A 72,089-nucleotide genomic window follows, 5' to 3' on the forward strand; every position below is an offset into this window, starting at 1 on the left:
CTGTCCAGACATTATCGAATCACTGCAGTCCCTGCAGGCCATGGGTTGGATGTCAAAGACACTTTCCTCGAGAGCGATCCCCATGACATTAACAATGGCTTCAAGCAGCTGAGACCCTCATGAGGAAAGCAGAGCCACGCTGCTTGAACAAACTGAGCTTCATGCACTTGGTTCAACCAGGAAGCTGCTGTGAATGGCAACAGGTGCGGCCTGGTTCCCCGTGTATTGTGTGACTTCTTTCAGGTTTTCCCTTCCTGCATGTCAATTGTTCGTGAGCAGCGCGGGTCCAAAGACGTCACGCTCAAGTCTCCTGGTCATCCGCCCCCGTCCTCTCGAGGGGCCGGAGGAATTCCACGTCACGAGGCGGAGCCACCAAGGAGACGTCTTCACCTCCCCGTGCAAGCAGTCCACCGTTGCAGCAGCACACTGTTCCAGCAGCAGCACGCCGTTGCAGTTGCAGTGCAGCATCAGCCGCTGTACAATTTCAATGAACAAATAAAATACTAAAGGACATATATACATGATCAGATTTCAAAGAATGGGCCATCAAGGCTGGAGTGTGCAGGTTTTTTTGATGAAGTTGACTTTATCATGCTTGTTTGTTTTTGACTGCAATAATACAATGACGATATGTAAATTGGAGTCCTTGACGGCTCAGTCATCTTTCTAAAACCTTCCATAAAAACCTTATTATTCATCATTATTCAGCAGCTCCCCAGTGATCATGGCCACCAACACCTTCGTCGCCCAGCTGCTCGGCAGGTGACAGACGGACGTGCGCCGTGTCCGTAGCATGCAAATACACAGACTGTCCGCAGGTGCTCTCTGATCTCATCCCCTCGTCAACCTGGCACTTGGTTTTCTGCTGGGACGCCAGGCAAACATGTCAGATTTGGGCAAAGAAACATTCGGAATGCACCGAGAAGACGAGCAGGACAAGGAACACATGTGGATGGGCACTGCCCTCTAGTGGAGAAACACAGCCAGTGATCATGTAGTGTGTTTGCAGGAAGTGTGTGAGGATACGCATGGTGTCATACTTGAGAAACACAAGACAATAGACTTGTTTCCTTGAGGTATCATCTTTCTCAGTAAAACTTGGTCTCCATTACTGTATGTTGTAATTTATCTCCAACCCTCTTGGTCTTACTTTGCTTTATGCCAACTCCATGCACTTTCATCAACAGGATACGTTTTTCATGAGATTTAATTCAGTGATTTACAGCTATGTTTTTTTTTATGGGTGGATGTTCTCAGGTGAGCGCTGATATGTGAGGACCGGACGGAGACAAGAGCAAAAGCTGTTTGTCTACGAGTTGATTATGAGAGGCCTTGAAAGGCCTTATATGTATGAGAAGGCCTTCATAACTAAAACAGTGATTCACAATGAACTTACTTCGCCTAGATACAACATAAGCTGGATGACTGAAAACCTTAAAAGGATAGGGCAATAACAGTCATGAAAACAATAAATTCATCCTATAAATAAAGATAACCTGTGTTTTGAGTTATGGGCCTGTGTTATTCGTTTCTTCCATAGACCTCTATTAATGTCCACAAAGTGTTTAAACCAGTCGGAGTCGTGTTCTGGATGACACGTTCCTTTATTACAAACGCAGGGAGTTTTTTCTCCCGTTTGAGTAAAAGTCGCAGAGCCAGTTTGAGTAAATTGAGCTGTTCAGCCGCACTAATGCATTGTTCATTTTAGTATTTTCGTTCACAATGACTGAAATGAGAGATGACGCAATTATTAAATAAAAATTACTTTATTTTTTAAAATAAATGCATTTTTTACAGTCAGAAAACAGAGCAGCAGGACATGCACCGCTGCTCCCGACACTGGAGGCAAACAAAAACAACATGAGAGAAAATAAAAACAGACCAGGCGTAGTTTTCTGTTCACTTATGCTGATTCGTCTCAAACTCCAGGGTCTAAATGTGGGTCTCCTTCATATGGACATTATTAAATGGCACACTTCAGTTGTGACACAACCAGACAAATAGGTGAAGTATATTTAAAAAGCCGCAGAGCAAATCAAATTTGCAGCAAAAATTAAAGTATTACGGTCAGTCTAAAGAATGAGCTAAAAAACACAACTCGGGGCCACAAATGGACAGAAGAGAAATCAGAAAATGCATAAAATAAAGTGGAAATGCAAGAACAAAGAGCACATTGAGAAGGCATAGGTATTTGTATCTTTAAAAAACAATTATAATATGTACTCGACAAATATCTTATTCAAACCTGGAGTTTGAGACTAGTGTTATCTTCATATATATTCATATTTATCTTCATCTGAAAACTCAGTAAGGACACAACATAAGCAGGCACAAATCTGAATAATACACTTGTTGACAGATGGCTTCTCCCCTCTTTTCTGAAAGGAAAAACTTCCAAACCCACCCAAAAAAAAAAAGCAGAAAAAACTGTACAATTCTATAAAATGTTTGTGTTTTTACATTAGTTACAAAAAAAATAATACTTCATTTACTGATCCTTCATACGGAGGACAGAGTGACAAAAAAATAAAAACATTGCATATTCATTCTTTAAACTCTGACCTTTTGCTGGTGTGTAATGATACAAATTATAATAATACTAATAATACTATATGGTGTGAGAGACAGAATGGCAATAACGTTAAAAGTTGGTACAAGGAAGCGATGACTGTTCCTGTTGCGTAGTGTACATGCACTGAGCAATGAGGAGTCAGGGGGTTTCAAAGATTTGGAGGCAATGCTGAGCAGTTTTTTTAGAAACTTATAGCGTTTGTCAGAACAGCTGCCATAAACAGACATGTTTTGGAAGATGTTCATGCATTTTGGCACATTCCTTTTGAATGCCAGGTCAGAAGATGAAAAACATATTTTCTCAAAAGTTGGGAAATAATAATGGACATCTTGAAAAGACAGATAGCTTCATGTTGAGGTTTCAAATATTTTTTCAAACAACCATGTGAGATATTTTGAATGCACATGAACATTAGGGACATACCGTAGTTCAACATATCGACCACAAAAGTAGTTATTAAAAACGTGTTGTCAAGAAACATCAGATACACTGAACACCAGAGCTAATGACTCAATGAGATGACTTTTGATTGTTTAAAAGAAATCCGTTGGAAAATACTGTCAAACCCACATGACACTCGTCCCAGTGCCTTGAACTGTAGTGTTTCTCTAGACATGCTCACTATACGCAGCTTATTAAACACAAAACAAAAAGCAGACCCTCACTGTCACACCCGTCAGCTAATACGATGAGATGTCACGAGAGAGACTCGACACAGAGGAGACGATCGCTCCGGACGAGCTCCGAAAAACAAAGAAAAAAACGGACATCAAGAGCAAAAGGAAATTTAACAACAGCTTATTCATCAACAGGACTGTATACTGTAGAAGTGCTTACATGTGACTTCAAGGAGATTGAACCCTTCATAGAGTGGACAGGATGGATGTGTAGCGCTGCAATCAGTGGCCTCAGCTGTTCAGAGATAGCATTTTGATCGGACTCTTTGATAAAGTCTGTCTTTTAGGATAAATAATTCAATACAGCTGGAAGTATCAGTGGCACTGTGATGTTTTAATGACAGTTAGATGTCAGCTCAAAGAGGGGGAGGAGGGAGGACTCTTTGGGATTAAATCTGGCGTTTGATTGGTTTAAAAAGGGGTGTCATGGACGTTAGTTGATGGCCATCGGTCCAGGAGGAGAGGAGGCAGGAGGACGTAGGAGAACAGCGGACCTTCCCGGTTCAGGTTTGTGTTGCGCTTTTGCTCAACAACATGGGTTAAAGTCCAAAAGGTCATCTTTACTGCATTTATCAGACTATTAGTTTTGTAACAAAAGACATTGTCAGCATAAATGCAAAAACAACTATAACAATGAAAATGGTGTCAGGTAACTGTAGCGCTGCTCTGGACTCTTCGGCACATCTCCAAACAATTAATGAGACTGAGAAATACAACAAAATGAAGCCCCATTCACGGTGGTTGGACCCCCAGCCTCTCCCCTCCTGGTGCCGGACCTACTTGCTTGGGGCAGCTCAGACCCAGCCGCTGGTCAGCTTGTAGAACATCTCCTCATCTAGGGACTCGTTCTGGTCCTTGGCACGTGTGGACAGGAAGATGTAGCCGCCGATGAACTCGTGGACCACCTTGCAGTCCACCTCGGCACAGATGAAAGACAGACTGGGCTCGTCTGCAAATTCCACCGTCACCTGAGCACACAGAGAAAAGCACAGCAGTCATGCGTCAATGAAAACTGGCAAAAAAGCAATTGTTCTGATAATAATACCAACCTATTTAAGTAAAAATAGTCATATTACTCATTGAGTTCCCTACCATCTTGATCTCCCAGTTGACGTTCCACTGCTTCATGTTGCTGAAGCGCCAGGTCTTGATAGCATCTCCAGTGCTTGCATCCATGCGGATCAAACGGTTGTAAGTGATGCCGATCAGTTCTTCCCGCTTTCCACCCTGAAACCTGCAGAGAAGAAATAGAGAGTCCACTGAGAAATGACACTGGGCAGATCAAAAGAGAATATGAGTCACTACATACAGCTGAGGGGGCGATACACATGTGAAGACATATCAGCTTACTTGGCAAGAAAATGAGTCATTCCAAACTCAGGCAAGGACTGCCACGCCTGGATGAAGCGCATCTTGGCCTCGATGAGACTCATCTGGGCCACGTTCTGGTGGGCTTCAAGGATCCGGGCTGAAATCTGACAAAAACACAATCACAAACATTACACACGTGACATTTCAGCATGCTCCCACTATTTGAGCCTGGACAAACATCAACACACTCCTCAGCTTAAACAAACACACCCCATCACCAAACTTCAACCACCTGGTGCACCTAAATCCACACACACACACACACCCCCAGTGCGTAAACAAGCTGTGGCTAATTCCATGAAGCCATCAGCACACACACACACACACACACACACACACACACACACACACAGTGTCAGCCAATAAGCAGAGGGCTCTCACAGTAAAACTCTACTTCACACTGCTACAAAATGGACAGACAAACAAATATTAACCTCTGGTGCCAGTGAGGAGCTGGACTAAGGTTAATGTGCGAGTGTGTGAGTGTACATGCATGTGTGTGTTCTCAGACTGTCCCTACATCCTTTTTCTGTGGAGCTGCAGCCGGAAATGTAATCAATGAAGAGCAGGGTGACCGAGACATGCAGAGTAAGTCTAACTAATCCATCACTGTGAACCTCCCACATGTTACAGTCAGCTGCTAGTAAGCATTGCTTACTTGAGCTTAATTGGAAAATCAAAGATGGAAGAATGAAAAAAACACAACTAATCAACCCAATCAGGAATATAGATCATCTTGGTGCAACACTCTTTGATTCAATTGCATTACAAGAAAATAACTACACAATAAGCACGCTTGACCGTGATGGATCACTTCCCTTACCTCCAGCAAGTTTCCGTTCTACTTTTTCCTATTTTACCGACGTTATAGTCAAGCCCATAACTCAAAACACATTGAAGCTTCTCATAATCTAAAAACTTGTGAATTTAAAATGGTAAATGGACCTGCTGTTAAATGGGCTGAAACATGTCAAATCCATTTATTTTACTGACTATAATGGCTTTTGTATCATTTATCTTTGTCCCTCCTGGTAATGTAAAGAAAAGTATAAAAAATACAGATGTCTCAATGTTGTATAAATAGCATTTTATGTCATCTGCTCGTCTTATGGCACACTGAAAACATTCAAGCTAGTAACAAGTAACAAACCAACAAACAAACAAGTAAACCAACAGGAATGATTCTAACTATTCTACTGTGACTATCAGCCACTATGACATGTTATACAGCTGCACTACGTTTGGTTAAGTGAGGCAAACCGGACACAAAAAGTGTTCAGAGGTCATACACACATGCACATCCATGTATCTAAGGCTTTGGAGGCACCCAGTGGACACACAACTCAACTTACCAAGTCCCTGATAGAGCCTGGCTGAAGATGGGGAGGTGGGGATGGGAGAAGAGCACAGAGGAATGAAGGAGAAGCATACAAGAAGCGAGAAAAGAAAGAAAGATTGGACAAAGAGAACAAGCAAGTAAGATCAATGTCGAGGGAGGAAAGATCAAAAACAATAAAGTAGGAGGCCACAATTGTAATAAAAGAGTCTGGAGATCATGCAGTATTCAGCAACAACAGGGAGGAGTACAGCAGCTGTCAGACAATGTGTCATTTATTTGAAGAAAAAAAAAAGAGCAAGATTACACAACATTTGTGTGGTATTAGGTAAGAAGGCACTGGAACTGCACATACTTTACAATGGGTCATTAAATAATGACACTCCCACTTTCATCCACAGGATGGCGGTATGCATCAAGCAGCACACTGGGAGCGCCAAGCTGCAGGAGCGCCATGTCTCCACACTCCAGGAGTTTATTATTGTGTCCTAAATGCTTGTTTTCTCTTGTGTAAATGTATCGATTGTGGCCAAAGACCACACTGTTTCAAGAAATCTAAAAATTCCTGCGTGCGTATCTGCTGGGAGCTGCAGCACAGAAGTCTTAGGAGCAACAGGAAGTCCAGTTTAATGGGCGATGGGGAGGGGTCACAGCTGACTGAGAACAAACGGGCTTTTCCCAGACAGTTTTCCCGCGCAAGCATTCCCGAGCACGGCTCATTTCCTGATGCCCCACGCCCACTACAGGAGTGCACATGTGTGAGAGTGACACGGGCGCGCGCGCACACACACACGCACACACACACCTCTCTTTCATGTTGGATGCCTGGGGATACCCCCTATCGGACTGGGATTATGAGTGAGACTGGAGCCGGACCAGAAAGAACCACAGTCCCAGATGGACACACACCCTGCTGAGCTAATACCCCTGACATGTTTAAGGCCTTCCCCCGTTTAAACTAGAAGAAAAACAACAAAAAACACAATACAGGAGTTTTCTGACCATAGTCTAAAAAACAAGTATAAAATATATTGGGGGAAATCTCAGTATCGTGTTTCTGCTTTTGGGTTAAACCCAGGTTGGCTGGCTTCATGAGCCTTTCTTCACTTGGACTTTGGTTTGGTCCCTTCTCAGGGAAAAAATACTACTAGAGATGGTGAAGTACTTTCATGTTTTTGCCCCCCCCCACCCCAACTACATTTAAGTGATTTCCTAGCAACTAAAAAAACAGAGAAAGAGAGAACTGAAACAGTGTGTGGTACTTTTTTGTTATTTTGGATGAATTCTTATTTTTAGCAGCACTGTATGTGGAACTGAAGTTGGAGACTTCAGTTGATGTTCAGGGAGTAACCGGTGACATCAGTCCCATATGAATGAGTCAAGGAGGAGTTCAGTATCAAAGGGCTGGTTTGTATTGTGTGTTCAGCAAATGCATCCATCTTTTGGTCAAAATTTCTAGACATCTAGTATATTTCAAGGCCAGACCATTTCTGAGTCATCACTTACGGCACCAACAACCTCCAACTCCCCAGCAACATTCCCCTTTTCTACGACAACTTAAAACAAAACCAGACTGAGTGAATAAGCAATGGAGAGGCAACCCCCGCCTCCCCGCCTCCTTCACCCATCCCAAACTAACACAGCTATGGCAGTCGTGTACTCAGCTGTTCCAATGCACCCCCCCCTCCCGGTCTGTTGCTTACATGCAAATCTGCTAAGCACATTGTAGCATTTTCCTAATGTTTACAAGAAAGTTAATAGATTTGTAGGGCTTAATTTCCACACCTGCTTATGAAGATGTTTGTTGGTTGCCGGCTACTATCGCTCAAAAGTGGCCATGTTGTATTACCAGATTAACTGAGCACTTCCAAGTCCAGTGGCTATGACCTCTGAACTTTTATCTACAAGCACAAAGGCCGAGAGCAGAGAAAGTATCCGTTACAGTCGGACATGAGCAACGCTACTGTAAGCATGTTGAGTGGTTTGGACGTCTGATGTCCTGGTTTCCCCTCGGACAGAGAGGAGAGGAACAGAGGGAAGAGGAGGAGAGTAGAAGAGGAGGAGGAGAGGGAGGCTACATTCCAATGCAAGACAGGCCTGATGCCAGGAGGCGCCCATCTGTGAGGCATCAAAGCTGCTCCATCTAACCCCACAAGTAAACATCCTCACACAAAACACACAACATAGCAAATACCTTCCACGTGTACAGCAAACGGCGCGTTGCGAGGTTGTATATCTGAAACGCGGCCTGCGTGGCTTACCTGCTTGTTTTTGTACTTCTTCAGATAGCGCGGGGACACCAGGCATTCTGGGTTGATATCGGTGGTGATCGGCTCAATTAACTGAGGGTCAGGGTTCATGTGTTGCATCTTGAGGAAGGACAGGATGTTCTGGACCTCCAGGTTGTAAGAGCTGTCGGCCATAGTCTTCCCTTTGGAGGCCAGGCGACATGCAGCCATCCAGTGGGCGTACTGTTTCTCCTGGAAAGGAAAAGTTAAACGGCGATGATCAAAAACCTGCTAAAAAGGAGAAGAAATGATCCTAAATGGTGCGTTAACAGTCTTACCATGTCACACCGAAGCCAGATCTCATTCATGCCATCAGCCACTGGGATTAGCAACTTGATGTTGAATTTCTGAGCCGAGATGTTAACATCTGGAGTTACCTCACAACCTACATATGGAAGCCAAAATGAGAAACGGAAGAAGAGGGCAAAGTTCACAGCCATTCTTGGGACAGAAACAATAAGCATTACATTCTTGCATGGGCAAGAAATGACATTTTTGTGTGTGTGTGTGTGTTTGCACCTCTAAGATTCATTTGGAGAGCAGGTGTCCCATGTGCCTCCTCTTTACTCTTGTAACAGGAAATTGTGATGTCCTTGAATGTGCACCAGTACTGCTTGTAGCCCTTCAGTGTCAGTTTCTTGGGTCTGGAAAATATATGGAAGACAGTGGGAGATCATCAGCGAATAGAAAAGAGAGAGGAGGAAAAAAGAGCTTCTCACGTGCAAAGCCAAAATTGGATGTGAACATTAATGGAAAACCATTAAAGATGAAATGCCTCTTGATATCACCCCCCGCCCCCTATGGTTTATACATTTAATGAGACAATCACCCCTGGGGCCATCTGCCAGTCAGCAAAGGCAAAAAAAAAAAAAAAAAAGGGTAAAAATATGCTTGGTCCAAGTGGAATCACTTTGAAAAGCTCAAACTGAAAGCTCAGCCTGTAAATGTTTCTTGGCAAACAATGCAGCCTATTATACGATGCAAACCAGGCAACAGCGCTCTCATTTAGCCAGGAAATGGGATTTCCTGATTCTCTGAGAGCATGAACTGATTGAGGTCAAACGCAATCTTTGTACGCATTCATTCACTGTTATTTTTGTTTTTATTTATAACTGAACGTGCGTGTGGCCTTGTGGGGTCAGGTAGCTCTGGATGTGGACTTACTTAAAGACTTTGACATAGTCCGCTAGCTCAGGAATAGATGTGATGTCACCCTAGGAGGAAGGGAAAAACACATTGTTAGTATAAAACTATAGTATAGTTAGTATAAAAGCACTACAAGATGATGGCTAACCAAAACAATGACCTCAGGCTCAGTTTCAATAATCAGTAGGGTTTTCTAAAGACAACACTTTCTATGTAATATCTCAAAGTGCAGTTTCCTCTGATAAGCTGTATAAACTTAACAAGTTCTAGAGGGGTGACGGCTTTAATAACGGACACCTACATTTATAACTTATCCATGTAACATGTATCCTTTGTTGGGTTTGTTTGAAGTGTCAAATATCCCACAGCCCCAGGTTCTTGTCAGATGAAGGCCTCAAAGAACTGTGTGAAATGTAGCACTTTCATTGAAATGTATTGTGATTTCCCCTGTGTAAGTCTCTGTTAGGCTTTAGTTCCTGTTTAATACAGCTGATGAAAGGACACTTGTTCACAACACAGTAGAGAAATTAAGGACCAAACACACTGCCACGCTGCTGCAAATTAGAACAATAATAATGATAACATTATGAATTTGGAAGCCAGTACATGTAATGCACAACCTAAAAGTATTTCTTGCAGTGAGTGTGGAGCCGTAGCGACGTTGTCATACCAGTGTGTTGGACGTCTTCCCTCCTTCCAAAGTAATTTCCAGGTCTGACAGGGCTGCATCCACCTCATCCACCTCTTTCTCACTGTTATTCATGTGGTGGTCTGAAGACATGATCGACAGCTTGTTGATGTGGTACTGAGGATAAGAAAGAGGTAACCTCAATTAGGCTAATTGTTGCATCAGTTTATAAAAAGTTATATCATAACATGATAATTTCATTTAAATATCAGAATTTTTGATCAAACTCAAACACTTTTCACGCCAAGAAGTCCTCAAATGAATTGGTCTTATATTTGTAGACATATAAGCCATGCATATGAACTAGTTACTTCTAATATCTTCTTTTTAGACAAAACACATTCAGTATGGACTCCATAACGTGCGCAGGACGAGGTTTCTTGTGCTCGCAGCATCTTGTCATCACAGCACTGTTGAAAGCTACAATCTTCCATTTACAAAGTGAAGATTCACTAAAGCCTTTCTAGTGACAATAAAGAAATAATCCCAAACATTAACTTAAAGTAATGGAAGCACGAACAGCTGACAATTGCTCGAAAAGTCGATCTTCAACTCCAACACCCTTCGTCAACACTTTTGCTGATTTCTCTAAAGTTTCCTGCTGTGCTTGCTACCGGTGCACAAACCGTCGAACGGCATCTTATAAAAGTTATTTGGTCTGTGATGATAGCCACATAAATACTTTAAGATGTGTTGGCTGTTAGCAAATGCTGCCCGGATGCACCGTTTAGTTGATCAGCGATAAAACCCTTATCTTTGAAGGAGATGAAGATGAGGAGACCAGTTTCAGGATGAGAAGAAGATGGAGATGATTCCATGAGATGATTAAGGGTTGCGGTTTGAGCAATGTGTTCTCAACATGTCTCTGAATTGCAACAGGCTATGAAACGTATTTAACTTGGAACATATGCAGAATTGGGCCAATAAGGACAACAGAGAGCTGGAACCACAAGTTCATCTGGATGTCCTGAAAACCCAACCGTGTTTACCTCTCAGTGTGAGTCACAGACACTAAATACAACTTGTTGACAAATGGTATTTATAATGTCAACCCATCACCAACCCCCCACCAATATATGAATGAACAGCTGTCGAGAGAGTGAGAGATACAAAGGGAGAGTTTGAGAGAGATATGCAAGGCTGGAGCCTGCTAAGGTTTCAGAATGTGGAACAAAAGGCTCGCCATGACACTCCATTCATCTGCCTCTTCCACTGTAATAGTCTTTAAATACTTTTTTTTTTTTTTTTTAAACGGGAACACTGGGGGGCTTGTTTCCCGTTTGTCTGCATGAGTGGCTGAACGTACATGTTGATCTGCTGAGGCTCAAAGCACAAACCGTCACCAAAGTCGGTGACTATGAGGTCAGTTACTGTTCTTGACTCCCGATTGCCTCATTTCTATGTACTGCCAAAGTAAAATGTCCAGGTGATTGCATGCTAACACAAGCCAGCAACATACTGGATGTGGACAATCACAGCTCTTGATTTAGACTCTGTATCTACTCGAACCAGTGAAACATTAGCAAAAAGCCATGAGATCATACTACCCAGCTGAAACATAGGAGTTTCTGGCAAACGTGCTAACATACCGGTAGCAATAGGGTAGCCAGCCAGTCTAAACACCCAACTCAAATTAGCATCGCTCATAGGAATAGAAACAAGAAACCAGTTAAGTGCGTTATAACTGGTGTGATGAAACGCACCTAACACCTCAGAGTGTGAGAAGACTCCTAGAGGAATGTGAGCAGCATCTATAAGATGGTGTTCTGCTGGGGGTGGGTGGTCTGGACCGAGGCACTGGGTCCTGTGGCCCTAGATGCTCTATAATTACCCTGGGGGTGAGGACAGGGTGGCGTCCTCAGGTCTTGGCACCCAAAGTTTATGAGGGTCAGAAATAGCAGGGGCACCACCCTACACTACAGGGGCTAAGGGGGCTCACATCTGTATATCACTTCCATTGCTCCCCAGTTCTCCTTCTCTTGATCCTCTAGTAAATCTAGTAAATCTCAAAAGAGAAACATACGTGTCTGATGCAATCCAGCCCAGCCATATCAGCTCTGTACAAGAGGATGCAGCAAGTTGCCTCAAGGTTTGTAGTAATTACTCTGACACATAAAGCTAACAACCTTGGCCCAGTATACAAACATGCTGCACATCCTTTTTTTGTTTTGTTTTTAGTTCTTTGTTAAGATGACTCACTCGGCCTTGTTTCCAGGCATTCAACATGACAATGAACTCTCACTTAGTTAACCCTTAACTAAGTGAGATAAATGCTTTAATGTCTTTGAAGTTCATTTTAATAAATTAGTCACAAATAATTCATATTAACTAGCTTTCTCCAAAATGCTAATGGCACTTTTTTTCCCCCTATGAACTATGAGGTAAAAAAAAATGGAATTAATTGACATTGAGACATATTGAGAAGCTCAGTGGGAATGTGTGATAATGTCCATATTATCTCAATCTGTATCAAAGTGATTTCACTTTGATGCCACCTTTAAGTGTGCGTGCCGCAGAACTGTTAGCCATATGTCTCTGCTTTGGGCTGGAAGCATGAAAATAGAGATCAGGCACATACACACACGTAAACACACAGTCTCTTTACCTGCAGGGCAGCAAACATCATCATTTCCTCCTCCGTGCACTCAATTTCCTCCAACAGGATGGCCCACTTGGACTGTTCATAGAGCTGGTTCACTCGGATGGCATCATACTGTGGAGAGGTTTGACACAGAGGTCAGCGTGCATACAAACAAACAGTGAGTAAAAACAGACTCTCTCATACACACAGGACACAACTAGATTTGTGTGAAGCACTGGTTAGAAGTTGTATGCTGTTATTGGTTTTGTGATTAATGTCCACCGACTTTCAAATAGTCTACTTCGAGGAGCATAGCGCCAATTTAGTACAACACTAATATGACATTGGTGGACTAATGGTGAAAAGTAAAGAAAAAGATCTGTGTGTTATGCTATTTAGCGTCTAATATAGCCTCAACCAATAGCCGCAAGTAGAGATGATGAGTGGGCTGAGGAAGTCTGTTAAGCTTCTTTCCAACTCATCAGATTGTTTTCTCAGATTTCGTGCAGCTCCCCCTTGAGCTTTATACAACTTTTTTTTTATATGTGAAGTAGTGCTCCCCAAAACCTGCAAGTAAACTTTGATGTGTAAAACCGCTTGCATTTGTCAGTATGTTTACTTTACAGGCTAAAATGCCTTTACATTATTTAAAAGTCGATGCATATCTATAATGGTTGTGCTCTCTCAGGACACTTGGTGAGCATCCCTGTTACACAATGCTAGTGCCGTATCTCTTTTTCTGAACTGATACGATGCTTTCTGGCACACCATGAACTTAAAAAATGGCTTCAATGACTCAAGGTCAGCAAGGTGAAATTGTACAGCATGGTCTATGGGACGTACCTTTGGGTTGAGGTCAAAGAAACTGTGGTATTTAAACCTCAGCAGCAGCACCTCATTCTCCTTTACATCCTGCTCCATCAGAGACCTGGATGAGTCCAACCACCTGTACAGAGAGTGAATACAATGTGTTCTGAACCAAACTCTCTGCAGCATCTCGCAGTTATTTGGATGAGCAACACAGCCTTAAAACATATTGCAATCCACCACAGCACTTCAGACTATGAGCAGTTCACCAAACCGAACCACTGAGTAAAGTCTTCTCACCCCTGGTTGATTTTGGCTTTATCCAGCAGGGACTGGGGCTTGTAGAGTTTGACCAAGATGTCTGGAGAGGAGATTGGCTGGCTGACAGCGAGGATGCTGGGGTTGCCCTCAGAGAGGGGACTGTCCCCAAACCAGGCAGTGGTGGGCGACAGGGGGCTACCGTCTCTGGAGTCATAGGTGGGGGTCATCGTCTTACTGTACAAGCCTGGACTGGAGTAGATGCTCCCTGAAAACATACAGTCATTAGTTAGTCACGAATAGTGCAGGTCGGGGAAAAAAAAGAGATATTCATTAAAAGAAACAATTCAACATAAATACTTTTTTTATTCATACTCTCCAAAAACAAATCAAATGAATACTCCCATTTCAAAACAATAGAGTGCATATTCCCAAATACTATTCATCAACAAAAACAGCATCAGGGGAAAGGAGTGAACACTTTTCAAAAAAGCACAAACACTTGCAGCCTAGCCAGGCCAGCTAGCGGTCAACAACACCATGTGACTACCAGCCCACACTTTGCAGATGAGTGGCTTCAACCATGTCCTCCTGCTGATGGCGGGATTGATGTGGATCAGCATGCAAATGATGCAGAGCATGATCAGGGTCACTCACTCACTTACAGTCAAAAAACCTGCAGGAATGCACTGCACACAGCAAACTACTACACAACTCGCCACAGAGAGGGAGGGAAGGGACGCAAAGATATGAGTGGATGCATAAATGACAAGAAAAGTATTTACAAATCGGACAATAATCAGCTCTATCAAAATCTGTCAAAATCATCCCTGAATAATCAAATAATCGTTAATATATATGTATATTCTTTTATGTTTAAATAAGTCTTAATTTTTGGCTGCAAACATCAGCAAACCACCAAGCTGTGTGCATTTCCTGTTGGCTGGCCTCATGGTGGTATTTTTGGCCCCGTATCCGCCATTCCCTCTCTCCCTCTGTGGGGCCGAGGTCAAGAAGCAACACTAGCTAAACCACTAAATCCCTTCTGAAATCAGGAAGTGAACTCTGTTTGTGTTTGTGAGTGTGCGTGTGTGTGTTTGTGAGCTGAGGTCATGAGAATTGGTGGTTCTTTCAAGGTTTTTCCCTAAATGCTGAGTGCATCAGTTCATGGAGAGTACTCCATCTCCCAAAGCGTCTCTTGAGGAATACCAAATATCCAAAGAGACCATGTATAAGGTGGAAGCTGGCAGCCCATTAAAAATACAACGAGGCCTCCTCCATCCTGTTTACTGACTCCAATGCAGGCGAAAAGGCACAAAGAATGTTAGCATGACTTGACTCCCTAATGCTCCCACACTGGGAATTCAGAGGGCTTAGATGGATGGAGCCAGACCACCATGGGCTGTTAAGACCAGAAGTAAAACATGAGAGGGTTGTCAATAAATTAAAGGGTCTCTAGTGGATTAGATTTTTAAACACATTTATGTCTGGGCTATTGGCATGCATGTTGGATTATGGTCCAATGCACATCATCCCTGTCCTGTTTTTGGACCTCTTTAAAAACCCTTACCCCCAAAACTAATAAGAATTTACTTAAGACCATCTTAGTAATCACCATTTTCAAGGGCAAAAAAAAGTGATCAACAGTCAGCAGGCACAGTGAGCAGGCCTGGGGGAGCTGGGAGAAAAAGTGCACTTTGAGCTTATTTCTAATGAGAGGCAAAGCCTTAATCATGTGGCAACCCAAATCAGCTGACTTCCTCTGGAGGAGCAGTCAGGTGACTCGGTGGTTAGTCCCGAAGGTTACAGGTCTCATGTGACCTCAACACTCCAGCTGTGGTGGGTAGAGGGTAGGGAGGAAGGCAGGGAAGCAGTGCTGAAGAGTAAAGGACAGAGGAAGAGGAAAGCTTACCTTTGACAGGTCCGATGTATATTACCTCAGAGGCTAGGATGAAAAGAGAAAGAGTAAGAGAAGAAAATATAGGAGATAGGTGGAGGGAAGAAGCGGAAGGGGAACAAACAAGATCAAGTGGACAGATGTAAGATACTGAAAACTCTACAAGAACAGGAGGAAACAGATGAGAAAAGACAAATGTAGAGAAATACAAGAACGAGGGAGATCTGGGACATTTCCATGGGCACGGCCAACTGTTAGCTTTAGAGTGGATGACTCAGTTTTCCCCTTTGCAGAGGGAGATCACCCTGAAATGACTAGTGAGGTTCCGTCGTTCCCATTCATAAGCATCCTACACAGCATGACTGATTGAAAACCCAGGCAAGGCGTTGGTCAACGTGACCCAGTCATGCATGTATAAACTGCAGTCCAAATATAAAAAGTACTGGTTGTCTGAGGTATGTTGTCCACGCTGACAGGAAAGATAATTTGATACAGCAGGCACATCAAGATATGGTGGGTCCAGAGGGGCGTTTGAACTGGCATCATGGGCCACGCCATGAATCTTTTCTATGTCACGACAGCAGTTGAGGATTAGTAACATGTTTTGTTTTGTTAATCCCCAAATTACCATTCCTGTTAGGCCCTTTACATAAGTCTGCAGACAGAGGAGACGTGGGGTTTCCTCAACGGTATATTTAAGGATAGCGGTTGAGGTTTTGGAAAAGGGTTGTCAGTCTTAAAAGTAGAAATAATTGGTCATATTCTCCTCATATGACCTTGCTGGTCACCATCCATCCATGGTCATTTGGAAAAGGTAGACCATGGTGAGCTACAAGGAGCCCTCCTCTCTTCATCTCCCCAGTGGGGTGGAGTGTGCAGAAGCAGTTCGCAGCACAGGGGAAGGCTGAGGTTGTGATTGCATCGCTGCCTCTCTGCAAAACCTTGTGATTCCTATCAGGAGACCCGAGCTAAGAGGCCAACCCTTCCCCTCAAGAGACAGACTAACGCCTTACAACTTGGCCATGAAACATACTCTCCGAGTGTAGCATGTTATCCGATAGGACGTAGGAAGTGTGACTGACGGTAAACAGATTCTGCACATTCCTGTTGAACTGTTTCTCTGCACCACTTAATAGTGTGACCACAGTCGCCCACTGAAAACGAAATGCATCTCTACCAGAGGCATTCACATAGCATGCCTTTTCAATGTAAGGAGGCAACTTTAGGTGTGATCAGCAAGTGCTGTTCATAAAACACATTTTTTATTTTCTATCCCTTATTCTACTTTGATAAAAAGGGAAAATAAATACATAATCTGCTGCTAGCTTCACTGTCAGCAGAATTACGTTTTCTTGACAATGAGCATTGTGATGGATCGCCAAATTCTCAATGATTGGCGGCCCTCTTTCGACTCACGTGAGAGTGCATCTCTGCATTCTCAGCTGAGTCTAAGGAGCCAGGGAACAGAAGAGACTCAACCCACACAAAGAGTCCCATTCACCCTGTCTCTTAGCGTTAGCCGTTTTGATAAATGCTAACTCTGTGACAGCAGCACAGCCCGTTTTGTTCTGCTCCTCTCTGCTCACATGGTTGTAACTCTCACTGGCGTAAGGAGGGAGGAGGGCCAGTATAGCTGTGTAGCCTGGTTTGGGTTTAAAATGGCAGCGTGACCAACTATGTGTGGAATCTCAACCATTCTTCATCCTCCCTGCCAAGGAATTGAGAGCCAGGGCTGTAGATATCATGCAGACCTAAAACTCGCACATTCATATTTGGTCACTAGACGCAGGGTGCGGACCTCTGGTGTTATCTTTGTGGTTTTTGAACCACAAGTGCAATCTCCCAGAATAAAAGTACAAGACGCTCCACAGCAGCCAGGGAAACCTGTTATTCAACCTGCTGCTTGAGGGAAACGAGATTATTACTTTTCACAATGAAATACAAAAATAAAACCCATAAAAACACAAAATGCTCCATAATTACTTTTGAGACCTAGAACCAAAAATAGTCGGCATGAGCTCTAGCGGTGTGAATCACAAGAAGTCCCACGGTTCGATACTATCACGATACTGCAATATATTAAATATTGCGATTTATTCCCTTTTTTCCACCACAAATTGTCTCCAAAGGAAAACTTTGTCAACATATTGCAGCAAAATGAAAAAGCAATTGATTTTATTCTTCAAAGACCAAAAGGTTTATTATTGATTTAATAAAAGATTGATACTTGGCTTCAGTGTATTAATACAATATCGCGATACTATGACGTATCGAATTTTTCCTTCACCCCTAATGAGCTCATCAATTATACATGTGCAAAACTTACACTGGCCTCTATTAATTTATTATCATTCCTTCCTACTAACCCTTTTACATTCAGCTGTAATATTTAAGAATGCACACTGGAACAAGTGCACTCCATGTTGGAGTTGCTATCCATCAGCTCACCTGATCCAGGGGTTAACAGAGGACCCTCCAGCTCCAGATCGGCCTCCTCTGCCTCCTCCAACTTTTTCTTCTTCTTCTTGGGATCACGGGGCTTACGCAGTAGAGATAGCTCCTCTGGGTGGCGGATATCTTGAGGGAGGGAGAGAAAGAAAGTTCATTTCATGTCAAATCGACAAAATCTTGCCTCACAACAAAGCCAAGCAAGACGACAATAACTCACTAAAAGCAACAGTAACTTGTGTTGTTTCAACCTTCAAATAAAATCACATGACCTCTTGCAGAGCACACAGACAATGTGTAGAACGTGTAATGTGGGGGAATACACAGACATTGATGCAACCTAAATTGAAAAAGGTTTTGCGTAAAACAGCAGAGGAGTAGGAGCAAGTAAAGGTACTGAGGAGATGTGGATGAATTCTCGACAGCTGTACACACGAGTGGTGGAAAATTGCAAATCCCTTTTCTCAGGGCCCCAACAAATCTTGCTTTAACTGTAATCCCCAACTGAGACAGGGCAGACACAACCTCTATCTTCTTCTTACCCTCAGTCTTCAGATTTTTCCTCTCACACACACACACACACACACACACACACACACATAAAAACTCTGTTCAGTTGCTATTGGTGAGTAAAGGAAGTGTCATTTATGGTTTCTCAGTATCTTCAAGGATGATTTTTCTAGAGTTTTTGTGAAAGTTGTGCTGTCCAAACCGTGTGTGACGTGTGTGTTAGATCCCAATCTGATAGTGACACGCCAAACTGAAAATAATGACTAAAACAGAGCAGCTTCTCCGCCCTCTTTTTCCTCCCTCCATCGGGATCGGAGGCCAGGGAGCCATCACTCACCAGCAGCAATGACGTTTTTAAATTGGCTTGGGATAGTTCTGATGTAGTAGTGAGACAACCAGAGTGTCAGGACGAGAATAGATGGTGCTAGTCTGGATGCAAGCACATCTGGATCCTCAGCTGGATTTGGTTTTCCATAAAAAATCAATTAAGCAAGCTGATATTTGATATTTATTTCCACTATGTTTTGTTCAGGACTGTTCATACAAAAAAAGCAGTAAACTCATCATATCCAACGACGAATCTCTCCATTTTCTTTTTTAAAGACAAAGGATTAGAAAGGTGTTTCAAACCGATTGAAGAGGCTACTGATGGTGTTGAGGAGAAGAGGAGGAGGAGAAGAAGAGAGAGAATGGCTTGGCTTGGTGAGAAAGCTTGTTTGGTTTGTGTAACTAAAGCAAAAGCATTCCAGGAGTTTTAAGAACAACCAGATGGGAGCTCAACCTCTCTCTTTCTCTGCCTCCCTCCTCTTTCATTCTCGCTCTGCTGCTGCGATGAAGCGCAATCCCTGTGCCCTTATACAGCCATGCGAGTTGCAGGCGTGCTGCCGAGCTTTAGCCCCACTGAGCTGCGCGAGGAGGCCAATACACACATTGCAACCAACTGTGTGTACGTGGGGAGGACTGTGTCTCTTGGTGAGGCATTGCACAGGCATATGGCATTTTACTACGCAGTCACTTTTCATGTTTATTCTTATGACCTCGTTGTCACCAACCCCAAATATCTAACTAGCTAGACTAATCTGACACAATTCATATGTTATTCACATGGAACTGTTGCTGGCTAACATATAACCTTGTAGAGATCAGAAGCGTGGTTCAAAAGCAAATACTTTGGTCACAAAATCTTTGGCAAACAATTACTCAATGTGGTAGAAACGTTCCTGTAAAAGTAATACATTAGGCGTCTCTACTGGATTGTCTGGAAAGTGGATAATGGGCGGGCGGTGCGGGAAAGAAAATGTAAGGATATGCGTTTTTTTCATCATTCCTGTGAAGGGAGTAGAGGTGTAGTCAATACAATGGATTTGCTATGCCTGCTAAAGTATGATGAGATGAAACAGATTGACTGATAGAAATAAAGAAGGAAAAATAAAGAAAAAAAAACAGACAGAGAAAAAAAATAAATTCTAGACCTTCTCAACGAAGCATTGCAGTCAATTTCTGCTGACATACTCAGTGGAGTGTTGAATTGTATGTTTATAGTGATAATTTAAGAATAAGGATCTGGAGGGGACGACTGCTACGTCGCTCACCACATACTTGTGGCCAGTGTCAGGAGGAGGAGGACGGGTGAGTGGTGGTTAGAGTGCTTACAAAAGTGCGGTTGATTTCCATTAGCAGAAATGACACCTTAGACAACGAGGCCCTGATCTTCCATCCTGCAGACATGTGGCAGTAACCAGGACTGGAGCCAGAGCAGAGGGGTTGACTGAGAGCCAGCTGGGCTTGCAAGATCGACTCCTCGGAACACATGATTCACTGCAGTGAGTAAGGCCAACCGCAGAAGATTCACAAACGCCGTCACACAGTCTAATTTTACAGCACCAAAGTTTACCGCACAAACAGTTTGAGACCCTACATGGACAAAAGAATAAAATAATGTCAAAGAGCCTTCATCACCTTCTGTTTACCATCTGCATACTTCTTAATGTTCGGAAGAAGTACTCACTGATCAATAATCAAGAGCAATAAAAAGCAGTTGTTCCAGGGAAGACTAATTAAAAGGAGGAGTTAAAGATAACTCATACAGCCTCAGACCGATGGGGAAATCATAATTAGAATTTAATGGTGTAGATATTTTATAGATTTTAAGTAGGGTTTTTGGAATTTAGATATTTCTATGACTGAGTGGCATCACGAGGAACACCAATAGATCACTTTTGCTCCTACAAAAGAAAAAACAGAAACATTAACAGCCCTCAGCTGCTTAGTGTCCTCATCGTTCAGACAGGCAGCTAAAAATGAGCTAGACGGCCACTGAAAAAAGATAATAATGCACTTTATTTCCGGGGTTGGAGTTGAGGAGAAACTGCCCTTCTCCTGTGTTATGACAACAGAGGCCTGCTCACTCGGGCCAGTCCAGCAGACCGCAGGTTGATGTGCCATAAATCTGTTGGACCAAAACGATGGAGCGACAGTCCCACACAAATCTAAAAAGCTTTCTGGAGGACAAAGACGAAACACCTCTCTGCAATACGCCCTCTCAACGGTCAACAGCCTCCTGCAAACTCATCCTCCTGCGGTCTTAATGTCGCACTATTTCGACAAACCGTCTCTCAATCACTTTCCTTTCCTGCCTGCTCATCAATTTCTCGAGACAGATTTTTGACTCATTGTAACGTTTAGGTGCTGACGAATAAGAAAAAGTTACAGTATTGTTGCTGCCACTGGCATATTCCAGAGAATGGTAGTGTGCCTCAGTTTTCCCACACATGGTAGCAAACAAGTGTTTACTAAAAAAACTCAGAGCTTAAGTGGTTCATCCTGAAGTGGGCCTTTTGCCTCAGGCCCCCAGGTCCAGGGTCATGTGTGAGGAGTACATTGTGTGTGCAGGCTCACAGGAAGAGTAGAGTCCTGTCAGAGGGAGGAGGTGTATTAGTGTATTTAATGTGTTGGACGTGACCCAAGTTGTCTAGACAGGACAAGCTCATGTCTTGACTGTGACTCTTCACTAGGAAAAAATTGCCTTAACAAAAGCCAGAGAAGTCCATTCAGTGTCATTCTTTTATTCCCCTTTCTACAGGCCTGACTTTTTTTCCATTTCATAGAGCATTTTAGCGCTAAGATACTTCAATGAATAACTTATTAGTTAACAGTTGTAAACCTTTGATTATCTATTCATTATTTGAGTTAGTTATTTGCTGCTTTTCTCAATTTTATATCACTCTTGAAAAAATGCTCAATAGCTTAATCAATAAATAATCACATCCCTACAGCATATTTACACAGTTTCAGCTAGCACTATAACACAAAAACACTACAGCTGAGAGAATCTTAAAATTTCAAAAAAGCACTCAACTTTGGTTTCAGAGAATTCTCAGCATTGTTGTTTTGCAACTAAAAGTGGAAAATCCCAAGTGCCTTTGCTTCATTATCAAATGAGTAGTGCTGCACAGGATGTGAGAGCAGCCAACTGAAATCAGGGGTCAAAACAGGAGTGAAACTGAGGGATTTTCATGCATGTCAGTACATCAACTTTTGCAGAGTCCTCCAGGTTCCCAGCCAGCCCAGATGGACTGTGTCTGTGTCAGGACACAGCTGCTATGGACATGGGAGAAGTACAGCGGCGATAATTGGTTTGATACTTTTAACTTGGAGTGTTTTGTTGATTTTCCATGCTTTTCTACTCTTTGGCACAGTCCCTGCCAGTGGTTGAGTTGCGCTAAAGAGACTGAAAAGCTGACTATGGCATAACATAACTATTAAACTGTGGAGCAAAATACAAATAAAACCCGGGAAAGGGTGGGGATAAAAACAGCCAAACACTATACTGAGGACTGAACTTCTTTTGGAACAGGAAATTGCTTCTGTGTGACTATCTGACTGTACACACAACAGCAAAAAATAATAAGAAATCCGATAAATTATTATGGGAAAAGGAACAGGGGTTGCACATCGCTCAAAACAAAACATCTCAAATGACTTACTCTCCCCGTTTCTATCTTCCAGTATATCTGCCCCTCCCTTTCTGCTGGCTGGAGCGAAGGCCATTTGGACAGGCCTTGTCCCTTCCTGCCCCATGGAGTCGCTATACTGTGCAGTTCACATTGAGTCAGCAGAAAATATGCACAGGAAATTGTAAAACTAAAAGTTGCCCAGATAACAAAAAAAATAAATACGTCCAAGCCAGAGCAGCTGTACATCAGCGAAGTCAGCAGTCATACCCACAGTTAGTTAAGAACTTTCCAACTGTTGGTCAGTACAAGTTTTGCTTTTTAGACAAAATAATGCACAGTTAAACAACAGCCAGTGACAACATATTGCGACGTCCTGCCATGCGCCCTGTCAGCCAAAAGCAATTTGTCCTAAATGTCTACGAAGCTGAAATAGATTTATTACAGAAGCAGCGGACACATTCCTAACTAGGCCCGAAAAGCTACACGCCTTCTTCTCCCCCGCTTGCCTGCCTCTGCTTTCAAAAACAGTATATCAAAAACTTTGTATATTTACACTAAATGAAATGTGCCATTTGGTCTCTTCATTTCATAAAACTGCGTCTGACCCCATAGACATATGGAAAAAATGTAAAGCTCCATTCCTTCCAAATGAAAAACAAGGTGTAGTGCTACCCGTAGAGGCCAATGAAAGCAGCAGCGCTGTCACTGGCGCCCCTGATCCTGCCTGCTGAACGCAGCCCAGTGACAAAGACACAACAGGTGTCTTATGACCCTTCCTGAAGGAAGGAGTTATATTGGTGAGGGTTCTCCAAACCTGAAAACCTCACTGGATTTTGTATTTATTTTTTTTTACACGAAACTTAAATATTTTGCAAGCAAAAAAGCAACATTATTTTTTTTTCCCCCTGCAACAAGATAAATTTTTCTAAACACCGTGAATAAAGGCATTGACTAATCATGTTGTACAGATCAATGAGTTGTGCCTACCTTTATAGAACAATGCGGAGGCTCCAATAGTCTGAACAAACTTCATTACGCCTTTGAGCCTTGAGAAAGACAGTGTGTGTCAGATCCACTCCTTCCGGTCTTACCTTTCACAATAAAAGCCCTAAACATATAATATTTGCAGGCGGGTAGTTGGCATTTTCGTGTTGTTTCTCCACTACGCCCCCCCGGAGGCAGGGGCAGATAGCGAGGTCTGAGCAGAGGAAAAGGTCACGGGGGTCCAGTGTGTGACCTCTGACCCGTCTGACAGGACATGGTGGTGCCAGGGATGGCAGATATTGATCGAGTGCGAGTGACCCTTGGGTATTACTTCCACCATGGGGGATAGTTAATTTTGGACATGATATTAGTGGAGGAGACAGTAAGTAAGCAAGACATTGAGCAGTGTATGCTTTGGTGTGTGTCTGTGTTATAAACCTGCGACAGATTGATAATCTATGTTTACTAAACATTACTGGGAGACCGATGGAGCCGAGGTTCCAAGAACATGACTCCAGAGCCAACGGTGGACTCCAGCATGCAGAGCTCAGACTGTGTTTAATAAACACAACAAATTGCCAGGGACAAAAACAAAGTGAGGAAGGACATGATTAGCTCCGTTTGATGGAGAGCATTTTCAAAAATAGTCTTTCTGGGAGATGTTTTTTGGTTCAGCAGGGTGGGCACCGTCTGTAGGGACAAGTAAACTTGACCACTTTTCTAAACTCGTTCCCATAACTCTTCGCCAATCGGTCACACCTCATCTCAGATTTGCTTCATGACCGTTTTCCACTTCGCGGCTCACATAATGAACATTTCTCTGCCAGCTGTCTTGTAAATGAGTCAGTAGCTCCACTTACTGAAAGTTTTGCAGATGTCGGACACCGCCTTGAAGACGCGGTCCGAGAAGTTGACCTTGACCTTCATGTGCTTCATGTTGGGCAGCTGGAGGCGCAGCAGCTTGTGCTGCGGCGTAAAGAGCAGCCTGGCATCAGCTTGGATGCCGTACTTGTCCAATGTCCAGTGGGTTTTCAACAGCCATGTCTTCTTCTTCTCCCACCACAAAGCATGGTCAGACCAATCCTTCTTCACATCTGTGGAGGGAAAGAAAAATGTAGAGTGGGTGAGTTTTTGTCATAACTGCAGAAATGCAAGAAGAAAAAAAAAGCACAGCAAAAAACAGAAGTTACTAGCAGTCTCTTTGCTAAAGAGCGTGGCTAGTTAGTTGCCATATTTATCTATTGACAGCGGGGTTAAGATATTGTTGGCAAATGGAAAGTGTAACTAGAGCGCTCAGTCTGTAACCATCACACTGTACTGATCTGAGCTCAAAATGTCCCTCCAGGGCAGAAGGTCACACTTGGGGTTAAAGGGTGGCAGGGGGGGGGACAGAAAAGGTTTGCACTGGGGCGGTAAAGTCAAAGTGAGTGGGAGGAGACGACCGAGTGTGTGAAAGACGTGGCTGTTTGTGTGACACCGCGGGGATATCAGGTTCATACCTCCCTCTTTGTTCAAAAGTCACACTGTGATCCCTCTAAAGCAGACACAAGCCACCCAAAACCCCACATAGCTCCCAGGCTTTCGCTCCGCAGGGGCTCAGAAACAATGGGTACCAACCTGTGGTCTCATGGTGTGTGTGTCTGACTTCAAGGGGAAGGTGAAAACCGCAGGGATTTAGGGGAACTCAAAGCAGCTGTTTCTGCAGATCACCTTGCTCTGGGTTCGACACGAGCGGCGCTGCGATGGGCTGAAGTTGTGTTTGAGCTGCCAATCACTTCAAAGCGAGAGGTAAAAGTGGAAAAGGCAGAATCTCTCACACTCAAAGAGACTGTGAGAGTTCAATTGCATTCATTTCTTATCTATGAATCACTTTAATTTGATACATTCGCAAAAAAGCTAAAGTGTGTGAATCGGGTCAAAAAAGGTATCTCTTCACTTTCTAGTTACTTTATGTACAAGTGTAAAAGCCTTAGTAGTCTATGATTGTTGACATTAGTGTATATGTAGTGGTGTCATGACTTCAGTATCAGTCCAGTAAAGGCACTTCCCAAAGCGGGGTCTCATTTCCTCCACCCACATACTTCATCGCTTCTCCAGCTCTCCTATATCCTCTGTCTCACTCTGGGTCTGGGTCTCTCTCTCTTGCTCTCTCTCCTTACACAGTCACTCTGTCCAGGCACAGATGTGGGTTTGCTTAGTCATTCTTTAATCAAAACAGTCGCTCTAAAACGGTTTCAACTGCAGTGTCAGCAGGAGTTAAATTAAAAGGCATATACCCTGAGTGAGGACTTTTATCTCTCTCTCAATACTTGCATTTATCATGTTAAGTACCAATGTGCCGCAACTTATGATTAATCAATTCATTGTTTTGAGAAAAATACAGAACATCTAACTTTGTTTTAGCTTTTATCAGCTTGTTAGCTAATTTATTCTGTTTTATTAACAATCAAAGAGATGAAAAGTGAACAGCAGCACATCCTCACATCTGAGCGGCTTAAACTGTCATTTTCTTCCGGTTATTTCTCAATAACTGGCCTATTGACTATGTTGACTAATTAATTGTTCGAGCAGTATCTAAATTGCTGAGAAAATAAGAATGAACCAAAGTATCCACGCTTTAGGTCCACAAATCATACAAAGTGCAAATGAATCCTGAACATTGCTGATGTAGAAAAAGGCAAAAGCCTCATTAAGAAACACATCTACTTTATAGTCAAGGCTGCTAGCACATTATCTAACACATTACATCTTTGTATAACAGGAGGAAGGACACAGCTGCTAATGGATTAAAATTACTCTGATACATGGCGAGCGAGCAGCAGTTAGGAGTAATGGCGGTTTGGATTATATCAATCAAAGTCCAACACTCATGCGTACTGCTTCTAATACTCATTGTGAAAGGAACATGGTAACAATGTTAAACGTTAAGGGGAACTTGAACGTTGGTCTACATTGACCTCATCCGTCTGTCAAACAGCCTGGTGTCATGGTAACCTAAACCTTGAGTGGCCCTCGGTTTCCCTGTGCTGCTATTGTTTCCACTGACCTTAACTTTACATAGAGGCATCCATATGCATTGTTGACACTCTCCTGCTGATCCCGTCTAAAAGCTGAATGAAAGGGATTAGCGGATTGGCTGCTTAGAACCAGGAAACAAGACCCCTGTGATGTGAGTAAAGCAAACTGGGATAAGGAAGAGATTACACTGGTGATTAAAATGGGGAGGAACATTTGAAAAAGAAGAGTGGGCCACCAGCATCTCAATGCAGATGTCATTGTGCAGGCCCAGGGCCGTGTGAATAGATCCGGGGAGGACTTGTTTGTCAAGCTGTTGGGTGTTTTACCATCCACTGCGCGGATAAACACTTGGTACTCGAGAGAAAACATTCCAAGCTTTCTTTCTGAGACCCTGTGTGAGTTACTCTAGCAGCATTGGGGTCTAGCTGTCATCGCTCCATTCTGATGCGTCAGCTGTGCGGGACACAACTTCATTGCTACCATCAACCAGACTGCTCCCTTAAGTGCACTGCAACTATTAAAAGGCTGGAATAATGAGAGGGTATAAGGAGAGGAACATTTTTACATGGACTGAATTATATTTTCATAACTCTGCTCACAGTTTTTCCTCTTACAACCTTGTAATTTCTGGTGTCTGGGAGCAATGTAGAACAGCTAGCGTCGACATTTGGCACTCCGGTCTTCACCACAGACCACGTTCTATAGAAACGTCCTCACACTCAGCATGCATGACCACCATACAGTCCGTGGCAAGGCATGAATGCACGCATTGGCTGGTCCCAGTTAGCCTCAACCTGCTCTCCATAGCCCCTGCTCCAACGTTTCTTTGTCCCCGCCCACCAGCAAAACCTTAATGGACTCAGCCTTTCCTTCTGCTCGCTTGTGTCATCACTCAGTGGTTCGATGTGTTGCGATTGGACAAGGGCAGCTTGCGTGGCGTCCATTGGGTTCTTTTAGCAACAAGGTGGTAACTCAATCTACCAAGAGGGAAGGAGAGAGGGCCAATGGCATCTCCAAGCTAAAAATACAGCCTGCCAAGCCTGACGTAATGCAGCAGCCAGAGGAGCGGAGGGCTAAGTAATTGGGTACATGAAATGTGGACCCACAGCCCCTCAGTAAACTGATGTGTGTGTGCGTGTGTGCACACACACACACACACACACACACACACACACACACACACACACACACACACACACACACACACACACACACACACACACACACACACACACGGAGAGCTTGAAAGACAAGGGGCGGGGGGACAGAATAGGAAAACCATGTTTTATGACCTCTGCAGGATGTGAAAGATGATACAGAGATGTGTGTGCGCACGTGTGTGTGTGGGGTGTTCTTATCCATCCATTAACTACATTAGTTCTGTGCGATTGTGCGTGTGTGTGCTTTAACAAGCTAAATTAATCCATAAATTATGCCAAACTACAAACCACCATCACCACCGCAGCTCTCGACCACTTCCTTTGCTTTGAACACCATATACCACAGCGAGAGAAATATAAGCGTAATCCCTTGTCTGGATATTAAAAAATAATAAATTAAAAGACAACACAATGCACATGGTACATAGAAGGCCAAAAGTACCAAGTTTGCAGGACTTTAATTGGAATACAGGAAACTGAATTGTTCCTCCTTCCCTCTCCATCACTCCCCTTTGCTCTCTCAATACCTCCCCTCCTCAGAGTATCTGTGGTGTTTACATTAGGAGGCAGCTATGTTTATGGAGGACTGCCTGTGAGGGGGAGGGGATGGGACCACAGAAGAGACGAGGAGAAAGACAAAACGGGGGAGATGAGGAGGACGAGCAGAGGACTTGGGAGGAGCTACAAGAGGGGACAAAATAATATGACATAGCGGGCAAGTGTGAGGAGGAGAGTCAAAATGTAAGTTTAAATGCAGCTCCAATTTGATCGCATAAAATTGAAAGACTGCCTCTCGACAGACTTGTACTGAAAGACATTGCACACACACACAGATTCAGTAGCCCATGACTCAGCTGTCTGCCACAGTTTTATGATTCTGTAAAAACTACTTATTTTTCCATCAGAAAGCTATTTTTCAGCATTTAATTTGTTTTTAAATGCATTTCTGAACAACATTGTACTCTGCGAATTTGGGAATTCTGCATGCCATTTCAATAAAATCTGAACATAGAAATGTGCCGCGTATTCCATGGAGTACACTGTGTACATTATGTACTTAGTGCATACATTTCGTCAGGGTGGTGCCGTATAAAATCAAACACAGCTTTTGTGCACGATCAGAGCAGATGACTGCTTCTTGTTTGATTGATTGATGGTCACCCGCCTTTTTTGGTGATTTTACTTTTATTTGCTTGTGTTTCACACGAGGTGGACAATACGCTGGAATCGCCACCTTTTTCTTCCTTTGGCTATGAAGCCAAGATAGCGGCCGTTGAGGGTGTGATGGTTCCATACTCAACTATCGGACCATTACACGTACACCATCTTAGTCACATACGTGTTGACATACTTGTCAGTGTAAACACATCAATGCACTCACAGTATCAAGTGTAAGTATAATAACTTAAATTGAGATGCAGCACTGGTTAACTGTAATTAGGCCAACTTAGGTAGAATACACATTTATGATCAGTTAAAGCGCTAAAAAAAACAATATTGAAACTTGGCACTGGGTTTTGGATAGGAAAGCAATACATCCTTGCTGTTGCATGTGCACTCAATAACTCATATTTACTATTCATTGGGCCTCAACCAGCAAAGCAGTAATGCAGGCTTATCTCTAGCGTCATTGATGAAGGAGATTTAGGTGTTTCACAGTTAGCATGAAGATGTTTTGCACATGCTGTAAGCCGTCAGTGATAAGCAAGGCCACACAGTGCAAGGGCTTTGTCATTTTCAGCCATCAGCTGATAAAAACATTACATCTGGGTGAGGCTGGTCATGCTGTTTCCTTGGTGACTCCCGGCTGACGCCGTGGGGGCAGTTGTGCGAGGCGACAACTTGTTTTCATACACAACAAAGACAGAGATGCAGGTTTGTCAGTCACACACAATCTCTGTATCAGCTTTCATATCCTGCAGAGGTCATAAAACATGGTTTTCCTATTCTGTCCCCACGCCCCTTGTCTTTCAAGCGATAGAGACACACGCACACACGCACACACACACACACACACACCTTTCATCTTCTAAATATATTCCACATCTGAGGCGAGCTGAAGGTCAGTATTAATCAGCAAAGATACAGGAAGCAACTGTTACACACCGTCCTTAAATTAGATCTACTGTACAAGTTTTTTAAGTCATTCACTCGCTTGTGTCGACAGATAATGACAAATGTGTGTGGCAGACATAAGATAGTCACACAGGATTACAGTGGAAGATCTGCAGCAGACAAACTCGTATCTGGTCTTGTGACGAATGTTCAAACAGATAACAAACTAAACCCAGAATGCATACGTGTGTCTGGTACACAACCAAGAGTGTGTAATACTGACAACTAAGGCTGGGTATTGATTAAAAAATAACAATACACTTAAAGCGATAAACTAGCGATAAACTTCATTAAATTCCCATCATGCGAGTGGAGGCTCCATGCTCCAGCTAGCTAATCGGCACCACACGCTCCGTGCTCAGCAGTAACCTTTATCCACCAACCCATGATGGTCGACTACGTTATTGCGGAAGTGTGCGCCCAGTCTCTGCCGCTGAGCTCAGTCTCCTGCCAATAGTAAATCAAACCATTTATCACAGTCATTAAATATGCAAAACACACCTGAACCCTTTCAAGCTGTCAAACTTTACCTGACAAATCATTTGGACAAAGAGACACTTAGTGCTGCCATTAAAGCGTTTTAGGCTGCCGAAACAAGAAACACCGGTTCATTGAGGTTGTGGCCTATGTCAGTGATACACAGCTTACATAAGTGAGAGATCATTAAGGTCATGGCTGGCTTAAAAAGAGTCGGGGGACATTGAGGCAGCTGGATATTGATTCCATTCGAAAGTGTTATACTGCCACTACTTCTTCACCACATACAGATAGACAAACCCAGTCAAAATCTAGATTACATCGGTTTTTCAGAGACTATGTTGAAGGCATATTTGACATCAGATACACACACAAATCCAAAAAGTGGTCATCTATGAATAGCCTTAAGAATAGAGGATGAGCTCGGACTACGCTGTTAACAATCAGGCTTTCCATCTGAAATGGGACGATACCCGACCTTTGTTGAGTCATGATTCAGGTCTGACTTCACGTGAGAAGTCCAAAAAAGGATGAGATTAGCTTGCTTTGCTACAACTGAGGTCGACAGGTGAAGTAATGGAGGCAGAATCATGCCTTATACTCAGCAAAAGACAATAAGGATATTTCCTCAGAGTGGAATCAGTGGAGTCAGAAATCTTAACAGGAAATCTGGGAACATCCAGCCTGTTAGAGTAAGAAGAGAGGGCACCAGGCTTTAATGCATTTGGAGAGGCCAGGAGGGCTATTAGAAAAACCTCCTTAGAGACAGATAGTTTGTATCCATTTGTGTCATAATACAAACACAGCAAAACAGTGTCCCCTCCGCCCTCATTCAGCTTTATACAATTAAGTGTTCAGGGAACCGGTGGAATAATGACGTTACAAAGAAATTCTGGGACAAAGATCAATGAAGCAGATAGACAATATTCATCTGTCCTTTTAGCCATGAACACATCCTGCCAGGCCCCACTGATGCTTCTGAGAGTTGAACAGGAAGCTCAGCTTCTCGCTGAATTTCTCTACGAACCCTTTGGAGAAACCAATGACTATTGGTCAGAAATAATATACATATCAATTCAAAGACATAATGTTTGATGATTTGCACTAATGTTTTTTTTTTTTTTAATTTTGAGGAAAGATGCGTGTGTTTTGTGTAAATAACCATGATAGATGACAACAAGGTGAAAAGACAACATTTAGAAGAGACAGTTGCAAGACAGTTGTGGAAAATAGTCTGGAGCCTATCTTTTAAATTTATAGTTCTTGGAAAGGAAAGGAAGAATCAGAATTGGCAGATCAAACTTCAACAGAAATTGGCAAAGGAAAATGTAATGGGTGCATCTCTTCAGACAAATGCATCTGCTGTGGAGGAAATGAGAGAAACAATGCCAGCTTTAAATAACCCGGAAGTTTAAACCATGTTTAAACTTTAAGAATGATAGAGTTGTGATGCAATCATTTAAAGTAAAGCTCTGCCCCAAAAAATAAAGCCTCATCCCTTGGTTATGAAAATGAACACCTCACTTGCTGCTTTGCCCAGTAAAAAGAAGAATACAGGGACTGACTGCGAGGCGGGGAAAAGTTTAAATGAATGAAAAGGGGGCTGAGATCTTGGACAAAAACGTCATATCAGTTTACTCCATAAGCACACAGGTGTGTGTGGTGTTACAACAACATGCTGCTCTAACATTTCCGACCAAGGGATCGAGTGCGCAGCTTGCCACTACAGGAAGGCGAGAAGGGCAAAAAGCAACAGGCTTCTGATTCCCAGAGGGGCCATGGAAGTTTCTCCCTCTGGATGTTTTAAAGTCAAACACAATTAATTACATCGACCTGAACAAGCACAGCAGTTCTTTCATGAAAGTAGAAAAAGAGTGATTGAAATATCTAACTTTTTCCCTTTTTTTCCCCCCTAACATAGCAGAATAATCACACTGAACGTTTCCAATTTGAGTTTGTCTGCTCAATTCCTTGAGGCCCTTGAATCCTCATGTGATATTTGGAGCATCAAGCAGCTGATACGGTTCCCACATGACCCTTCATGGAGGGGCTTTATCAAAATACTGTCAAGGTCAAATTTATTTCAGTCTTAACCAAAACTTTTCCTTGAACAATCTGCAAGTAATTAACTTGGTAGGATAGCACGGCGTTACTTCAACAGCTGGTTTCCTTCACTGACATCATAGTTTTGAAACATTCATCATGGACTGCTCATAGGGAGGTAGCTTTTCCAATCCAACTGATAGCACATGTGATATTCACTAACATGTCATTCAATCAACTGTTTGCACAGCCAAGTAAAATATTGACCAGAAGAAATAATCAACATAATTTTAAATATATATATATATATATATATATATATATATATATATATATATATATATATATATATATATATATATATATATATATATATATATATATATAGACGGCTAAAATGAACTATATGGGAAACACTGATGCATGCGAATGTATAGGCCGGGTACAGAACAGCACAATTACTGTAGCATCTTGCTCGTGAAACAGGAAAGCTCTGGCCTGGGCAGGACCGCTACTTAGGCTAACTACTTCCTGTCCTGAGAGATTAGAGAGCAGGATGATCACAGAGGCTGCCAGGCCGTTTCTCAGTTGGTAATGACAGACATTTTGGATGGCTCCACATTCGCAATCAATAGTCGCGTGACACAGGGGGACATATCTGTACTGTGTCTAAAGGCAAGCTGATACAAGGAGAGGGAAAGTGGTTGTAGACATCCATCAAAGAAATTTCACACACTCCTGGTGTGTAATGTTGAATGTAAAGAGATGTTCACGGCATCAAGACAGATGTGACTACAGTATCTCAGCTCTTCATCTCGCTTTCTGTAGGCATTGAAGAACCATCTTTCCCCTCAGCCCAACAGAATCATATCCTTAAAAGAAACACAGAGGGCAGGAAGGCAGGAATGCAAGTAAGGCACAAGGGAGAAGGCGCATAAAAAAAGCCCAGAGGAAGTTCAGCATCCTGTGTTAAATCACGTCTGTTTCCTAATGAAACCAGCGCTCCATTGTCAAAACCGAAGCTCCCTCTGGTCACCCCAACCGCCAGGAGACAGCATCTTGACGTTGCAAAAAGGACACGGAGCGCAAATAGCTGACAGCATTATCTTGAAAATCAAGTCACCTCTTATTGAACATTATAACTTTATCTTTCTGTTTCGTAAGAGGTGCCTCAGGGGTGAAAAAGAAAAAAAAGAAAGGGATTGTTCCTTAAAATTACATTTCCTGCATGATTTGCTTGAACCAAATAGAAGAGGATGTGGGCGGATGACTTTCGCCGATTCACTTGCAATGTGAATATGTAGGTCATCGCAAATACAAATCACACATTTTCTCTGACATGCAGGGAAAGTTTTCTGTGGCCGGCTGGTAGTACGGCAGCCAAAAAACTGCAGGCCTCTAACTGGAAACAACCACATGAACTATCAAGAGTCACACTGGACCAATTAGTTTGCTCAAGTTCTATTTATGGAAATTTGAACAGTCAGCACAGACGAACCTGGTTCAGAAGTCATGAGAAAGGGGAACAATGTGTACTTCAACATTTCCTATTGATCATTAAGTCTTGCTACGTGGCCGGAGGAGCGGATTGTGTCAAACACTAAGGAATGGCTGCCGAGAAAAGTGGGACACAAATTTTTAAATATATATCTTCCATAAAATATATTTCGATGAAGTTGGAATGAGAGTGGAAGGGGGAGACGGAGGGAAAGGAAAAAGGAGGGAGTTGACATAGGGAAGGGGGGGTGGATGAAGCAGGCAGCAGAGAATCCAGCAATGACGGCAGCGACCAGAAAACCACATGCCAAACACTGGAAGTCATTTCCTGCTTCATCGAAGACTTTTATGGAATTTTAGCAGCGTGGCTCACGTCACAACGGCAAAGAGAGACGGAGCGAGAAAGCTCAGGCCCGTCTCTCTCCACAACCCCCCTCCCCTCTCTCTCTTTTTCCCTCCCATTTTCTCCTCCATCCAGTTCATATACCCTCAGCTGTTTTTTGTAAGTCAAAGCAGAGCCAAGGCAACCAGGGTATCTCCAGCAATGCAACTGTAACAACACAAGCACTAATCATTTCCGTTTGCGAGATACTCATGCTGCTCATTCGATGACTTGCTTTTTCAGTGGTTTGCACAATTAGCTGAAATGTGTTATTCCCATCTATAGGCTTGAAAATCTGCCTTGACTCCAGGGGCATGGAGTACATCATTATCACAACAACAAAGCCCATCCCACCTCAAGTGTGTGCAAAACAACAATGCATTGTGTGAAACATTGATAGCTTAAGCACTTACTGTAAACCACAGTTTACCCGATTTAAATGCAATGTAACTTGGGAACAATCCCTTGAAATCCAATAAATCTCCCGCCAGCTAATGTTGTTTGTGCAATATTTGTTTTGCCATTTAAATGGCAATATTAGCTTTTAGAGAGGAAAAACGGTCTGAGAAAGCAGGAGTGATTGTAAGCAAGGAGGGATGAAAGGATCGCAAGAGTGGGGGAGCAGGGGGTGGTGAATCAGCCGGCTTTAAATACTGCTCTCTTGGAGGGGAAATGGAAGCAGCGTTCGCTACCGTGATCAATAGCTAAGTGCCTTCCTGGCATTTGTCTATTTAATCCATTATCGAAGGCCATTTGAGCTGCAATGTGGACGAGAGACCTGCAGCTCACAGGAAGACTTGAAAAATGGATGCAGGATACACGTTGGCGAGACACACCCACCGACCCGCACGGCCCTGCTCGCGTGTGGAAACGTGTGCACAAATACTACTAATGAGAACGCTGGCCATCGTACAGAGGACAGCTGACTCACACAAGCACGTACTGCTTCTGCGTACAGCAACGCATGTTTGATAGAAAGAAGAAGAAAAGAAAAAAGGCAGAGCACTGTCAGCCTCATGGAAAGCAATTACAGAATCACAAAAGGTCCTTCATTTTGGAGCGGGAGGAAGGACAGAGAGAGATTTGTCATTGCACCAGGATGTCCTTTCAATGTGAGACTGACGCATTGCCGGCAAACACTCTGTGGCATCCGCGTGTCCCTTCTCACAGCACCATGTATAACGTGCATGTGCATTTTCACATATACAGCGTCTATGTATAACCACCACGTCCAAGCAAACAGCGGGTATGCGACAGCACTTCAGAGGTGTTCAGTGAGGACCGGGCAGCACTGTTACCGGTGCAAGCTGGGCGGTTTAGAGACGGGTCACTGGCAAAAGAAATCTGTCAGTTTACCATTTTCTTAAATCCTCAACGTAACTCTGTAATTTGCACAGATTGTTTCTTCTCACCTCAGATTGCACAGAAACAATAATACATAGCCTGTTGTTGGTTTTTACAAGAAGGTCACTGAAAAATCATGTTTACAGTGTTATTTCTTTGGACAAATTTGAATCAAGAGCTTCATTAATCTGTCCCAAGTGATCTAAATGTCAATGTATACTTTATCTGCTACTGAACACACATCATTGCTTATTCCAAATGCAAAATAGTGTACAGTTCCCTGCCGTGTGTGGCCATGTGGAAAACCCACGTTGGCGGGTTAATGATTACAACGGAAAAACAACGTGTTGACTCAGGGCAGGAGGGAGATGGCAGTCAAATGAAGTGTCCCCACACTCACTTTGTGAAACCAGTCAAGAAGCACCAAGACACACTCAAACACTCACTAAGCAGTTTGATGTGAGCTCTGCTTCTCAGTGAGACGCTTGATTACCTTCAGGCATACTACAGTAAACTAATTTAACTGCAGTAAAGGTGGTAGTAGTACGGTATTTTGGAGGAAAGTTGAATAACAGAAACTACAGCTGGAATTACAGTAAGCAATTTATATTTTGATAAGACAATGGAAAAACCATGCAAACCCATGTCCTGTTATTTTACTTTGGTGCAACAACAGCCAACCATACTCAACAAATCAACACTATTGTCAAACAGCCGGAATACATAAAAGATAAATAAAGGTCATCAGCAAATAGCTACATCCTCAAGAAAAGGAAACTAGGACAGAGGACAACAATAGAAAAATGTCCTTCACGTTATGCTATTGTCAATTTGTTACTATAACTGAGCCGATTTTAAAACACATGAAGCCAAATTGATTTCTTAAACAAACAAATATACAAATAGCCACCACTGAAAGACTTCTTGGAGAAGGTATCGCGTCCAGAAAGGTCATACCCTTCAACCAGAACTGAACAAAAAGGGCAAACACAACTCAAACAATGGATAAGGTCTGGCCTTGAGTGACGTTGGCGGTTGGAGGACCAATGAATTCATGTCGTCCCACACGCGGAAGCAACATTGCACTCGCCGAGCATAGATGCTGCTCAGCACAGACGACCACAGAGAACAAAGACCTCAATTATGTGGAGCTCTAACAGGGGAGCTAAAAATGGGACCATGGTCAGGGAATAAAATCTTGTCGCGCTGCAGGAATGCTGAGCGTTCAAGCACCATCAACACACAACACTGTCACTCCCAAATCGCACGGCGGCCGCCACCAGTGAACTTTCTCCAGCCTCCATGAAACAGTGCAGTGTTCAAGAGGCTGGAACAGAGGACCCTTATGCTTACTTTCACCCAAAACTTGTCAAGTGCGTGACTGTAGCTACAGAACAGTGCATGATACAGTGGGGGGGAGGTGTGTATGGTTTCTTTATACCTTTGGTTACTGACCCATATACACTGGAGGGTAACAAAGAGGAATATTAACCCTTGAAAAGAAAGTCCACAAACTCATGGAAACTCAACAAAAGGTCTAAGACAGACAATTACTCATTATTGTCGTCCACACAATTAGAAAATGCGTTTGAACAAAACAGGTTTCTTTTTATCTACAAAGACAATAATGCAGCTTGTTCCCAACCTCTAGTTTCATATGCTTTCCTTTAGTGTTCCTGGCAGGAAGCATGCTTTTAAGTTTCCAGACTTGACAAAGTTGGAGAATGTCTGTTCCTTTAGCCGGTATTGAGAAACAGTCTGTACACTTGCATAGAAGTGTGGCATTTACTGAGAACAATCTGACCACTCAGAATGGTAACTATTTGGAAGAAGAAAAAAAAAAGAAGAGGTATTTACTGCCCAACAAATATTAACAGATAACACAAGTCTGTCATTGACACAAGTTAAAGGGTCATGAGGTCAAATTAAAAGGGCCTTATACTGCCAACCACATCCACTCTATTGCAAATGGAATGAATCTTAAATCTGAAGACTTACAGTACACCTGCCGTCATTTCTATCGTGTGAAAATTAGATAATTAAAACTAAGATCAAGCCTGATTTTTACACTTTAGATCTTTGAACTTCTCTGGCCCCTGCACGGCGGCAGCAGCGGCCGTGCATGCATACACACATACCTAGTTTCTCCACGAGTTTGAGCATGACTCCGCCAATGTGGATTTCCCCAGTTACTCTCAGCGACACGTCCCTGTGGAGGTCGGTGACGTGCATCTTCAGTTCCCATGTCCCGTCGGCGTAGCAGCCATCGGGCATCCGGATCCCGTCCAGCGCCATCCTGCCAGAGGGGAGAAGGTCCAGATGAAATGCTGTCACACTGGAGTGAAAAGAAACCTTTTAACCCTGTGGAAAGGAATACATGTGGTGCAAAGCCGGTGCACCCAAGGTCTTGAGCCAACCCAAGGCTGATATTTCTGCTCATTTGCACTTTGGAGGAATGTAAATGAACCAAGTAGATTTACTTGAGTATTGTTCTTGAGCACAGTACTATACTAAAGCTTTACTTTTATTTCTAAATACATGCTTCTTCTCCAGTGAAACTACACATTAATACTCCACTTCAAAAGTACCTAACAGCTGGAGTTGGTGGTTGCTTTTCAGTGGGAGATTTTACGCTCAAAATACATGGTTAGTTTGACAAATTAAGCGATGGCAAATAAAGGGAATTGATTTGGGAACCACATAGACAGCACTTAGGAAAATCAGTTCTTATACACAAAATAATCAATGCTTTACAATACTAAAACAGGGTCAAGGGGTGGACATTATGACAACAGAAGATGTGTCTGCCATCAGACATTTTGTCATTACACAATACCGTGGTCGCATCCTTTTTACAAAGGGTCAAAGACAGTAGATGATTCACGCTTGGTATGACTCAACCTGTAACAGTTGTGTAATGTCTGGAAGAGTTTTGAAAAGTCTTAAAAAGTCACTCTGATGATGTCATATTGATGGCATCAGGGTTACTGGATGTCACCTTGGTCTGGGAATACAGATGTATAATAAAAAGTCAGCCTTATAAGGAGAAGTTTGAACAACACAGGGCTTTTACAATCACGATAGAAAACTAAATCATAGGTAATACATTTGGTTTTAATTAAGTTTTTTGATTTGGAAAGGGATACAATACACTAGATTTGAGAAAAAAATGTGTTTCTAATAGATTTTCCATTGATAGATCAATACAGATTGTATTTATATTGACCATCCCCAATACGTTTTTAACTCTTTACATTGACATATTTGCTGCTGATCAGTCCAATTTTGAAAGCAGAACGTGTCACTTATAGAGTAATAGTTTCCCTCATTCTGCTATTACTCTATTCAAGTATGACGTACTTCCTCCAACATTTGCATACGGTTATGAAAACACTACAGTGGCGGCAGATGACATATGTTCGCTCACTAAGGCACATTTTCCCATTATGGGACGACTTGGAAACGGGATGAAGGTGAACATCATCATCCTCGTGCTCGTTGCCGGGAACAAGACGCGCCCTGTTGTGTGAAGTCACTGCCAGAAAAGTTACATTACTGTCTGTCATTCTGATCTGATGAAGACTAATCAATAAACACGGCACACAAAGACCCGCGGCTAAAAGTCCAGTTAAGGACCTTCGGTCGGTATTACCTCCGCAAAAGTGCCGGTTTACCTTTTCAAAAAAATAAAAAAAAAATAACGGTAAAGCCACTCTTACAAATAGGCGGAGGGGCTGGTCATGTAAGCGGAGTCCGAGCAGCAGCTCCTCGGCTACACGCTCACTCAGCAGTCGGTCTTAAAGCATTAAGTTCCAGCAGAAAGTGGGTTCAAAGAAAGCAAACCCGCTCACATTAGCGAAAGAGTTGTTAATTGACGCGCGGGCTAAATGTACAAGAAGCGGCTCGACGACAACGTCCAACAAAAAAAAAAAACATGTTCATATTTCATAGCGGCGAACTAGCAGCTTTGAGGACGAACATTTAAATCTGTGCACTCACCTTCACAAAGACGAAAAGAAAACACTACAACTGTCGACTACACGGTGCAGAACAAGTTCCCCCGCTTTAAATCATGTGTACCGTCTTTTTCAGACAATACAAAACAGAAAGAAATCCTCGAGGAAGTCGCTGGAGAAGTGAAGTATCCCAAACAGTTTCCCTGCGGGCTTCGGCTTAATGGAGTCCAGCCGTCTCTTCTCCCTCCCTCTTTCCAGCAGCATATCACGTCACTGCTCCAGTCCCACTTTTCCTTTCATACTGGGAGCTTTTCTGGTCCCCTACTGGCCCCACTGTCACCTCACACACACACACACACACACACACACACACACACACACACACACACACACACACACACACACACACACACACACACACATACATCTTTTCTGTTGACCAGAGAGCCTCTTTCGAGAGACACAAGTCATGTTTTAATATATATATATATATATATATATATATATATATATATATATATATATATATATATATATATATATATATATATATATATATATATATTACCAGTACATTGGTCAGGTATTCAGCATCAACACATTTTAAAACATATGTTCCACTTCTGTAATCCACTCAAGACAAGTAAAACAAGCAGGTGTTCATGTGATTATTCTTACTATCCCTCCCAGAATTGGGGGGGTTATACTAGAGAAATCCATAACATTGCATTATTTAGTTGAATATTAAATCATATGCTGGACCTCAAGTAGTGATTACAGGTGTTGGATATTACTAAAAACAATATTTATCTACGAGCATAAAAGAGTGAAATACCTTTTCAGAACAATCTGCCAAAAAACAGTTATTTATATGAGGATCAATATCACTTTAGGATTTGAAAAAAGATAAATAAAATAACTCAAAATACAGCGTATTTAAATGCAAACAGAAAATGTTTGCCTTACGTTTGGATGTTTTTTATTACAGATTTTGCCAAGCTGCAGCCCTCTGGTACAACATTCAACGCTGTGTGGATGATGGACATGCAGGAAAGAGCTCAAGCTGCCTTTTATGGCAATAATGCTGCTGAGCCTTGCAGCTGCATCAAGGGACCTCTAGGTCTTTAGCCCAGGGAGGAATGTCACAACATAACAAGGCTCTCTGGTTTTGTCACTCTTACAGTTTTAATAACTGAAAAGTTTCCCCCAAATCTCCCTTTTGTGGTTCTCCACTTTTTCTCCCTTTCAGTAACTAATTCATTTCGACAAAAAAGTCTCAGTGGAAGACTGAGGTGTCGAAATTAGCCAACATATACAGATATCTACTTTCATTCACGACACCACGTGTTCAAGCAGCATGCTGAATAGTTGGTCTGGATGGAGGTTTGTCAACCTAACTAACAAACTATTTGGGGTTTTAAAGTTAAGAAAATACAATATTTAATGTATTTTCTAATATAAAATAACTCTGGAGAGGAACATGTACGAAAAACATGTACGAGATGGAAAGTGCCAGTTTCAAAGTTGTACTTAAGTGAATAGTACTTCACCTGATTTCATATATCAAATACATATTAAACTGTATTCAGCTCTCCTTGTAGCAGAAACTCAATACACTGTTTACTTTGTTTGCTAATAACTATTAGACATCCAAAGTCTCCCATACTAGACACTAAAATAATCCTCAGTGAACGTCAACATCATGCGTTTCATGTTTTCTTGTCCCTATTTGTGCCAAATTCAAAATCGTAATGGAGTGCACGAAAGAGAATACAATAGCATATGAGTATGTGACGATCATGCCTTTGTTCATCCATTACATGCAAGACACTGCACATGATCTTGTCTGCAGGTCGCTGCTTACGTCTTCACTGCTGCAGATGAATAACAGCATTTTATGAGTGCATTCAAACAAATGATCAGCTGGGGGGGAGGATGGAGAAAGGCTGCCGTCTCCTCTCTTTCCAAAGCAGAGGCACAATACACACTCCATCACACACTCTCCAAGTGGTCGGCAGTAAAGGCCCATGAATCATCAGAGTTTCTGGCTCCGTATCCCGGTGAACTCACTCAGCTCCAATCCTCCGGCTCAGGAATCTGGTTCTTCTTCTGGTTCAAAGCGATTTATAACTCCTCTCCCTACAGCTCCGACCCCCTCGTCAGTGTCTGGCGCCCGACCCGTTGCCTTTTATAGGCTGTGTTTTAATTGCAGAGTAAACATTTGAGTCAGTCAGATGCAGAGCAGGAGAGTCAGATGAAGAGGAGAGCTGGCTTGGCTGCGGAAGATGATGATGATGCTGCTGCTGCTGCTGCTGCTGCTGATGAGGTGAAGAGGAGCAATTGAAGCAGAGAGGTGGATGATGCGACAGGAGGTTCACACTGTCTGCAGAAGCCACCTTTGGAAAAACAGTCAGTTTCTAAGCATTGGGATTGTAGTTGGCGATATGAAATGAAAGAGTCTATGTATGTAGTAATTGCCAATTTAACAAGTTGCCCATATTTCTTTTTCAAACCTCAAAACATCCTTGATGAAGTCATAAATGAGAGCATTAAAATGGTCAAAATAGCTCAATTAGTTCAAGGCATTAGCTAGAAATAGGAATGGAGAAAGGACACTGGACAACAGATGGTCAATAGGGGTCTTTGTTCCAGTATTACCTATAGATGACTGACCTCTTCTGGACAAACGCAGAACAGCAGGGCCAAATGCATTATTTATGAGAATCACCGCCGTTCTAAACGGTCCCATCTGTGAGCCTTGCCTGTGCAGATGTTGCTAAACTGCATTAGAGCCCTAGTAACTCATGTGGAAGCTATAACTGCTTGAGGATTACAATGCGGCCCATTCATGACCCATAAGTCAGCTTTGTTATTCACACCGTGGGGTTGGGGGCGTGAGGGGGGCGGGGGTGCGCCTTGGAAAGAATCTGATCTGAGGTTCAGAAGAACAAATAGCTCTATTGTTGTTCCATAATTATTCTGGAAATGAGCAATATGACCATCTTTCTCTGGTGATTTCTACCTCCTAAGCAACAGCATAAACAGAATCCAAATTCACTAATTCCCAGTCGGATATGACAGATTAAGAAGAACTATGGTATCCAAAAAAAGAAATGCTTTAATAAAAGGAAATAAATACAGTGCTTTGGATGGCAGTTAGAATCCATAACAGGCATGGGTTATTGCACAGCTCTAAGGACAGACAAAAAAAACAAAAACTTTCCTGACATCCATTCAAAGTTAGAGCAACAGTGGAACCTGACACAAATTGAACACATTTCATTCGATACACCCACAATAAATTCCAATGCGTTCTCTTTCTCACCCAGTGACTGATTACATATGGCTGCAGGCCCTTCTTTATTTACCACTGAACATTAAAAAGACTGACAACACATCTGTGACTTAATTCTTAATGGCTTCAAACTGACGTCGATAGCAGTGATGGTTGACGCAACATGTCACAGCAGACATTTCCCTGATGCCTCTAACAAGAAAAATATACTATTCTCATTCAGAATGCTGTTCAATAAATGCTCCTATGGTCAAAAGTATGATGTGTCTCGACAAAAGTTTTCGTGAATGCGCTCCAGTTTAGTAACTTCTTTTGCAAGCAGAGAGAACACAGTTGAAAATCTGTGCTTGAATCAATAATTGCAAGAATGAAAAAATGTGCAAAGTCAACGTACATCTTGGAAACACAAACACTTTGGGAACATTGTTGTCGTTGTTACGATGGTCTGTCCACATTCTTACATTACGTATTTGCTGTGTCTGAACCCACACAGTGTTGACTCAAAGATACAGAGGCAACAGTGGAATTGTCCTTGTATTTTGCATTACATGTCTAAGGTCTCCAAGGCAAACTGCAAGCCCACTGTCCAAGTTACATGTTCAGCAGAAATCCAATAAACATCAATAATGGGCTGTTTAAAAAAAACAAACAAAAAAACTAAACAATTTCTGTGCAATTCATAGCTGGTGAATGGGCAAGATCCACCAGATCACAAGAAACCCTTTCATATCACTCTCCCGTATTGTCACCTATCCGGTCATCGGAGAGGCCGCCTGGTTTCATTTGCATAAAAAAACAGACGTTAAAAATACCAAGAAATGGATTCCATTCAGTGGTAGACCAGTCAACAACAGCCCTTGATTGTGTGGAAAAGTAAAGCAGCAGCTTGCACCAAAGCAAATCAAAAATAAGCTTTTTCATAACTACCGTATTATAATAAGTAGGACACAAATGAAAATTGGACACTGACAATAATCAGGTCTGTCACATGTGATTCATTCCAATCTGAGGGTAATTCCATTTCTTCATCCAATGCAAATGTCTTATAAATGATTTCATTAGAAGTCCATAAACAACCATGAATGGTTTTCTACTCAATAAAGAACACAAAGCAGTTTCTTAGATGTGTGTTGGCACTCTCTGCAATGTCGTCTATAGTTCCAGCATCCATTTACTATTAATATAACACCATGCAAAGTGAGTAAGTGGTCGACCTTCTGCATAATCTTTACTGGGCATGTTTTTTAACAGGACCACATTCGACAGATGTATGATCCATCATTACAAGAGTATTTCTTTTTCTTTTTTTAATAAGGGCTCTGACAAACCCAAGGCAAGAGTCACGATAAGCAGCAAAAGTCTTCTTTTTAAAAAAAAAAAAAAAAATCCTGATTTGGTGTCTCCAGTTGCCCACATTTTCTTCTGGCGTAAATTTGCAAGTAGTGTCATTTAGGCAAAGACACACAGTCTTGTGTATTTTTTTTAGAGACTAAAGAAACTCTTCTTTCACAGAAATGAAGAGACAAGCTGGCATGTCCGTTGCTCAAATGAAGAAAGTGAAAATTGGTCACAGGAAAAGGCAAAAGAGATCCAAACAATAAAAAAAGCTATTTTTACCCTAGATCATTTACTTTTTCAGGAGAATGACTAATGCCAAGCAGCTAATAAGCTAGACACATAAATGTTATTTGGCCGCAACTTTGAGTCCCATTTTTCCAGAGATGAGATCCCGGTTTATATCCACAAGAGCCTGAAAATTACTAGGAAAAATATTTATTTTTTTAAGAAAAAATACATCTAGTACCCCTGATTTCATCTGGGTATCAATATAAAGATATAGCACAGACAATCCTCTCCAAAACTTATGCTTAACATAGAAGCAGTAGTTTAAATGACTGTGATTTTTGAGTGAGACCTCTAGTCCTGTGAATGACATCAATGTTTAAAACAAAATTAGGTGTAGGAAAATAATTATTTATGCATTTCATGATACAAGACCATGTGGTTGTAAACTTCTGTATACAAAGCAAATATCACATGTAAACTGAAGATGTCCTGGAGGCGGTTTCGCTGTGACATATTTGTGCCTGGAACTTAAAAAAATCTAATGTTTGTGTCGTATATAAAAATGGCGCTTTGTTCATGTTTTATTTGGTGCAAATCTATTTAAAAAGAGTCAAACAATGTTAAAGAGGCAAACAAAAAAAATCTGAAAAAGAAAAACAACTAATCATATAAATGTTCTCATGTCTTTCTTCACACTTCAACATTATTAAAGGGATAATGCCCTAAGTTTTTTTTCCCCGGAAAAACTAAATTCTGCAAGATTAAAATTATTTGGATTATTTTGAAAAGGCATTGCATTTGCTTGTTAGCATTTATGTTTTGAGATGTAGAAGCTAAAAGATTTAGTTTAAAGATACAACTAAGAATTATATGTATCTCTCCTAGTAAAAACACAGAATTCAAAGCCTCAGTGACCGAGGGTTAGGCATGTGTGTCACAAGGCTCCAGAGTGAGTCCGCGGGGGGGAGGGAAGCTGAATTTAAGGACTGATTTACAGGATTGGTATGGACACTTTATCAACAGGCTGCAGCCATTTAAGGTTGAAGACTTGCGGGTGAAGTCTCTTCTTCTGGATTAAATTTATAAAACCATTATTCCATGTTTATGTGTTGCTTGTGGTCATACTGGCAAAGGGTGCACCTCCTTAGGGGTTCCTAGTCCAACATTGTCACCCTTAGGGTGTGCAACTGTGTACAAACTACACACAAAGAAAAGACAAAAATGCACATCTTGGAATTAAATCAGTTTGTCAGTCATGATTCCCACGATTTAAAAGCGTGGAATCACAGGGAGCTATAACAAAAAAAAGATCATTATTGTATTTGAGCAGTTTGTGTGGATGAAAATAAATGAATGAGGTTTATTTGTGTGTCTTGTCAGGAAGTTGACAACCCCCTTCAGGGCTATAAGACACTATTCAAGTGTGACGTATGTGCTGCCTCAGTCTGGTTCTGAAGTATCTTCTTCTGGGTCAGGGGGCGGCGTCTTCTGCTTGTATATGAAGGTCAACAGGAAGAGTGCTATGTCATGTGAGCACCAGTAACCTGTGTGCGAGGTCACCGCTGACCAATAGCGACTCTCCACCAGACCCTCCCGGAGCTCAAAGTCGACGCGGCGCTCCAGCTCCACTGTGAGACGGAAATAGATCATAACCGATTGGTAACCTCCCAACCCAAAACAAATGTGAGACGTTTGCCATGATGGTTAAGTGAACTCACATGATGTGTCAGTAATGGGTGAGGTAGGCCGAATCAGGGTGGAGAGGCCGTATGCTGACTGGCTTTCTGTGCGCTTCTGTTCCTCTTCCTCTGCGTTCACCCCTCCATCCAGTCCTAAAGAGACCGAGGGCTGGCTGTTGGAGCGGGAGAAACGTGAGAAGAGGATGCCTCCGATGCCTTTTCCTATGCTCGCCGCTCCTATATCGGTTATGGTAGAAGGGGAGACACAAAAAGAGATATACTCGGTGAGATGAGGTTTCAGAGCAAGACAAAAAGAATGCTAGTAAGGCTTTTCTCTCTTTTTACTCTATTATTTTATTTCTTTATTCAATGTATTGGGGAAGCAAAGTACATCAGCCTATTCCCCTTCCCTCCAGATGATGGCACTGTTGTTGTAGTAAATGAGCATCTCCCATTACTTCAGATATTCAACCTCACAGGAGAGATTGGATTTTAACTGTAGAATAAGGACCATCTCCAGGGTGAAATTGAATTCACTCAGCTCTTTCTCTGGGGGTCCCAGAGAACTCATGTTATTTCCCAATGCCATTGTATGTATTACAAATAAATGATCTACTCCTTTCTTCTCCACCCCAGACACTTTTCATCCTAGCAGTTTATCCTCACACATTTTTCAATAGTTAAATATGTTTTTTTCTATTGACAGTGTTGATGTCCTACACACTTTAAGGTACTGTATTCTTCATCATGAGATAACTTTAAAAGACCGATCTTGTCATGTCCACCACTAGAGCCAAATTTGGACCTTAATTTGAAAAGTGATGGTTGTGTCTCACCCAGTATGCTGGCCTTGCCCAGGTTGGTAATGGACTCTCCATAGTGCCTCCGGGCAAGTACAGGAGAAGTGCTCGGGCTGGGGATGCTCTCAGTGTCAGATGTCGTGTCTTTGACTGGGGTCAGATAGTTTGGCCGAAGCTCGTCATAATGTGCAGGGTTAATGGCGCTACACCTGTCGGAGAAAATGAACCCCAAACATTCAAACTCTGAAAACATTCTGTGTGCGTTTAGATATAACATCAAGTGTGAAAAGATGTGAGTTCTTACCAGTGTATCTGAACAGGTGCAACATTGCTGTAATGTTTGAGGATGAGGGGCTCCAGTCTGTAGGCCTAAACAGATCAATACAACTTCAGTTCGAGCATAGTACAGATAAATGTCTTCACTTTTTCAAGCTGTCAAAAGCAAACTGTATATTTTCGATTCCAACATGGTCTGGGATTTTTCATTTGCCGAGTGCAGTGGAAAATGGCAAGTCCATTAGAAACAGCAAATTCAGACTTAAAAAAAGAGTGAGAAAGCGCATCTGTATGTGTTGGGGCAATCAATGGACACTGACCACAGGGTCTGTGGGGTGGAAGACATTGAAGAGCCTGCTGCAGATGAAGGTCGGCAGAATGTGCTCTTGGTGGCAGCTGGTACCGGGCCGGATCCCTCTCAGAGCTAAGAACACAGCCAGAGGAGAACCCATGCAGAAGAAGTTTTCCACCTGTGGGATAAAAGATGATATAAATGTCCTCCAGCGAGTCTTTGCTACTGACATGCATATCATTTGTTCAATACTGTGAACAGTAATCATTTATATTAGTTTTCTCAAACTTAAGCCATGGAATTAAGTGGCGTGCTGTTGATCTGAGTTGTGCATACTTTCAATGCAAAACATCCTTGCAACTAAAAGCACCATCGCTTATCGATTTAGAGGAAGATTATATTGTAATTGCACACATACAATATGTTCAAATAATTGAGGATTTTACTTTAAATTTGAGGGCAGGCCGTGCAGGAGGTTTTGAGGCTTCCAGTGTGAGGAGTTGATTTTCCAACTCTTGTAACCTGTTAGAAGCAGAAAGGAACATAGTGCTCACAAACTAAAAGAAAATATGAGAACATTTATTTTCTTTCTTAATATCCATGTACCCTCTCTCTTTCTCACTTGTTTTGAAATAACTCATCTTCACTACATCTAAAATGACCACATTTACCCCAAAACTCTCCTGAGAATCCTTCCATCTAGAGGTCAATGAAGATCCACATTAGCAAGTCCTACCTATTCCTGGTTAGGTGCAGCTGCTCTAAAACGTGCTTCTCCTCATAGGACATCCAGCGCAGGTCCAGCTCCTCCTCCACAGCGTGATGCTCCTGCTGACAGAAGCGCACAGGATCCCATCCTGTCATGATGTCATAGGTGATGACGCAGCCGAGGGAGTGAGACACAACTGACACTTTGCCTCCCCGCTCTTCAAACTCAGGGTTCCGGGAACAGAAAAGTGTGTACAGTCTGTTCAGCTCCTGTGTGAGGCCCTTGGTAATCTGGAGGGACAGGGAGTGAAGAGGTTTTAAGTTAAAAAAAAGTGGGTCACAGAGAAGTATAATTTCTGTTTTTTGGAAGTGTGTCACTCTCACCTCATCCCGGTAAAGGGGGCTGTTGTAGTACATGATGTCCATGGCACTGCTGTTGAGTAAATCTCTAAGTCCTCTCACTTTGTCTGGAGTTATTGAGTCCACCGTATCTACGAAAACAAAATCACACAATGGGGCCTGAATTCATACTCAGCAGCCACTTTATTAGCCAAACCTACAAAATGTAATGCAAAACAATAGAACAGCAAACAGTGAAGTAGTGAATACACACACGCATACATGGAAGCGCAGTCTCAAAGACACACACTGACTGACCTCCATCCAGTGCAAGTTTGGAGCGCCACTCGACCGGCAAGAATTCAACATGCTCGTCATTGTGCTCCGAAAAGTGCTTCTCCTCCATCTTCCTCACGCCCTCTCTTAGCCTGAATAGACACATTAAAAACAACACCATAAAGCATATGAGGATAACATCCTTATTACTTCAGAGTGGATTTTGTTATATGTTGCCAAGTGCTTGATTCAGAAACAATACATGTCATCATCACATTGTCTGGGCAGCAGTGTATTAAAACGTTCTGAGTGGAAGAGCAACATCAGTAGCACTGCTACTGACTGACCAGGGAGTCCGTGTTCGCACTCGTTCTCTCACAGAATGTAATGACCTCCGATAAAAAGAGAATGATGCCCATTTTGTTACCCCCTAATGTAGCATGCACACACACAATAGCTACGATATATTATTACGTTCCGAATGGAAGAGCAACATCAGTAGCTCGGCTACTGCCTGACTAGGGAGTCCGTGTTTGTACTCGTTCTCTCACAGAATTTAATGACCTTCTGTAAGAAGACACGCAGATGCACGCACACACACTTTATATGGGGCGGCATTAGCTCACAAGATACTCTAAATACACAAAGAGAGAGGTGAGGTCGGGTGTTTACGTGGGTAAATGGAGGCTTTTAGGTTTCTGGTCTGTGAATGGAGCACCTAATGCAAGCTTTGACAGGACTTGTGTGCGTGTGTGAAAATACTTCGGAGGGTTGAGCGCTGCATTACAGAGCTTTCTGTGTTGCTCCCACAAGGATTCCCCATGCTCTAAGGTTGGTATTAACTGGGCATTGAAGTTTCTTTTTACATATCAAGTTGAGCTAAAATAGGTTTTAAAAGGACACTCCATAAACCCACCACATTTTCCTTACGCTGCTGCTGCTGCTGACACTCAGAAAGGCAGGGAGCGGACATTATTTTAGTTTAAAGAAAAAGTAGAATAAAAAAGCAACTGGCGAGACATGTCAAGTTGATCTTTGCTCTTGGCTGAGGAAAGCATGTATGGCGTAATCCGCAGGGAGCTGGGAGTGAGGCTTAAAGTGCTCTGCAGCTTGACTTGGTCTACTTTACCTGCTTAGCTGGCCTAAGCCGCAGCCAGTGGCCTGGCGCTAACTTAGTGACACAGAGACACACATGGCCCTGGTCAGCACGTTCTGTACTACTGCCTGTAATGCTTGTGGTCCAGAGTTAGTGCAGTGGCGTCCTTCAGGGTCATGTCTTTAAACAATACATCACACTAAAACACCAAAAAAAAGGACTGTGCCTCGCTTAAGTAACAAATAAAAACTGAGCAACAGCCTGGACACTGATGATGATGATTGCAGTGAGACTTCATTGGTGTGTTCCTCTTAAAAAGGAGAACAATAGACTTAATTTGCTCCATCAGGTCTTTTAATGCAGAAGTCCTTATTGTGGCCTGTTATTGTATCTTCCCCACTGTGGCCTTCAAACAAATATACACTATTGACAGAATTCCCCATTTAAACGTTAAGCTTTTGTGAAAAAATAAAAATGACTTGGCTGGTTAAATAAACAGCTGGCAATAACAGGCCAAGTTGATAATCGTGGATTGATTTGCCAAGTTGATCTGTCTCTGAAGGTTGTGCCAGCATTCAAAATAAAATGGGAAGACATTTTATTTTGTGTGTGTTGCTCAAAGGATTCAAGGCTGCGTCATCGGTGTGAGAGTGTGCGTGGATGGGCATTTAGATTAGATCCTGATGGGCAGGTGGCACTTGCACGGCAGCTTCTGCCATCAGTGTTTGAATGTGTGTGTGTGTGTGTGTGTGTGTGTGTGTGTGTGTGTGTGTGTGTGTGTGTGTGTGTGTGATTGGGTGACTCCTGACATGGAGTGTGCAATGGTTTGAGTAGTCTATTTACGTGAAACAGTTTTCTGTTTTTTTCTGGAACAGTTTTTTTTATTTTTTATTTTAGTATGAGTAAGACGCACCAAAATGTCTTTTACTACCACAACAGTTTCAGTTGTGTCATTCAGATTTCAGGCACACATGTGTGTATGGAGAAATCAGCAGGAGAAGACCAAGAGGGTGAGACAGATGGAGAAAGGGGGGAGACCAAAATACAAAAGCTGCAGTTGCAGTGTTATCAAAAGAAATGCTTGAAAGTACTTCCACCCTGAGTGAGCCTTGAATGAACCAAGATGATGTGTGAGAGTGTGAGACATTCAATGGCTACAGTATTAAGCCTGGACCCTCTTCTGGCTCTTTTGTTGGAACAAATAGTTATACGAAGTAAAAGAAAGAAGAAGTGAGCTTTCCTTCAAAAGACCCACAGGAAAAACAGAATGAGAAGTGTGAAAGACGTGTCTGGAAAAGATAAGAAGAAGAAGTACAGGAAACAAACTTCTCCGATCTTACCATTCTTATAAACTGAGACTGGATTCGGTTTGTGTGCAATTAAATTTAAATCTGCCTCAGCCGCTTTGCAGTCTAATGGAACAACATTTTTTAAACGACATGCATACAAGCAAATTCTTCTGAAAAACTCACATTCCAGTGTTTTTAATAATGCGTCCTTGGTCCATCTTCTGTCCAATCCCATGAACCACAAAGACGATGTGTGTTGTCTGAGGGGGTCGGTCCTCAGGTGTGGCCTCCTCAACAAACCCCCGATGGAGCCGCGTTCCACTGCTGGAGGCTGGAAGAGAACGGATCATAGGGTCAGACTTACTTATTACTCATCGTATTAAGCTTTTGGCCTGGGCTTTTTATGCAGTGAGGAAAGCAAAACAATTCTACATGTTCTTTTCTGTGCTCTCTTTTGCAAAAAACACACACCTCCCCACTATGTTCAATGACCAGATGGCTATAGTGATGGTTAGTGAGCCCTGAGTCCAAAGAGGCCAGTAGGCGAGTCACAAGCCCTGCTGTGACTTTGGCACAAGCCCTGCTGTCACCGTACCGCGCCTCGAGGGTTGAGTGTGTGTGTGTCCGTATTTAGAATCTATAGTTTATTCCAGTCATGTGTTTCTGTCTAGATAGCACTAAGGAGATTTCCTGCACTGAGCATCTGTGTGGCGGCAGGGGAGGTTGACATAACCAGTGACACACAAACTCTTTCACTCATTATCTGCGCGCAGAAGATGAAAATGCACAGTAGAGCTGAGAGACTGTAGATCAGATTAGAGTCATGCATACAGATCAAACATCGAAGATGAGGTCAAACTGCAGCTGCCGCATGCCTGAGAATAGCAGATGGACACTGTGTGATTTTCTGGGCTAATCCAGTTAAGAGACTGAACTGTACACAGCCATGTTTAAATAACTGTTGATAGAAAATGGCAACACACTGAAGGCAGCTATAAGTATATCATATCTACATTAGATGAGCTAGAAAGTTGGAACAGCTTTCCTGGTGAATCAGGGAAGCAGTAAAGGTTTTAGCCATATTAGCTCTATGGATGGCAATGTTGATTTGTTATCAGCTGGTGCACCACTGTTGTTAACTATTGACATCTGGTACAGAGCCTTCAGGGTAATTTGTTCCAACTTTGGTGAACCTCTAATGGTTGATTTAGCACCACCGATACATACAAATTATGGTTTATAAACATATAGATGCTAGACTGATGACAATCCCATCCGCCTCATCTGTACTGCTATTTAGCAGTACAAACACAAATATACAGTATTAACAGGTAACTGTTTATTCATCTTAATATCGGGAAAGATCTTAACAACATGTAGATTACAGACCTTTGGAGAAGCCAAGTTTCTGGGTGACGGTGCGTGCAATTTTGGAAGTGGTGGCATCGCTGTAGAGATACACCTCATCGACGCTGTGCCAATCCACATGGGTCCGACTCAGCTTCAGACTGTGGATGGCTGTAAGGAGGCAGTGAGAGATGAGTGAATGAATGAACAGAGGAAAGAAGGGAGAGCATTGGTAGATGGTGAGGGAAATTGGGCGAAGAGAAGGGAAAACCAGAAAAAAAGGGATCACCGATTCAAAAGGGATGCGATTACAAATTTCAAGAGAACAGCGGGAAAGAGGGTGAAGATATTGTATGATTTACACCAAGTTGTGATCATCTTAAACGCTGTATGAAAAACCAAAAGTAGAGGAACAGTATTCACAGCTCAATCAAATGCAGTCTGGAGCATTGATTTGCAGTTGGAAAGAAAAACACATCAAACTAATCACACACCATGAATGCATATTTCAGCTCTTGCTTGTCTGTCCTGCTTGTGTGTCATCAGACTGAATATATTTACATTATAAATTAATTTCACCTTCAGTTCAATTTCTCTCCATGAGGTTGCTTTTAACTGAAATGCAGTGGCAAGGAAGAGCGGAGGTATGGCTGGGGAGGAAACACCATTTGGCAAAGAAGAGCAATAAATGAAACTGGTTGACTTGAGAGAGTTATTTATGTCTCTGCAGCATGTCCTTTAAATGTCCTGTGCAGTCAAGTTCATCTGGATGAAATTGGTGGAAGACTTTGCTGTCGGCCTAGTGCACAGTCATGGCTATTTGTACGGCTCTGAACCAATCTGGGGGATTAAAATCCTCAAGGATAGGGTCAAGTATTTAGAGGAATAAAAACTCCCCAGATTACTTTTCTAACAAAAGTGAAACAATATAGTCCCACAAACAATGTGAAATTAAATGAAATTGTATAGCAATTGGGCATCATGAAGTACACTGAAAACCTGTGTAGGGCTTCCTGAATATCAGTTTGTACCTTTCAGAGGAGGAGTGGAAACATGAATCACATGTATTAGACCTTTCCATAGATTGTTTGGACATGTATAAGACATTCCTTACTGTACATAGTATACGAGGAAAAAGTAACCAAGACATTTGTGAAGAAGTTCCAAAATGTAGTCTCTATTTGCATTTCCCATGTAAATTAATAACCCAAAATATATAAACAGAGCCATGTGTTTGTGTCACGTGGTGAAGTTAAGCTGGGCCTCTGTAGCATGGCAGGCTAATTTCTTCATTGGACAAGCATGACTAGTGGGTAATGTGAGGCCAAGGAATTATTGCACCTTAGATGCTAACTCTGAGGGCAACCAGTGTTAAAAGGAATGGCTGCCTCTAAAAAGGAGAAGAACAAGCAGGTTGCGGAAGAAGAATTTGCTAAAAGGAACAGAAGTGCAGGAGTAAAGGCCACGAGTTAAATTTGGAATAACAAAAGGAGGGACATTGTTTTTCCTAACGACATAAAACAATAAAGCCCATGTCCTGAGGAATGTGAGGCGAGAGATACAGTTTCCATTTATCTTTGCAGAATTCTCAAATGAAACCACTCAACAGCAAAGCTAACATATGCTTAACCTCTATCACTACACAGGAAATCACTTAACGAATCTATGACAGAAGCAGCGCAGGGGAACAATCAACTTTTCTGAGAGGAGAACCTTTCACCATCTGGTTTGGCTTCTCAAACAGTTTAGAGTGGCCGTCTTTCCTCATCTACCTCATGGTAACACAAGTGAGGGCAGAGGAAAGAGGGGACAGTTGTAGTTGTCATGAGACCAACACATTGTTATTATACATGGGTGGGTTAAGCCACTCCAGACTGTTGAGCTGTATTTATAGCTTAGTCTACTGTAAAACAGGATGTATTAGTCCAGCTAGAATTGAAACTACTGTATGGGGAAGTCCTTCAGTGAGCTGGCTTCATCCATACAACATATTAGTCGGATGGGACTTATAGGAATCAATGTAGCCAGCAAAATAAGGTGATGCTTAGCGGCTGTTTAAGGACGTCTCCTGTTTTACAATGAAAGGCGATGCATTGCGAAAGGAAAGGCAGGGGATCAAAATGTACAGAGGAGCTGGCGCTCAAACTAGAAAGTTTGGAGAGTTTACTGGGACTGTTCTCTTACACTGCTGGCTAATTACAGAGGGACACACAGGATGAGGAATAGGGTTAAAAAGTTAGGGATGAAGGGCAGAGAATGTGACAAAGAGTGTGAAGGAACCGGGCGTTACAGAATGGAAGAAACAAAGAAATTGTGTAAGGGAGAGTTTGGGAAATATAAAGGAAGTAGAGAGCTGGGAGGGGAGGGAAGTGAAGTGGTGAAAGAAATGAAAAGCAAGGGCTACTCTAACTAATGACATCTACATGTGTACTTTGTCCAACGATGAATGGCAAGATACCAGTTAAAACTTATCCTTGGCTATAGAATGAGACATATATCAGCTTTATTCCCATCATAAGGTTTTCACACCTCTCGTAGCAAAGAAAAGGTATTAGTGTAATCTTAATGTAATGTCCGGCACTGTAATACTCTCAACCCAGGCGGCGTGTAATGCAGGAAAATCATAAGTCTCTGTTGAGGTCAATGGTCGCTTGGATTAACTATGAGATGAGGACACAGACCCCCCCCGAGACCTCTCTGCTCAGAATGTTTGGGTCAATTCACCGATAACTAGGACAGCAATGGACCTCTAAAAGGGTGACTCCACACAACATGTCAGGGGGCTATGGTAAAGGACCACAATGGCTCCACTGTCCAGCTCATCACTTGTGTTTGGCTCTCAACAGAAAGCTTTGTTCACTGCTCTTAGAGCGAGAGCTGGTGATGGTTCATTAATGACGGTCAAACTGCCAGAGGGGATGAGGAAAAGGAAGCAATGAGAAGTGGGAGACGGGTCTGGAGATATAAAAAAAAGGGGTAAAGACGGGTGGCTTTTTGAGGACCAGCTCATTTATTTCACCTCTACTGCTTTAAAAGGGTCTTGCACGAGCTGTTGAAGGAACCATGTTGTCTACTCACTATAATCCAGCAAGGAGAGGAAAGACGGGGAGAAAAGTTTCCTCAAAAAGCAGCAGCAGCAGCACCAAACTCTGGGTCACAGCACAAAGGGAGAAGCTCTAGGAACTAGGCCCAGTTAAGGCTGCAATGGAGAACTGAGAGTGCAGCCTAAATCCATTTTCATACAACCATTTGTAACTGAGCCTAGGTCTAGTTCTAAATATTAGATTAAACAGGTCTGAACCACAACAGAAAGGAAAATATAGTTCCATAAGGATCTAGGATTGACTAGGAGAGATCACACAAACTGGCAGATCTAATACAGCAGTATTAAATAATAAAAAAGTAAAAAAAAAGAACTTGGTATTTTACAGTACCTTGACAGCGTTTGCGTTTGTGACCTGTAGTTTTAGCACTCGTCTGATATCCACTCCATTTGAACAGAAAAGGGAGGTAGAAAGGGGGAAGGTGGGAGAGAACTAACAACCAAGAGAGAGTGAGTCATGGCTGTTAACCTGGCATCAGTTATACAGGCTACCGCTGTCATCACTCTTGATCAGGACAATCTATCAAGTAGCGCTGCTATCAGGTTACTGGACACGGAAGCCTGGTCAGACCCTCAAACGATGTCTTCGTAATACGCTATGGTAGCCCAAAAAGCAGCGCTGCTTGACATGATGACGAGGGTAGCATCTGCTTTACACTTATTACAGAAATCTATTGTGAAGATCAACAGGTCAAGAAGTTTGTGAATGTGTAATACACCAGAAACTCTTCTGGAAAAAAAAAGGCATTATCATAGGAAAACATTTTGTTTGTCAATAGAAAACATGAAATAGAAGGTGGAAGTTTCTTTTCCACATAGTACATGACTAAATAAGGAGAAAACCATAAAAACAACTATGTTGAATATTAAGTTGCTCACCAAAATATGTTTTTATAGAAGTGAAAAAGAAATAACAACAAACACAAAACCTTAAAAGTAGTTAAAATTTAAATAGTTAAAATTGTACAAATTCCAAGTTTTATGAAATTATGTTGAATTCACTCACACAGGAAGTAAAATATTGACAACAAATGCACAAATAGATCTGTAGGAGTATAATATTACTCCTACTTGGAGCGAGTTTTTTATTAGGTCATAGACATATATATTTGTAAATATTTGTTGCATTCAAATTAGTCAAATTGAGATTTGTAAATGATTGCCCTAAAATCACTACATACCAAACAAACAGCATTCATATGATCATTAAATCATACGGCTGCTGTACAAACTGAATCTGTTTCTAAAAGAATGTCTGACATTTAAAAAGGCCGTCTCTGCATTTGTTAATCAAATCAGCAAAGTCTACAAGACTCGACTAAATCCTGCCCGTGATAACACAGACATCTGACTTGCAAATGTCAGCAGTGTCTCTCTCAGCAGAGGTAAAAGGCTGAAGAGGAGGAGGAGGAACCTGCTGAGTGCACAGGAAGTTTGTTTGCCGTAAAAGCTATCAGTAAAGTCCATTTGGGCATTACAGCACTGATGGATCCATCAATACAAACAGATGTTCCCTAAAGACTTGAATATCTACTACACACAGAATCCTCTATTCATTGGTGTGGTGGTGTGTAGTGAATGCTCAGTTTTGGGGTTAAGATCACACAACACGACTTTTGGGTCACCTGAAGGCAGGTTTAGACAATCTCATTTAGATCAAAGGTAAAAGTCTGCTGCCACCTGATGATTTCAAACATATTTGATCTCTTGAGGACAGGTACTGAGCGAACCCAACTGACCTCCGACAAGGAATGGACAAAACATTTTAAAAATGTCTGGAGCTGGAGGGCTGGTTTGTAGATGATAAGGTGTTCTTCTAAGCATATGCCTGTTGTTAACCATGCAGTGTGTTCCCCGCTTCATGTAATGATACAATAAATATGCAGCTGAACAAGTAGTGTTCACAAACAAACGTGTGGGCCTTGCCTACCTCAAACATACCAAAAGTATTATGCTGACAGATGACCCTGTGCCCAGCCCGCTGGCTTTATTTTCCTCTGACGTAAGAGAGGCAGGCAGGGACCCACCCTATAGTTTCCACCACGGGCTTCACTGCTCTGTGCACACATACACACTCACTGGGGTGTGTATGTGCCTGAAGTGATAGAAGGGATTCTCTTCAAATTCATGTTTTTTCTCTTTTCTTTTTTTTATAAACAACATTTTCCTTAGTTGGACTTGGAAAATATAATTGGCACCATTAGGCTGAGAAAGAAATTCTGCTGATCAAAGTTGGCCAATGGAAACTAAAATATTGAAAGACGCACTAAAACGCATCAACTGTAATGCCCTTGTGGACATTTTCAGACAACTGTCAACTTCCCTCTGTGCTCAAACGGCAGCCGTCGTCACTTTTAAAGAAAGTTAATAGCAGTAACATATACACTGATGATAAATTTGGTAGGGGAAAGACAATTATTGTAAGACGTCTATACAGATAAATACTACAGTGACAGTGAAGCTCTTTTTGATTAAGAATCAACAATGTATAACATCAAGTTCCCAGAAGCCATGTAATTAATCCTCACTTCCTGATATTGTGATATTGAAAGATCTATTGTGAAAACTACCATTGTTCATTTATGACAATAGCACTAAAATACCATTTTACTTCTGTTCCGCCTTCCTCCTTTGCAATGTATTACCAATAGGCAGAAAAGCAGACGAACAATGCACAAAATTCATGCACATTTTGTACCTTGTAGTCCTGCCCACATTATGAGGTTATGCCTGCTTAGCATGCTGGTAGGCCTACCATATTGATTCTGCTTTACTAACCTGGAATCTCGGCTAGCTACTCAGACATAAAGAGAAGGACGGGAGAAGAGAGTAGAGATAGGGAGGAGATGAGATGAGATAGCAGGGGAAATGTATGTACTGCAGTACTGCCAGAGCGCAGCTCACTGCCTTTATGGTCCATTTATCAATTGTAATGCAGTTCAAGGTAGCCCGCTTATGGCTCCAAGTGCTTCAGATTATTAGCTCCAAAATGAAATACTCTACTGTAAAGGCTCCCTGTAATAAAAACCAAAACAAGGTGAATTAACAGGATTTATCACTCACTTTGCTTTTTGCTAAATATAGGAGTGCAAAGCAACTCTGCCAACAAAGGCAGCAGGAGGGTTTCAAACAGATGCTCACCGTTTCAAGTTCCATGCATAAAGGAAATCATAAGAACGTGTGTAAATACGGCAAGCATTAGGTTTTGATGACATATATTTTGTCCGGGTCTGTACTTATGTCTCACTTCACGATATGGTGAATAGAATAATAAGCTACAAGTCATACTATGATCTGATTTTAGTGCCTCCCTGTTTGCAGATAATCTGACTATGAGGCTGAGACCTGTGTCCGTCCTGATTGTTTATAAACCTGATTCAGCATAGAGGTCTACCCGTGTCATGTGTACATGTACACGAATGCTTGCGGACCGGACATGACCTTCTAGTTTTGGTAAAAAACTTCTGTGATTCAGCTTAGAAAAGTGCCAGTAGCTACGAGCGCATCACACAAGTAGTGACGATGCAAGCCAGGCTGACCGGCCGAGTGCAGTGACTTTCTTCTGCTCTGTTGATGTCTTTATTTATAGAACTTAATTTATTCTGAGGAGAGGGAAGTGACCGTATCCTGACATGCCAGTTACAGTGAAGTGTGGAAGAAACAAGGCAAGCGAAAAAATAAACTTATGCAGCCTTTATGCTATTGATATATATAGTCATTATGCAGTTATTAATCAAATATAATCACAAAGGGTTACAGGAAATAAAGGAAAGTTGAGGATTAACTGCTAATAATTAATTTAGGCTGATGATTTATACATTTTCATAAATGCCCCAAATTATCTTTGTGATGGTTTTATGTCTCTCGCACATATTTGCTTTGTTTTAATGATGCAGACTAAACATTTTCTCACTCACTAACAGTTGCTGTGTCGTTTTCTCTCTGCTTCTCTCTGTTTATCTGCCACATTTACACACCCACGCATTCATCACTAGTGAAGGTCCTGGAGATCTGGCTGCCTTAAGGAGACTGCTGAATCAAAGAGCCTCTTTCTTATTGCCTCTCGCAGCTAAAGCCTACTACATTTCGCCTGAGCCAGAGAGACAACTCTTAGTGTACGAGCTGCACCTGTTTTGCATTGGGAGGATGACATTACAAAACCTACACTCACGTGAATGGAAGCACCTGCTCTATTCACTCTTAACTTTGAATCGATACTAAAGCAGACAGGGTTGTCACATAACTATATATAACTATATGTATATAACTATATATATATATATATATATATATATATATATATATATATATATAACTATATGTATATATATATATAGTTATATATAACTATATATATATATAGTTATATATAACTATATATATATATATAGTTATATATAACTATATATAACTATAACTATATATATATATATATAACTATATATATATATAGTTATATATATATATATATATATATAGTTATATATATATATATATATAGTTATATATATATATATATAGTTATATATATATATATATATATATATATATATATATATATATATATATATATATATATATATATATATATATATATATATATATATATAGTTATATAGTTATATATATATATATAGATATATAAATACGACTCCCAACGATTTTTCTTTTGGTTTATTGTGAAATTAATGACTTAACGCGTAATAGTATTTAATAGCAATAATGCCGATGAGAGTATTTAATCTACTCACTGCCCTAACATGGCACTATATTGGGTGTTCTTTTTTCTACTTTGTGCCTGCCTGGATTAAAAATACTGCAGGGTTAGTGAATGCAGCAGTAAAATACTGGTGAGTGAGCAATAATGTGTTTTGGCCTTATGTTTCTACACCGAGCCACACATTGACTCTACTACAGCATTCGCTCCAAATTATAGTGTTAATGAAGTCATTTCGCTGCATGTCTTCACTGAGACTTGATTTTCCAGAATGGATGCTTCAGTGCTATGTTGTTTAAAAGATCTTTCTAGATTTAGGAGTCTGTCACATTCTTGAAAGTACATAACCGTATCAAAATTCTTCTACTCTTCCCCTTCCCCTCTCACCATCTTTGCTGTCGACGGTCCTAACCACTAGATCCGTCTCGAAGGTATCTTGCATTTGTTGCCCGCGGAAATGGTTAAGGTGCTCATGCTCGATGAGGTCACTTTCCTCCTCCTCCAACGGGAGCCAGGTGCCATCGATAAACCACTGGCCCCTCATGACAGGAATATGGTCTTGTTCTGTAAGAAAGTTTTAAAAAAAAACATTGCATGAATTTAGATACAAAAAACTGACTTACCCGTAGGTATGGACATGTTGGAGCCGGCCTTCTGGGGCCAGGAGCCTATGTAGTCTGTGGTGGAATTTGATATAAATTAGGACATTTGACATTTTGTTTTGCTCTTCTTGGCATTGTTTTTCTAGGAGTCTGGATACAGGTGATGCGGTGCACACACCATGCCAAATGATTCACACTTTACCACTAATCTAAGGTGGTGGTCACATGCCAAGACATGCAGCAATGTGCCAACAAAGGCAGGGAAGAGGAAGACTGCAAACTTGGAAACATGGGTGTAAACAATGCTGTAAAATGACACTTTTTAGGAATTTAGTGCATCAGTTTGCCTTCCATAATGAGTTTTGGACAACACTTAACTCAACAATTCTGACAAATCCAGGGGGGCCAAGTCTCAGTGGCTCACAGAACGAGGACAGTTTTGATTACAGTAAGCAACATTATTAACCAATTCTCTGGCGGTGAAAAAGATTGTACAGGCAGTTCTGTATTTAGACTTTGCAAAAGACAGGTTCATTTCTGTGTAGAGCGAGACCACTCATCTGGAAAAGTATATAAACGCATAAGCATACTCTTATCTACGGCCACAGAGGCCCACGACACACCGCCAAGATAGACACAAGAAAGAAAACACTGATAAGAGGCTCACAGTAGCTACTATTCACTCATTTGTTCGGGTGGTTCCTGTTTGGTCAGAAACGATAAGTCTGTGCGCTACACAGCACCTGCTGTTTCAAGTTCTCATGAAGTGATCTTTTCACCTTGTTAAAACACAAAGCTATTACACCGTCCAACACCTTGGTCCATTGTATGTATTTTAAAGGATTTTTTACTTCTTGAATTACAGTATATCAACATTCCCTCCTCTGCACGTCTCCTATTACATGAACTGGCCTCTCTCTTCCTGACGGATATGCTTTTGATGACCTTTAAAAAAAAAAACTAAAAAAAAAACTCCTCCCTCAAACGTTGTGCAACAGGGTCTCAAGTGTTAACATGACATTGTGTTTTCAGTGGTACAGACCAGGCTGAAAAGACCCAGGAATGTCTGAGCTGTCGACAAAAGGACTTACATCCACAGCAGGAACATTGAGGAAAATAAATGCTTCTCTAAATGTCACTTGGCATTAACCTCCAAAAGAACAAGCTAGCTATGAACCCTTTCATCGAGGTCAGCTTTGCAGAGGCTCTACATTGACCGCCTTCATTTGTTCTCGGCCTTTTCGTGGAAATATCCATGAATTAGTTAGCACAGATCAGCTGAGTCTGACAGACTTCCTGGGCTGTCTGGATGTTCCCAAAAGACAAGAAGTAATAACTTAGCCGGTGAAAGAACTTCAAAAGCAATGCAGGGGTCAGTCAGTAACTAAACTAAATGGATAATCATCAAATGTTGCTGTCAATGAGTCTGTATGAGCTGTGAGTGGTGGGCCACTAATCTGCATGCTGACAGCCATTCTACTGCATAATATTAAGTATATATGAGGTATAGATTCACAGCAGGAATAAGTGCCTATGGAAATGCACTCAGTGATGCTTTTTGAGACGTGCCAACAGGAACTAGGTTACATCCTTTGCGAGTGATCCAAAGCACAAACATGATTTCATAGACTTTGTTTATGTTTTATTCGCCACGATACTCACGCTTCCAGTAAACAGGATTACATTCCTTCTCTTTAACATCCACTTCATAGAGCCCTCCCCGGACACAGACTGGCTCAACGTTGAATTCGATGCCGTCCGGGTACTTCTCCTCCGAGGACACAGTGGACGTGTCCACGGACCCGTGGTGTCCGTGCACACTGCTAGTCCTCGTCTCCACCAGCACCGCGCCGTTAAGTCCTCTGCCCTCCAAGCCGTTATTCCCGTAGTCTTCCTCCCCGCAGCTGACATGGGAGCCTGCCGCGCCGGGGTTCAGCTCGCAGTACTTTCGAAACATGCGCTCAATATTAAGAGAGTCGTGCCCGAGAAAGGGCTTCCAAGTCTTCTTGTCCTCCTTGTAAAACCACCGCACCTCCTCGGGACCGAGCTCCGTCACCACCTCGTTAAAGCGGTGCCTGGAGCTGTTGGAGCGCGACCGCTTCCTCCTCTCGAACAACGGACCCGCGTTGTTGCCGTCGGTGTCGCTGTACTCCAGAGAGCCGCCGTCGAGGAAGGCTGTCGGGGAGCCCAGGTCGAGCAGCAGCCCGTCCTGGGCGCTGAGGTGTCGGGCGTGGAGAAGCGGCAGGTGTCCTTCCAGCCCCGACTGGACCGAGGACATGCCCGCCTGCATCGTGTCGTTCATGGGACTCATCTCGTGACAGCATGGAAACACATCGTCCCCCAGAGCCCACTCCTTGTTATTGTTGATGGCGCTGACGCGGGCCGGGGAGCCTTGGCCGTCGGTGCTCAATGAGGAGGTTTTGGTTGCAATGTTGAAACTGTTCATAACTAACGTTACCTGAGCAACCTACAACCTCACTCTCTCATCGCCCGCCACTTCACATTAAAGCTTTCGGCGTTACTCTACAGCGGCTGTTACACGACGTCATACTGGTTTAGTGTTCAAATACACATTTTAACGAAATTAATAAAGACCTCGGGACAAGCTCCCACCACATTGCTTTGCTGTCGCTACATCAATGTGTTAGCTCGCGGGCTAGGTTAGCTAAGCTAATGAAGCCGGCTGTAGAAGTCCCAAGCTAGCTTATTAGCAAGTCTGCAACGTTGCAACCGGAAAACCTGTTCTCCCCTTTTTCTCTTCCTCTTAACTAATGTAACGGTTCACCTTCTTTCAAACCACTTTCTTGTCGCTTTAGTCCAGCTTGAGATGAGTACTATTGCAGTCCCCATACTTTGTGGGTGTTCCAGTCTCTGTGCGATTTCAGATTCGTTCGTCGTACAAACACATCTTGCATAGAGACAGTACAGTAATATGCGTGTGTATGGCTTGACAGCTGACGCATTGAGCACAGGATTCGGTCGTGAACGCGCACGTACAACGTGCGCGAACATGACGACATCCCCTCAGCTCATAAACTGCATTCTTCTTATCGTCCACTAGATGGAGACAAACACCCATTAATGGTTATCAGTCTCGCGTTGAGGGTTTACAACATGCAATGACTTGAACGACCACTAGAGTGCAGCAAATACCTACTCATAACGGTCCATAATATAGCACTATCCCTGTTTGCTGCCTATTTTTTGGAGGGATTAGAGTTAATTTACTGTCTAAAAAAATATTACAAACTTCTGCAAGTTTTGTAGTCAAAAGTGTGGCCAAAATAACAAGAACAGACCAAAACAGCCTGACTGCAAACTTTGCTGCTATAGCCACAGCTTTTTAAAAAGAGCAAACATAAACACTTTCTGACACAGTCAGTACAAAATCCTTCGTACAGTCTGTTTTGATATACAATCTAGATAGATACAATCATCTCCTAAGTGAAAATCAAAATTAGGCAAGTAGCCACAAAGTAATTACCTCTCAGTTTAGCCCATAAGCCACTTGTGTCATTGAACTCCAAAATCTGTTTCGTAATATATCTGATAGTGCACAACCAGTGTGTTTACATCTCTGCATGTGTTTGCATGTGAACAGTGTGAGGCTGTGTTTGTAACTGTATGCATATGCATGCATGCATGTATGCATGTGCTGGTTTATTTGTTTATGCAAGTACATGTGTTCGCATAATGTGTGTTTTGTGTAGCGCCATTTGTGTGTGTACTGCTGGTCCAGGTGATCCTGGGGCCGTGGACTGTGGGGAGAGAGAGAGGGATAGGAGAGAGGCCCAGGCAGCTGTATTTGGGATAAACAGACATTACCCTGCTGTGTTCTAATTTACTGCAGAGTGGGAATTAAACTTTAAACTTGTCCCGCCCCTCTGCAGTCCAATAGTCCATGCTCCTGGCCATCAATAACGACTTGCACAATGTGCAATGTAACAGTGTTTCTTTCTGTCAGAAATTCACACCCCTGGTAGGTTGCAAAGATGGATATGAAGAACGTTGTCTTTCCCAAAGAGACACAGCTTCCGGATGAGCTTTAGATTTTTTTTCCGCATATGTAGCTCTATTTTGGAAAAAAAAAAAAGGGTGATGAAACATTCTGGGATTATGGATGGACAGCTGAGAAGGAGATTATCCTGCAAAAATGGTTTGAAATGTTTCTGCGGATGTTTTTGCCCACTTTGAAAACTCAAAAACAATTGTAACTGACTATGCCCCCACTAGCAACACAAAGACTTTTCACAGGCACATTTCTAGCCAACTGGGGTTCAGTGTTTCATACTCAAAAGATAGATTTTGAGTCCCCCCAACAGTTATTCCCAATTCAAAGCCCACACAAGCTTATCATTGTATTTCATAGTTTGGACAAAACCAAAAACCCTGGAATAACCTTCTCTTTTCTTAATCAGTTATACATTGCTCAACCTAGAATATTCTCCAATCCCAGTAGACTACACATTAGTATACTGGTATTTTCCGGATGACAATCAATTAAAAAAACCTCCACTATTTCATATTCATGAGTGCAAAACTAATTCACCGCAGTCACATTGAATCTGTACGGCCAGAAGAACTACTTGGTTAAATAAGCAACGAGATCTTGCCAAGTGCTTTCTCTCGCTGCAGGTACACACTTGAAGATGACATGTGGCTTTCATATACAAATTAGTCAAATTCCACATCTTTGGCAGTCAAACTGAAACAGGTTGGCCCCTCTCTCTCTCCGCTCTGATGTTTTGCAACCACCAGGCCCACCACCTGGATGAGTGGATGACAAACAAACTGCAAATTTTCCTTCCAGTAACTGACCAAATAGATATTTATAACCAGCTGGTCACCTCCCCCACCCACTGGGCCCCCCTCTCTTCAGCCACGGCTGTGAGAGCTCCCTTTAAAGACCAGTTGTGTCACTTCTGGCTTTGTTCTTAAACAAAGAGAACTGCCCCTCATCTGCCCGTAATTGGGCCGACTCTTGGAATGTGCTTGATGTCTCCGCGCGGCCATTGCCGCTCCAACAGACAGGCCAGGGTTGCTGGGACATGAGAGATAAATGAGTGGAAGTCCATCCACCCTCCCTCTGTTTTCTTTTGCTTTCTCCCTCACCTCCTCTATCTTTCTTTTTTCATTTTACCTCTGTTTCACCCTCTCCGCATCGCCTATTTCCTCAAGATTGAGGACCCTCTCGATTCAAATATAGTAATCCCACCCTCGCTGTCCGCTGATTGACTTCAATGTGTTTGGTCTCTCTGAGCCGCACCACCTCTCTAAGGTTGGGTGGTTGGACGCACTACGAGGTCGATCTGCGGCACATGTCACTAGCAGTTGCCGAGGTGATGTTGACCATGGGCAGATGTTTGAGAGGGGATTGGAGGGTGTTTACGGCATTGTTACTAAAGGGAAGCAATTTAGAGAGTTCAAATTCCACTTGCGAGGAAGGAAAAATGTTGAAACGGTAGTTGGCAGGCTACCAAAAGCCTGAGCCCCTAATTGTTTTCATTAATCGCAAATAATCTTAAAGTGCTTACTGTGTATTCTGGGAAACATTATGGTGTTATGTTCAAGACGTGTACATCTGGGAAACCTCTGAGGATTAGGTTAGAAATTTGTCTGTAGCAATCACACGAACCCCAGGTGTTCGTGTGAGTGTTTTAGGACTTTTACGCTCCAACCACAGATATGTTAGTGTCTTTATGGAGGTGTTGTGAACCTTTTGGTGTTTAAGCAACCTTGTCCCCAGAATACAACCCTTTGGTTTTGGTCATGACTCATTTACTCCTGAATCCTTCACCTTTCACCCCCGGCTCCACTCTCCATGTCACTCGCTAGCAACCCCGGATAAGTAAATACATGATGTAATGTGTGGTTTTTGCCTCCACTCCCTCAAAGCCCCCACCCGCCTCCACCCACCACCAGAGGTGATTAAACTGGAGCACAGCAGTTTTAGGTGGGGATAGCTGGGTGTGGTCAGAAGGGTCCTGAAAAGGAGGAGCTGGTAGTAGATGGGAGCAAATGGAGGGGAATTTAACAAGGCTGGTTTGGGCAACGATAATGGAAGGGAGGGGCACATGCAGGTCACCAACAGGGCGGGACTTAAAGCGAAGAGACAACACAGTCCTGGGTGATCCGTCTGGGCCGGGGCTCCTCCGTCCCTGCAGCCTGTAGCCGTGGTCCGGGCGGCGGCTCCACCTCCCCCTCCCCGGCTGTCTGGGCTCCAGGTTCCAGGTGGGTGATTGGGGCTGTTGACTCTTGCACACGGCAGCCGCTGCCTGGTCCTGTTGCCCATAACAATCTCCTCCAGGGATCCCAGACCCTTTTGTCATTCAGACTCCCCGCTGCAATTCACAAGTCTGACATCCCTCCACGCTGGAGCCTGGCCTGGGACGGGCTGCCTGACTGCTGTCCCCATGATTGTTTGTGTGTGAGAATGTGAGCCTGTCAAGAATAATAAGCCTTTGTATGTGATGGTATTTTAATCACAATGTGTTCTTACAAGTGAGACCTGTTAATAGTAAAGTCTACTGTTTGTTCTTGTTCTTGTGTCTGTGATGCAGGCTCTTTCTTTTGTTGGACTTAAAAACAACAACAAAACAGATTTAATTTAAAGCATAAGCAGGCGAGAGTTGCATACAAGTACGGTTAAAAGACTAGACATTTTGGGAAATATGCTTATTGGCTTTGTGTACCACCTTCATGTCCATGCTTTACAATTGAAGCTGGGACCAGGAGACGGTTAGCTTAGCGTAAAGACTGTAAACTGGAGGAAACAACTAGCCTGTCTGTACCCAAAGGTCACACATTCTACCTTTACATCTCATTGTATCTGGTTCACATAATATATTGAAGGGATCCTCAAAAAACAAAGCGTGAAAATGATAAGTTGCGGTTTTATGTGCCAGACTATTTCGTCGCCAGGAGCAGTGAGTTTTGCTTGTTGCCTGGACACCTCGGCGTGGACAAGACTGCAACCTTCTCCTCTCTGCTAGACAGCGAGCGAGTATAGTTCCGGAAAAAAGGTCGGACACTTCTTTTGACGCAGCACCAGACAACTGCTTCCTTGAAACATTTATTTTTGTCTGCCTTAGTAGAAGGAACGGACGTGCCACACCGTTTTATAAGGCGGACGAGTCTGCCGGCCTGGTTTGTGTCTGCGGACAGAATTCTTTCACTCGAGTAAAATAACTTTGGTGAGTGAGTCAAAGCACTTCAGGAGTGCCATCTTTAGACCACAAATGTTATCAGGAAAGCTCACTAACTGTACATGTAAGTTTAGATGTGCTCTCTTCAGCACGTCATAATAGACTTAAAACGCCGGCCAGGAGGAGAAAGTATTTGCCCGAACATATTTGGAATTCCATTTTAAGAGATGAGAAAATGCAGAGAGCGTGGTGAAAGAGTCTGGAAAATAAGATGGCGTGTAAGTTACAAACTGGATAAATTATTACTTGTGGGTGATGTTGAACATTTTGTATTTTAAGGAGGCTGTTTGGGTATCGGTCACTTTCACCTCCACGTAAAAGTAAACTTGCTGGCGAAACTGACAGCCGCGGAGTGGAAAGTGCCAGGAAGATTAATGAGGTGTGTCGCTCCTCTCTTTCACACTACCTTTGCTCTTCATCCCTCTGTTTGTCTGTGCAGGCTGTGGGTCCATGTGGGGTGGCCCGCTGGGGTACCACGCTGAAGTAAACAAGCGGAGGAGACAGCAGGGTGATGTTCCTCTCACTCAGCTTTATACACATCAAACACGCAGCTAGTGTTACCCTGTTTGGACAAACACCTTCTCCGGCTCGTTTTCTCCCAACGCTTGCCTCTTCAATCTCCACACGTCCTATCGATCATTCTTGTTTTTCCCGAGCTGAACTCGTTCTCTTGCCAAAAGTGACATGAATAGTTTGACATTTTGGGGGAATATGCATATTTGCATTCGCGCTGAGAGCAAGCTGAGAAGAGTGATTGCGCTCGCATACAGTATTAATGATACGTCCACAGCCATCGAGATGTCTGAGGACAATGCAAGACGTGTGTTTCTACATTTCTTTTCTTTTTTTGAGGATGGATTGAGCAAATGAGATGTAACATGCTGATAACTGAGTTTAAGAGATGCTGTGGGCTTGGCTACTATAGTACTATAGTGTGCGTACTTGAAAAAGTTCCAGTTTTAAATGTTCAAATGTTCTACTCTTTACTCTTTATTTCCCTTCTTCGTTTAAGGATGCCAATCAAGAAAATGTGGCGTTGAATATATGGTCCATGAGAACCCTTTTCTCTTTCTTTAGATCTGCACGTCATTTACAAGGTGAGTGTTCTGCCCTTAGGACCTGTGTGGCCCTGCTTGGAGACCTACATGTGTTGGGCCGATTCTCAGTGTTTTCAGATGGTGTTTCACACTGTCAGGGTTGACTTATCTGAGTGGGGAAAAGTTCCCAGGGAATAGACATATCCCACAGAGGAATGTTTTTACAGAATGGCCCAGGAACCTTCAAAGATGGGTATGATCAAGACGCTGACAAACTGCCGCTGTAGTAACCAGAGCAAGAAGTAGACCTTTTTTTTTGTCTATTCTGTTTGGTTTGTTGGTGTTAGCATTTATTTATACTGTGATGGTTTGTAAAGCAGAAAGACATAACTTAATTCTCACCCGGTGTTGTGATAAAAACGTATGTCCGACCAAATTGTACATGCGATTTTAAATTTGAAAAAAAGAAGAAAAAAAGAAGGATGCACATGTGTTCTAAAAGAGAAAAAGTATGCATTGTTGCCCAAGTTTGCACCAATATCCAGTTGTCAGAAATATCCCCCTTTTTTTTTACAATCTCTTTCGACCTCCCCCTTTTCTTCCTTTCTGTTCTCGGAGAGGAGCTGAGAGATGGGACCGCAATTCCCCTCAGAGGCTTGGTCCTCCATCAGTATCCTTAATGGATGTCAGCTGTGTGTGAAAGGAGGCCGTAGCGTGAGCGTGTTTCATGTTAGTTCTCAGCATGATGAGCAGGGAAGCAGCTGGAGATGAACAAAAACTGCCCGGGCCTCCTTTACAATACCTCCATTTTTTATCCCTTCCAAGTTATGCCCCTATGCCTTTCCTTGAGTAATATATAGGTATTAATAAAGGGAAACAAAGGCAAACAGACTGTAATGGGAGAGGAGAGGAAGATATTCTGGTTTCCTGGAGAACCAGACAGCAGCCTCTTTACTTCTTCTCGCTATAAATCTCGTGGCAGTTTCAATGGTTTGATGGCCGCGCTCTGTGTTAACGTTTCCCTGAGTTGATTACAGGAGTTCAAGGCGAACTGCTCTGTTATTGCTTACAGCCATGGTACCTAATAGCATGCTACAGTGGAGCACTTCAATCGCATGCGCTGTCATACAATATCAATTTGGACCTCAAAAGGAATTTGTTATTCACCAAAGCAATTGCTGCATAGAGATGGCTCTTTACTCTAAGTGGCATCTGAGTGAACACAACTGAAGGCCTATGCCCTTCTGGCAATGCGACTCACATCCTAATTGCTTAATAGGAATTCAAGTTTCCCACAAACGTCTTTGTTGGAACAGCATCCCATAGCCACAAACGTTTAACGCTGCAGCTCACATTTCTTCTTCCTTCTCGGTAACATTTTATTTGCATCACTTGAGGGTTTTTATTTGCGATATTGCTCCCCGGGGAGAGCCGGGGATGAGGACAGTGCTGGATTGCTAAGCCTAATGAGTGAGTAATGCAGCGTGATGGCGTGTACAGTATGATGTTGACTGCGTTTTACAAGGTGACGGTAAATAAATAACTCCAGGTGTTTTGTGACGGAGAACCGATCCAACGCATGAGTCAAAATGAGTATTTCCCACTCGTCAACAAACAGACTTGTTTGCAGTGAGTAAGGCCTGGGTGGCTGATGTGTGGGCCAGGCCACTAAGTGGAGCGAGGGGAGTTAAGAAGTGTTTGTATTTGTGTGTGTATGAGATTTGGACTTTGTCTGCTCTAAGCAGGCTATATCAAAAACAGCAGTTATGTGTCAAAACAACACACATCCTTCACAAGCGATTCCAGGTTTTCTGAAAAATCACGTTCTGACATAAAATTCCGACACAAACAATGGTAAATGCTCTTTTTTCTTCTTTTGGCAAACAGGATGACATTTTTAAAGAGTAGTGTGATCGCCGGTCAATAGCTGCGACTTAGGTAAAGTATTTCCTCTGCTGCTGTGTGATCGTTTCACGGTGACGACGTGACGTTAAATTTCATGTGAAAAGCAGCGCAGAATAACGCACGGAAATCTTGAAATGCGTAAAAAAAAAAGGGACTCGTGGAAATGCCGTGCGATTTATAAAAACACCCATGTATTGTTGGCCAAAACAGAAGGGAAAAGATGCGCTTTCAACTGTTTGAATATTTCGAAAACGTGTTCAAATAGTCACAAATTATAATAAGAAAAACAGGTTAACAGAGAATCAGTAGAGGTTCATTTGTGAGGGAGCTGACGACAACAGGGGTTGATTCTGGTTGGCGGCTTGTTGTGGAATTTGAGCGGGCAGCCAGTTGGTAGGCTTCCCTTTGCGCTGCAGGACGAGGGCGGAGGGCCTCATTATATCTCTATCCATGTCCTTAAGTCCGTCTCCTCAGCGCCCGTTCTGTTTGTTTAGAGAGCCACAGCCTTTTTAAGCTACGTTTGGCCTAATGAGCCCATTATCTGTCAATGATCCACAAAGAGGCCCTCCTCTCTCTCTCTCTCCCTGCAGCTTGCCCTGCTTCCCCTCCTTTCACCCCATGTTTCTGCCACTTTCCCCCCTTTTTTTTTCTTGTGCTCAACTCAAAGTCGGCCCTCTCTTTCTCCGTCCACCTTGTTTAGCTCATTTTCTCCTCCCTTCTGCCCCGCTCTTTTCCCAAACCTGTCACACACTGTGCTCGTTTCTCTCTCCCTCAGGACAACGGCGTAACCTCCTCCCTTTTTTTTTTTTTTAAAACACCCGCCTCCACCTCCTTTGAGGCTGTGCATTTGATGTCGCTGTTGGGAACTACTTTGGTCTGGTTTTAACGGCCCCACACCTGCAGCCAGTGTTGCCTCTTCATCACAGCTGACAGTGTGCGTTGACAGTAGCGACAGAGGACAGTTGTCTTCGGGAGAGTGATGAGGACGATTTGCACCTATTGGGAGCAAGATATCTACAGGATGGTGACCTTCACCTTTGGAATAA

General features: G+C 42.5%; 2 protein-coding genes across 5 annotated transcripts; both read right to left on the minus strand.

Annotated features, from left to right (window-relative positions):
- Positions 1 to 1,747: 1,747 nt before the first annotated feature.
- On the minus strand, positions 1,748 to 39,737 carry fermt2 (FERM domain containing kindlin 2). 4 transcript variants are annotated; one of them, XM_068580997.1, is made up of 17 exons: positions 39,555 to 39,737; positions 37,694 to 37,851; positions 24,380 to 24,613; positions 18,070 to 18,198; positions 15,637 to 15,669; positions 13,767 to 13,992; positions 13,503 to 13,605; positions 12,684 to 12,791; positions 10,061 to 10,195; positions 9,409 to 9,458; positions 8,764 to 8,888; positions 8,523 to 8,629; positions 8,218 to 8,436; positions 5,973 to 5,993; positions 4,600 to 4,724; positions 4,342 to 4,483; positions 1,748 to 4,217 (listed from the first exon to the last, which is right to left on the minus strand). In XM_068580997.1, the coding sequence occupies exons 2-17, from the start codon at positions 37,848 to 37,850 to the stop codon at positions 4,044 to 4,046; spliced, it is 2,088 nt and encodes a 695-aa protein (XP_068437098.1). In that variant the 5' UTR covers position 37,851; positions 39,555 to 39,737; the 3' UTR covers positions 1,748 to 4,043. The 4 variants fall into 4 exon arrangements, with proteins under 4 accessions (XP_068437098.1, XP_068437100.1, XP_068437099.1 ...); XM_068580999.1 differs by lacking the exon at positions 15,637 to 15,669; XM_068580998.1 differs by lacking the exon at positions 5,973 to 5,993.
- Positions 39,738 to 42,611: 2,874 nt separating this feature from the next.
- Positions 42,612 to 63,844, minus strand: ddhd1a (DDHD domain containing 1a). Its single transcript, XM_068580995.1, has 13 exons — positions 62,559 to 63,844; positions 60,682 to 60,858; positions 52,517 to 52,645; positions 51,311 to 51,458; positions 48,785 to 48,894; positions 48,512 to 48,618; positions 48,156 to 48,418; positions 47,866 to 47,941; positions 47,448 to 47,597; positions 47,156 to 47,220; positions 46,888 to 47,060; positions 46,091 to 46,288; positions 42,612 to 46,000 (listed from the first exon to the last, which is right to left on the minus strand). The coding sequence occupies exons 1-13, from the start codon at positions 63,340 to 63,342 to the stop codon at positions 45,813 to 45,815; spliced, it is 2,568 nt and encodes an 855-aa protein (XP_068437096.1). The 5' UTR covers positions 63,343 to 63,844; the 3' UTR covers positions 42,612 to 45,812.
- Positions 63,845 to 72,089: the final 8,245 nt, after the last annotated feature.

This window comes from Clinocottus analis, unplaced genomic scaffold (genome assembly GCF_023055335.1).
Source record: "Clinocottus analis isolate CAN_PGR_092001 unplaced genomic scaffold, fCliAna1.0.p SCAF_17, whole genome shotgun sequence".
Taxonomy (NCBI): Eukaryota; Metazoa; Chordata; class Actinopteri; order Perciformes; family Cottidae; genus Clinocottus; species Clinocottus analis.

Coding starts and splice junctions, on each gene's coding strand:
- fermt2 (XM_068580997.1), bottom strand. CDS start 37,850: ATGGCGCTGGACGGGATCCGGATGCCCGATGGCTGCTACGCCGACGGG. Junction 10,196..12,683: donor TGATGTTTGCTGCCCTGCAG/GTAAAGAGACTG, acceptor TCTTATCCTCAG/TACCACATCAACAAGCTGTC. Junction 8,630..8,763: donor TCTCCAAATGAATCTTAGAG/GTGCAAACACAC, acceptor TTCCATATGTAG/GTTGTGAGGTAACTCCAGAT.
- ddhd1a (XM_068580995.1), bottom strand. CDS start 63,342: ATGAACAGTTTCAACATTGCAACCAAAACCTCCTCATTGAGCACCGAC. Junction 47,221..47,447: donor TCCACCCCACAGACCCTGTG/GTCAGTGTCCAT, acceptor TGATCTGTTTAG/GCCTACAGACTGGAGCCCCT. Junction 46,289..46,887: donor GGGCAAGGCCAGCATACTGG/GTGAGACACAAC, acceptor TAACCGATATAG/GAGCGGCGAGCATAGGAAAA.